General features: G+C 45.6%; 1 pseudogene and 1 gene segment (V, D, J or C); both read left to right on the top strand.

Moving 5' to 3' along the window:
• The first annotated feature begins 30,344 nt into the window (after positions 1-30,344).
• Positions 30,345-42,861, top strand: LOC147118368 (T cell receptor alpha variable 1-1-like). The segment is given in 2 exon segments: positions 30,345-30,402; positions 42,515-42,861. Coding segments are annotated over 2 exon segments (405 nt in total).
• Positions 42,862-63,974: 21,113 nt separating this feature from the next.
• LOC147118367 (uncharacterized) overlaps positions 63,975-72,089 on the top strand; it is a 13,430-nt pseudogene continuing 5,315 nt past the window's right edge.

Here is a 72,089-nt window from a genome sequence, read left to right as displayed (position 1 = left end):
TTAAGGAAGAAGCTGGAAAAGATGAAGGCAATCTCAGCAGCAAAAATAGCACACAACCGCCTCTAACGAGGATCACCTACATCTGAGTTTCCAGTGGGCTGCGCCGCTCTTACGCCGGGTTGAAACTTGCTGCAATGACCGCAGAGCGGATGAAACCATCCACATTTCACGTGCGTTTACGTGACGTACATTCGGCCATTTTGCTGTGACGTGCGGCGGCCATTTTGTGTGAAGTACAGCCGGCCATGTTTTTGGGACGTGCCGTCGGCCATGCTTGAATGACGTACTGTCGGCCATGATTGGTCCAAGTACTGTCGCTCGTGTTTCTGTGACCTCTCGTCACGTGAAACTATGTTTATATTTTAATAAAACAACACGGTTCAAATAAAACATGATTTCAATTTCCACCAAAGAAGCCTTCTGACTTCCTGAATAAAAATAAGAGAATTTGCTGCAGTCATAAAGATGCAGACAGCGACGATTAAAACCGGTGGCGAGTTGCGCATGTGCGAAAAGTGCTCCCAAAGTGCAACGCAGCCGAGATCCACACCGGGGCATTTGTGGGCCGCTTAGCATTATGGGAATCTCTGCCTTTCAATCATTGACAGGGTGTAATGCAACTGACACACTTTTGCCAATTTAGTCCAGCCTCCTGAGGGGCTCCTGCCACACGGACCGAGCGCTCCTTATCGACGAATAGAACTTGGTCAGATTATCCCAGGTAATCTAATGCACGGAAGTTAAATGATGCTGCCGGAGGCCAGAACAGCAAGAACACTAAAACAGTTCAGAAATCTCTGTATTTTCCCCGCAGGTCTTCCGAAACATTCAACTACTTTTCTCTTTCATCTCCTCTCCCAATCGGTTGTGTATTTCCAACTCCGCTGTTTTCAAGTTTGGAAAGTTGCATCTATCTTTCCGTGGAACTAAAAGAAAGGAATGCCAGAGAATTTCCCCAGCACCACAACTCATTAAGTATCCGGTTTTGAAGGAATACACGGGATGAAATAACAAACACAGGAGGAACATGGGAACCAGATCCTGTCCTATTAACGGAGCGACCAGCAGGAGGTTTCTGGCTCTGTCAGCAAACCTCTTTCTCGGAGATGATCGGAACATCGATCCATAACTTTAAGGGAAAGCAGCTGATCAGAAGCAGAAACGACAGTTTAACCGATCGATTCATTCTGTGATCGATCTTTCGGACCGATTGGATTCTGCAGTTTGTTTTCTCGGCCGCTCCTGGAAACAGTTGGGTGACAGTTTGATCCGAGGTTAATTTGGTTTCCTCTCGGTGTGTGTTTGAGCGCCTGACAGCGCGCTGCACATTGTGGCTGCATCTGCCCGCGATTCCACACAACCCCAACAGACAGGAGCTCCGCCCTACAGTCCAACGGCAGTTTTTGTACAGGGTGAGACTGCTTTCCATCACTGTGAGTCCCAGAGAGAAGGCGCAGTAATACACGGCAGCGTCAGTCAGCTGCAGCCCGGAGATGGTTAAACTGGTGAATTTAGTCGAGGTGTTGAGCGCTACAGAGAAACGGGTTTTAGCAAATTCTGCTTTATCTTCAGCACCTCTCGAGTATTTGTTCAGTATAAACTCGGGCTGTGTGTCTGGGTGCTGCCGGTACCAGTGTAAATGATAGTAGCTCACTGTAGTATCATAGCTACAGTTTAAAGTCACCGCATCTCCTTCTGTCTTAACTCCTGAGGACAGCGGCTGAGTGACAGAATCTCCAAGACTCAGATCTGAAAAACATGTTCAAACAGCAAAAGATCAGACCGGCGGGTGCTTAAAATTCAGATTCAAAACATGTTTCGAAAAGAGGGAAAAGATTAAATGAGTTTGGTCCACAATTACCTGTCAGAAATGCCCCACACACAGCCCAGATGCTGAGTAGCCGCATTGTCGCAGTCCGCTCTGTAAAAGGGGGGTAGGATATTTAAACACACCCGTTCTAAACCCCGCCCTCAATAATCTGCTGTCGTGTCTCGGGATGCTCTCACCTCACTTCCGGGTGTCCCCAGTAGTGCTGTGAGACCGGTAGGTGGTGAGCTGGCTGCCAGTGAATGGAAACACCCCGAGCTGTGCTACAGTCAATGTTCGTATAGGGGATTGGTTAGAGGCCATGTGTGAGAAAGAACCCTTTGTCTGATAATTGTAACCGGGAAGCACAGGGATTGTTAATGGTGACTGAAATCATTCCCGCATTAGAGAGACATTCTGACCGGCAATGGACTTTGGGGGAACTTTGTGCTTAGGGGAGATGTATAAAAGGCTGCACACTATTGCAAGCAGGCACCGAAAGTGCATCAAAAGACAAAAGGGGCCACAAATGGATTTAGTGGACCACACCCGCTGTTGTTGAGAATTGTGTTGTGTTTGCCCTTTTAAGAAACTCCCTGCGACTCTCGCAGTGGAGGCTGAATTCTTAATTCTGTTTATCGGTGTGAGAGCGCCCTCTGGTGAGCACTATCTGAAACTCTCAGTGTGGGTTTTTGTGCGAAATCCGCTATATCTCTGTAGCAGTGTGGGGCTCCTGGCGCATAAGTACACGGCGGTGTCGGAGATCAGGGCCTTGCTGATCGTTAGCTCGGTAATCTTGGTAGTTTGATTGAGCGTAGAAGAGAATCGGTCAGTGAAGTCGGGGTTCAGGATTATTATCCCTGCATAGAGATGAAACACGTACTGTGGAGACTGCCCGGGGTGCTGACCATACCAGAAGTCAGAAAGGGTAGAATTGCTTGTTTTCAAGATGCAGTTTAGTGTGCCATTACTTTCCTCTTCAACCGTCATTTCAGGATCCGGCTATTCCACTGTGTCTTGGTGGCTTCATTCTAAAATAAAATAATAGTAATAGTCAACATCTTATCACAATGCTCATCATCATTTAACCAATAATAACATGTGGGAAACATCAGTCAGTGGGCGAATAAATTATTACTGGGGAGGAAATACTTACTGAGAAGTGATAAAATGATCAGGTGCAGTGCGAGATGGTTCCGCATGATAGTCCCTGAATCTGTAATTCTACAGTCGTGGAAACCCTTTGTCGGAGACGAAAGACAGATCCATGCCCTATTGCACTACTATTCCAACCAATGCCAAACAAGGAACACCGGCAGAAATCTCACCAATACACAGGGCAGGAAAGGCGGGTCAGAGCGAGAACAGAAAACGGAAGCTGCAGGCGGGGCTGTGGCGGGCATTGTTACCCCAAGTTTTGTCTTTATCATTTGCAGTTGATAACCGCGCCCTCTGGCGGTGACTCTGAGAAATTTACACTATCAGGGTAATGGGCAGAGTAACCTGTAAGTTCATCCATGGCACAGTTTCCAGCGGCCTGTTATTGGGAGAGGGGTTCCAGACAATTCAGCTTTGTAAATAGGGGTGTAGAAATAGGAGTGAACTTATAGGAAAGGGCATTTTATTTTATTTCTGCATCTCTTTCTTTATGGCGTTATCTTACCTTTTATCCTTCTGTTTCTCACTCATTATTTCTCACTATCTTTCATTTCTCTTCCCCTCCTTGCCTAATCTGCTGTCCTCTACATTCATTATTACACTGTTTCTATATTTCAATTGCTTTCTCTCGTTCTTTTTTCATGTTTTCTCTTTCTTTTCCTCTGTTTATGGTCCCAACTCTCTTCAATTCAGATTTCCTTTAAAGCATGCTCTTCTCTATTTCCTAACAGTTCCCTGCTCATTCCTTCTACCACCCGAGTATTAAACCGGCCACTCCCAATCCCATTACTCCAAACACAGCAGAGGGGCGCTCCCCCTCGGTGCAGGTTTCTGTGCGGACTCTCCGCCTGTTTGTTACACTGTGGGCTGACGGCGAAGAGATAGGTGGCGCTGTCTGTCACTCGCGCGTCACTCACAGTCAGGGCACTGAGTTTATTGCCTCCCGAGATTGAAGCAGTGACCATCCCGTCTTGATCCGTCCCACTTGTGATCAACGCCAGATGTTGGAGGGTCTGATTCGGGTGCTGTCTTCACCAGTGCAGGACGCCAAACACCGTTGTAGCGGAGCAGTTGATGAATACAAATCCTTCTTCACTAACCCGCCGAGGGAGCTGAATCACTTCATTTTCACCTGTCACATTCGTGCAAATCAGAGTGTAAATCAGCAGGCAAATTCTGTAAATCCGTACCTTTATCGGATCAGATGAAAAGGAGGCTGAAAGAATTGTACACAGAGGTCGGGTTAGAACTACAACTCGGATATTACATTCAGGAGAATTAACAAGGAGACTAACTCTCGCTTCATGTCGAAGTCAGAAGGCTTCCTCCTGCCGAAATAATGCAAAACACTGTGTCTCGGGGTTTACCCAGCCGGTGCAGCACACACTCAATCATTCCCATTGACACCAGCTCACAGTGTCTGAGATCTCACAGAGCCGCCCACACTCAGTGTGTCTCACTTTTTGCTATAACTCCGTCTGTTGGTGTCTCTCTGTATTACTGTGCTCAGTCACATCGTTATCTCTCTCCCTCTGTTGGTGTCTCTCTGTATCACTGTGCTCAGTCACACCTTTATCTCTCTCCCTCTGTTGGTGTCTCTCTGTATCACTGTGCTCAGTCACACATTTATCTCTCTCCCTCTGTTGGTGTCTCTCTGTATTACTGTGCTCAGTCACATCGTTATCTCTCTCCCTCTGTTGGTGTCTCTCTGTATTACTGTGCTCAGTCACATCGTTATCTCTCTCCCTCTGTTGGTGTCTCTCTGTATTACTGTGCTCAGTCACACCTTTATCTCTCTCCCTCTGTTGGTGTCTCTCTGTATCACACTGCTCAGTCACACCTTTATCATTTCCCTTTGTTGGTGTCTCTGTGTCACTGTGCTCAGTCACAACATTATCTCGCTCCCACTGTTGGTGTCTCTGTATCACTGTACTCAGTCACAACTTTATCTCTCTCCCTCTGTGGGTGTCTCTCTGTATCACTGTACTCAATCACAGCTTTATCTTTCTCCCTCTGTTGGTGTATCTCTGTATCACTGTACTCAGTCACACCTTTATCTATCTCCCTCTTTTGCTGTCTCTGTATCACTGTGCTCAGTCACACCTTTATCTCTCTCCCTCTGTTGGTGTCTCTCTGTATCACTGTACTCAATCACAGCTTTATCTTTCTCCCTCTGTTGGTGTCACTGTGTACCACCGAACTCAGTCACACCTTTATCTATCTTCCTCTGTTGCTGTCTCTCCATATCACTTACTCTGCTCAGTCACACCTTTATCTCTCTCCCTGTGTTGGTGTCTCTCTGTATCACTGTGCTCAGTCTCACCTTTATCTCTCTCCCTCTGTTGATGTCTCCCAGTATCACTGCGCTCAGTCACACCTTTATCTCTCTCCCTCTGTTGGTGTCTCTCTGTATCACTGTGCTCAGTCACACCTTTATCTCTCTCCCTCTGTTGGTGTCTCTCTGTATCACTGTGCTCAGTCACACCTATATCTCACTCCCTCTGTTGGTGACTCTCTGTATCACTGTGCTCAGTCACACCTTTATCTCACTCCCTCTGTTGGTCTCTCTCTGTATCACTGTGCTCAGTCACACCTTTATCTCTCTCCCACTGTTGGTGTCTCACTGTATCACTGTGCTCAGTCACACCTTTATCTCTCTCCCACTGTTGGTGTCTCACTGTATCACTGTGCTCAGTCACACCTTTATCTCTCTCCCACTGTTGGTGTCTCTCTGTATCACTGTGCTCAGTCACAACTTTATCTCTCTCCCACTGTTGGTGTTTCACTGTATCACTGTGCTCAGTCACAACTTTATCTCTCTCCATCTGTTGATGTCTCTCTTTATCGCTGATTGTACTCAAACACACCTTTATCTCTCTCCCTCTGTCGGTGTCTCGGTGGCACCGTACTCTTTCACACTTATACCTATCTCCCTTTGTTGGTGTCTCTCTGTATCACTGTGCTTAGTCACAACTTTAGCTCTCTACCTCTGTTGGTGCCTCTCTTCATCACTCACTGTACTCAGTCACACCTTTATCTTTCTCCCTCTGTTGGGGTCACTTTGTTATTCTTCTTCTTAGGCTATACCTCGGAACCAAGGTTGACTTGTTTCAACACTAAAAATTAGTTCTCAGATGACTGATGAATCCAATTCGGGACCGACAGTCTCTGTCACAGGTGGAGCAGATGGTGGTTTAAGGGGCGGGTGTGTGGGGTGCTTCGGTTGACGTCAGCTCGTTCCACTGTTTCCGTTTGGCTTCTGCTTGCTCCTGGCGAAGAGACTCGAGGTGTTCAGCATCTTCCTTCACTTTGTGCGGTCTTGGGCCAGGGATTCCCAGGTGTCGATGGGGATGTCATACTTTTTCAAGGAAGATTTGAGGGTGACGTTGAAGCGTTTCCTCTGCCCACCTGGGGCCCTCTTGCTGTGTCGGAGCTCCGAGTAGTGTGCTTGCTTTTGGTGTCTCATATCGGGCATGCAGACGATGTGGCCCGTCCAGCAGAGCTGATCGAGCGTGGTCAAAACTTCGATGCTGGGGATGTTGGCCTAAGCGAGAACACTGATGTTGGTTCGCCTCTCCTGCCAATGGATTTGCAGGATCTTGTGGAGGCAGCGTTTGTGGTACCTGTCCAGTGCATTGAGTTGCCTGCTGTACATGGACCATGTCTCAGAAGCATACAGGGGGGCGCGTATCACTACTGCTCTGTAGACCATGAGCTTGGTGCTGGGTTTGAAGTCCTGGTCTGCAAACACTCTCTTTCTCAGGCCGCCGAAGGCTGCACTGTCAAACTAAAAGCGGTGTTGGACTTCATCATTGATGTCTGCCCCAGTTGGCAGCAGGCTCCCGAGAGATGGCAAATGGTCCACGTTGCCCAAGGCACGTCATGGAATTTGCTAATCGGGGAGCAATTCTGTGCGTTAGTTGCAGGTTGGTAGAGGACCATTGTCTTACGGATGTTTAGTGTAAGGCCCATGCTCTCGTACACTTCTGTGGAGGTGTTGATGATGTTTTGTAGTTTGCCTTCTGAGGGAGCGGAAACGCAAGCGTCGTCTGCATACTGTAATTCGATGACAGAGGATGGGACGACCTTGAATCTGGACTGGAGGCAGCAGAGGTTGAAAAGATTCCAGTTTGTTCTGTAGATAAGCTCCAATCCAGCGCAGAGCTTACTGAGCGTGAGAAGGAGCATTGCATCCAGGAAGATCGAGAAGAGCGTTGATGCAAAGAGACAGCCTTGTTTGACCTCGGACCATACGTGAATTGGGTCTGTGGTGGATCCGTTGGTCAGGATCTTGGCTTGCATGTTGTCATGAAGCACGCAGAGGATGGTGACTAACTTTTGAGGACAGCCGAATTTGAGGAGGACAATCCATAATCCCTCATGGTTGATGGTTTTGAAGGCCTGTTTGAGGTCAAAGAAGGCCATGTACAGTGCTGTTCCCTGGATTGCTCTTCTACTTTATGCACGATGAGTATCATGTCCACTGTGCCCCTTAATGGGCGGAATCCACATTGCGACTCTGGGAGGAGCTCTTCAGCCACTGGGAGAAGGCGGTTGAGGAGGATTCTGGCGATGACTTTCCCTGGGGCAGACAGCAGGGAGACTCCTCTGTAATGACCGCAATCGGACATGTCACCTTCCTTGAAGGTGGTCACGATTATGGCATCTCTAAGATCCCGTGGCATGCCATCCTCCTTCCAGATAAGAGGAAAGAGTTAATGTATTCGCGTCAATAGTGCTTCTCTGCCATGTTTCAGCGCCTCGGTAGGGATTCCATCTGCTCCTGAGTTACTGAGAGTCCTCAACAGGGGGAGACAGATCAAGGTGAGACTGAGTACAGTGATACAGAAAGACACCAACAGAGGGAGAGAGATAATGGTGTGACCAAGCACAGTGATATATCTCACTTTGTTGGTGTTAATTTGCATCAATATACTCACTCTCAGCATTATCTATCTCCCTCTGTTGGTATCACTCTGTATCACTGTGCTCAGTCACACCTTTATCTCTCTCTCTCTGTTGGTGTCACAGTTTCAGTGTGCTCAGTCACACCTTTATCTCGCTCCCACTGTTGGTGTCTCTCTGTATCACTGCACTCAGTCACACCTTTATCTCTCTCACTCTGTTAGTGTCTCTGTATCACTGTACTCAGTCACACCTTTATCTCTCTCACTCTGTTGGTGTCTCTGTATCAATATAGTCAGTCACAACTTTATCTCTCTCCCTCTGTTGGTGTCTCTCTGTATCACTGTGCTCACTCACACCTTTATCTCTCTCCCTCTGTTGGTGTCACGCTGTATCACTGTTCTAAGTCACACTTTTATCTCTCTCCCTCTGTTGGTCTCTCTCTGTATCACTGTACTCGGTCATACCTTTATCTCTCTCCTTCTGTTGCTGTTTCTCTCTAACACTATACTCAGTCATACCTTAATCTATTTGCCACTGTTGGACTCATAGAGTCATAGAATTATACAGCACTGAAAGATGCGCTTCAGTCCATCGTGTCTGTGCTGGCCATCAAGCCCTATCTATTCTAATCCCATTTTCCAGCTCTTGCTCCGGAGCTTATTAGGCTATGGCGATTCAAGTGTTCATCTAAATGCTTCTTGTATGTTGTGAGGATTCCTGCTCTACCACCCTTTCAGGCAGTGACTTCCAGATTCCAACCACCCACTGGATGAAAAAGTTTTTCCTCAAAAATCCTCTAAACCTCCTGCCCCTGACCTTGAAACTATGCCCCCTGGTTATTGACCCCTCTACTAAGGGGAAAAGTCCCTTTCTATCTACCCTATCTATGCCCCTCATAATTTTGTACTCCTCAATATGGGCCCCACTCAGCCTTCTCTGCTCCAAGGAGAACAACCCCAGCCTGTCCAGTCTCTCTTCATAGCTGAAGCGCTCCAGCCCAGGTAACATCCTGGTGAATCTCCTCTGCACCCTCTCTAATGGATTCACATCCTTCCTATAGTTTGCCGAACAGAACTGCACACAGTATTCCAACTGTGGCCTAACTAGCGTTTTGTACAGCTCCATCATAACCTGCCTGCTCTTATATTATATGCCACGGCTAATGAAGGCAAGTATCACATATGCCTTCTCAACCACCATAACTAACTGACCTGCTGCCTTCAGGGATCTCTGTACATGCACACCAAGGTCCCTCTGATCCTCTGTCCTTCCTAGGGTCCTACCATTTATTGTGTATTCCCTTGCCTTGTTCGGCCTCCTAAAATGCATCACCTCACACTTTTCAGGGTTAAATTCCATTTGTCACGGTTCTCCCCATCTGACCAAGCTGTCTATATCTTCCTGTAGCCTGAGGCTTCGCTCCTTGCTCCTTGCAATTTCCATGTCATCTGCGAACTTACTGATCATACCTCCTACTTTCACATCTAACAGCAAGTGATCCAGCACCGATCCCTGTGGTACACCACTGGACACAGGCTTCCAGTCACAAAAACAACCTTCGACCATCACCCACTGCCACTAAGCCAATTTTGTATCCAATGTGCCAAATTGCCCTGGATCACGTGGGGTCTTATATTTTGACCAGTCTCCCATGGGACCCTTTGTCAAAAGCCTTACTGAAGTCCATGTGCAGTTGTTGCAGGAGGGAGGGCTTTAGTTTCATGGATCACTGGGTCTGATTCTGGGGAAGGTGGGACCTGTACAAGTTGGAAGGGTTGCACCTGAACCGGAACGGGACCAACATCCTTGTGGGGAGGTTTGCCAGCACTGTTGGGGGGGGGGGAGTTAGAGTCATAGAGTCATAGAGTTTTACAGCGCAGAAAGAGGCCCTTCGGCCCATCGTGCCTGCGCCGTCCATCAATCCCTGTCCAGTCTAATCCCATTTTCCAGCATTTGGTCCATAGCCTTGTATGCAATGGCATTTCAAGTGCCCATCCAAATGCTTCTTGAATGTTGTGAGGGTTCCTGCCTCTACCACCCTTTCAGGCAGTGAGTTCCAGCTTCCAACCACCCTCTGGGTGAAAAAGTTCCTCCTCAATTCCCCTCTAAATCTCCTGCCCCTTACCCTGAATCTATGCCCCCTTGTTATTGACCCCCCTACTAAGGGGAAAAGTTCCTCTTTATCTACCCTATCTATGCCCCTCATCATTTTGTACACCTCTATCAGGTCCCCCCTCAGCCTCCTTTGCTCCAAGGAAAACAACCCCAGCCTGTTTAGTCTTTCCCCATAGCTGAGGCGCTCCATCCCAGGTAACATCCTGGTGAATCTTCTCTGCAACCTCTCCAAAGCAATCACATCCTTCCTATAGTGAGGCGACCAGAACTGCACACAGTACTCCAGCTGTGGCCTCACCAGCGTTTTGTACAGCTCCATCATAACCTCCCTGCTCTTTTATTCTCTGCCTCTGCTAATGAAGGCAAGTATCCCATATGCCTTTTTAAACACCTTATCTACCTGTTCCGCTGCCTTCAGGGATCTATGTACATGTACACCAAGGTCCCTCTGACCCTCTGTACTTCCTAGGGTCCTACCACTCATTGTGTATTCCCTTGCCTTATTTGTCCTTCCAAAATGCATCACCACGCACTTTTCAGGGTTAAATTCCATTTGCCACTTTTCCGCCCATCTGACCAACCCGTTTATATCGTCCTGTAGCCTGAGGCTTTCCTCCTCACAATTTACCACCCCACCAATTTTCGTGTCATCTGCGAACTTACTGATCATACCTTTTACATTCTCATCCAAATCATTAATATAGATCACAAACAGCAAGGGACCCAGCACCGATCCCTGAGGTACCCCACTGGACACAGGCTTCCAGTCACAAAAGCAACCTTCGAACATCACCCTCTGCCTCCTGCCACTCAGCCAGTTTAGGATCCAACGTGCCAAGGCCCCCTGGATCCCATGGGCTCTTACCTTCTTGACCAGTCTCCTATGCGGGACTTTGTCAAAAGCTTTACTGAAGTCCATGTAAACCACATCCACAGCATTTCCCTCATCCACACCCCTAGTCACCCCCTCGAAAAATTCAATCAGATTGGTCAGACATGACTTACCCTTGACAAAGCCATGCTGACTATCCCCGATTTATCCTTGCCTCTCCAAGTGGAGACTAATTTTGTCCCTCAGAATTTTTTCCAATAATTTCCATACCACAGATGTTAGGCTCACTGGCCTGTAATTCCCTGGTTTATCCCTGCTACCCTTCTTGAATAATGGTACTACGTTAGCTGTTCTCCAGTCCTCTGGTACATCCCCTGTTAATCTGACTTGGCAGGAGGATGGGATACAGAGTGGAGCTATAGTAGGGGGTGATGCACAGCCAAATAGAGAGGAAAAATCAAGTCAGCCTGGAAGGCAGAGCAAATATGTAACGGCAAAAGGGAATATGGCAAGGCTGGATGGCATTTACTTTAATACAAGGAGTCTTGCGAGTAAGGTAGACGAATTGAAGGTGTTGAGGAACACATGGGAGTATGATATTGTTGCTACCACAGAGACATGGTTGAGGGAGGGGCAGTACTGGCAGCTCAATATTCCGGGATATAGAATCTTCAGGCGAGACAGAGGGGGGTGTAAAAGAGGAGGGGGTTTCGCAATATTAATCAAGGTGTCAATTACAACTGTAAAGAGGGATGATATCTTAGCAGTTTCCACTAATACGGCCATATGGGTAGAATTAAAAACAAGAAGGTGGCAAGCACTTTGCTGAGAGTGCACTATAGGCCCCCAAACAGTCAGGGGAGAGAGGTGAACAGGTATGTTTGCAAATCTCTGAGAAGTGTAGAAATAAGAGGGTAATAATTGTAGGGAATTTCAATTCCCGCCATATTAACTGGGATAGTCAGACAGAGAAAGGCTTAGAGGGTGCAGAATTCTTGAAGTGCATCCAGGAGAGCTTTTTGGGCCAGCATGTAGAATGCCCTACAACAGAGTGGGTGGTACTGGACATAATTCTAGGGAATGTAGCTGGGCAAGTAGTAGAAGTCTCCGTAGGAGAGCATTTTGGTGACCGTGCCCATAATTCAGTGAGATTTAAGGTAGTCATGGAAAAGGACAAAGATGGACCGGAAATAAAGGTTCTAAATCGGGGGAAGACCGATTTTATTATGATAAGGCAGGATCTGGCCAAAGTGGATTGGGATCAGCTATTTATAGGAAAATCCACATCAGAGCAGTGGGAGTCTTTCAGAAAGGAAATAGAGAGAGTACAACGCCATCATGTTCCCATATAGGCCAAGGGTGGCACAAGCAAGCCCAGGGAACCCTGGATGTCAAGGGATATACAAAAATAGATTAGAAAGAAAAGGAAGGCGTTTGGCAGTTACAAAGGACTAAAAACAGCGGAAGCCCTAGAGGAGTATAGAAAGTGCAGGGCGGTACATAAACAAGAAATTAGGAGAGTGAAGAGTGGGCATGAATAAACACTGGCGGGTAATATAAAGAAAAATCCCAGGGTGTTTTATAAGTATATTCAGAGCAAGAGGGTAACCAGGGAATGAGTAGGGCCCATTAGGGACCAAAGTGGCAATCTGTGTGTAGAGCCCGAAGATGTGGGTGAGGTTTTAAATGAATATTTTGTGTCTGTGTTCACTATGGAGAAGGATGTTGTAGGCATAGAAATCAGGAAGGGGGATAGAAATCAGGCAGGGGGATTGTGATATTCTTGAACAAATTAGTATTGAGAGGGAGGAGGTACGAGCGGTTTTAGCAGGCTTAAAAGTGGATACATCCCCAGGCCCTGACGGGATGTATCCCAGGCTGCTGTGTGAGACAAGGGAGGAGATTGCAGGGGCTCTGACACAAATTTTCACAAGCTCTCTGGCCACAGGGGAGGTGCCAGAGGGCTGGAGGACAGCAAATGTAATACCATTATTCAAGAAGGGTAGCAGGGATAAACCAGGAAATTACAAACCAGTGAGCCTAACATCAGTGTTAGGGAAAGTATTGGAAAAAATTCTGAGGTACAGAATTAGTCTCCACTTGGAGAGGCAAGGGTTAATCAAGGATACTCAGCATGGCTTTGTCAGGGGGATATCATGTCTAACCAACTTGATTGAATTTTTCGAGGGCGTGACTAGGTGTGTGGATCAGGCTGGTGCAGTTGATGTAGTCTACATGGACTTCAGTGAGGCATTTGACAAAGTACGGCATGGGAGATTGGTCAAGAAGCTAAGAGCCCATGTGATGCAGTGCAATTTGGCACATTGGATCCAAAATTGGCTTAGTGGCAGGAGGCAGAGGGTGATGGTCGAACGCTGTTTGCTTGACTGGAAGCCTGTGTCCAGTGGTGTGCCGCAGGGATCGGTTTTGGGTCCTTTACTGTTTGTAGTGTAGATTAATGATTTAGATATGAATGTAGGTGGTAAGATCAGTAAGTTCGCAGATGGCACGATAATTGGTGTAGTGGTAAATAGCGAGGAGGAAAGCCTCAGGATACAGGACGATACAGACGAGTTGGTTAGATGGGCAGAACAGTGGCAAATTGAATTTAAGGCTGAAAAATGTGAGGTGATGCATTTTGGGAGGACTAACAAGGCAAGGGAATACACAATGAATGGTAGGACCCTAGGACCGACAGAGGATCAGAGGGACCTTGGTGTTCATATACATAGATCCTTGAAGGCAGCAGGACAGGTAGATAAGCTGGTTAAAAAGGCATATGGGATACTTGCCTTCATTAGCCGTGGCATAGAATATAAGACCAGGGAGGTTATGATAGAGCTGTACAAAATGCAAGTTAGGCCACAGCTGGAATAGTGTGTGCAGTTCTGGTCGCCACACTAGAGGAAGGATGTGATTGTGTTAGAGAGGGGGCAGAGGAGATTCACCAGGATGTTACGTGGGCTGGAGCGCCTCAGCTATGATGAGAGTCTGGACAGGCTGGGATTGTTTTCCTTAGAGCAGAGAAGGCTGAGGGGGGACCTTATTGAGAAGTACAAAATAATGAGGGGCATAGATCGGGTGGATAGACAGGAACTTTTCCCCTTAGTGGAGGGGTCAATCACCAGGGGGCATAGTTTCAAGGTAAGGGGCAAGAGGTTTAGTGTGGATTTGAGGAAAATCGTTTTCACCCAGAGGGTGGCTTGAATCTGGAATGCACTGCCTGAAATGATGGTAGACGTAGGAACACACAGAACATTCAAGAAGAGTTTCGATGAGCACTTGAAGCGCCATAGCATAAAAAGCTACGGAACAAGTGCTGGAAAATGGGATTAGAATAGATAGGGCTTGATGGCCAGCGAGAACACGATGGGCCAAAGGGCTTCTTTCTGTGCTGTATTAATCTTTGACTCTATAACTGCACTACCCTCATCCACACACCTAGTCACCCCCTCGAAACAATCAATCAAATTGGTTAGACAAAATCTCCCCCTGACAAAGCCATGCTGACTATCCTTCATTAACCCTTGCCTCTCCAACTGGAGTCTAATTCTGTCACTCAGAATGTTTTCCAATAATTTCCCTACCACTGATGTTCGGCTCACTGGCTTGTAATTCCCTAGTTTGTCCCTACCAACCTTCTTGAATAATGGTACTATGTTAGCTGTCCTCCAGTCCTCTGGCACCTCCCCTGTGGCCAGAGAGGTTCTGAATTTTTGTGTCAGAGCCCCTGCAATCTCCTCCCTTGCCTCACACAGATGCCTGGGATACATCTCGTCTGGGCCTGGGGATTAATCCACTTTTAAACCCGGTAAAACCGCTAATACCTCCTCCCTCTCAATGCAAATTTGTTCAAGCATTTCAAAGTCTCCCTGCCTGATTTCTATGCCAACATCGTCCTTCTGCCTAGTGAACACAGATGCAAAATATTTATTTAAATCCTCACCTATATCTTCAGGCTCGACAAAAGATTGCCATTTTGGTCCCTAATGGGCCTACTCATTCCCTGGTTATCCTCATGCCCTTACTATACTTATAAAACATCTTGGATTTTCCTTTATTTTGCACGCCAGTGTTTTTTTCTGCCCCCTCTTTACTCTCCTAATTTTTTATTTTTAAGTACCCCCTTGCAGATTTTATACTCCTCTAGGGCCTCCACTGTTTTTAGTCCTTTGTATCTGCCAAAGGCTTCCCTTTTTTCCTAATCCATTCTTGTATATCTCTTGACATCCAGGGTTCCCTGGACTTGTTTGTCCCACCCTTGATTTTTACAGGAATATGTAGGCGTTGTATTCTCTCCATTCCCTTTCTGAATGACTCCCACTGCTCTGATGTGGATTCTCCTACAAGTAGCTGATCCCAGTCCGCTTTGGCCAGATCCTGCCTTATCATATTAAAATCGGCCTTCCCCCAATTTAGAACCATTATTTCCGGTCCATCTTTGTCCTTTTCCATGACTACCTTAAATCTCACCGAATTATGGTCACTGTCACCAAAATTCTCTCCTACTGACATTTCTACCACTTGCCCTGCTACATTCCCAAGAATTATGCCCAGTACCGCCCCTCCCTTGTAGGACTTTCTACATGCTGGCTCATAAAGCTCTCCTGGATGCACTTTAAGAGTTCCACACCCTCTAAGCCTTTCACAATGTCACGATCCCAGTTAATATTTGGGAAGTTGAAATCCCCTACTATTATTACTCTATTATTACTACACTTCTCTGAGATTTGCCTACATATCTGTTCCTCTATCTCCCCCTGACTGTTTGGGGGCCTATAGTACACTCCCAGCAAAGTTCTTGTACCCTTTCTGTTTTTAAGTTCTACCCATATGGCCTCATTAGAGGAGTCTGTTAAGCTATCATCCCTCCTTACTGAAGTAATTGACTCCTTGACTAATATTGCGACACCTCCTCCTCTTTTACATTCCCCCCTCTCTCTCGCCTGAAGATCCTATATCCCGGAATATTGAGTTGCCAGTCCTGCCCCTCCCTCAACCATGTCTCTGCAATAGCAACAACGTCTTACTCCCACGTGTTCATCAACATCTTCAACTCATCTGCCTTACTCCTAAGACTCCTTGCATTAAAAAATGCCATCCAGCCTCGCCATACACCCTTGTGCCGTTAGATATTTGCTCTGCCTTCTAGACTGACTTGTTTTTCCCTCAATATTTGGCTGTGCATCACCCATACTATAGTTCCATTCCATATCCCATCCCGCTGCCAAGTTAGTTTAACCACCACCCACCCCCCCCCCGCCCCACCCCACCCCCAAAAGGCACTAGCAAACCTCCCCACAAGGATGTTGGTCCCGTTCCGGTTCAGGTGCAACCCGCCCGATTTGTACAGATCCCACCTTCCCCAGAACTGACCAAATGATCCAGGAAACTAAAGTCCTCCCTCCTGCACCAACATTTTATTCACGCATTCATCTGCTCTACCCTTCTATTCCTATACTCACTAGCACGTGGCACCGGGAGTAATCCAGAGATTACAACATTTGAGGTCCTGCTTTTTAATATGCTACCTAGCTCCCTGAATTGTTGTTGCAGGACCTAATCCCTCTTTCTACCTATGTCGTTGGTACCAATGTGAAACACGGTACATTGGGTTGAGGAGAGATTGGGTCGATTAGGCTTATAATCGCTGGAGTTTAGAAGAATGAGAGGGGATCTCATTGAAACATATAAAATTCTAACAGGACTAGACAGACTAGATGCAGGAAGGATGTTCCCGATGGCGGGGGAGTCCATAACCAGGAGTCACAGTCTAAGGATAAGGAGTAAGCCATTTAGGACTGAGATGAGGAGGAATTTCTTCGTCCAGAGAGTGGTGAACCTCTGGAATTCTCTGCCACACAGGGCAATTGAGGCCAATTCATTAAATATATTCAAGAAAGAGTTGGATATATTTCTTGAGGCTAAAGGGATCAAGGGATATGGGGAGAAAGCAGGGACAGGGTACTGAGTTTGGATGACCAGCCATGAGCTCAGTACATGGCGGAGCGGGCTCGAGGGGCAGAATGGCCTATTCCTGCTCTTATGTTCTCTGTTTCTATGTAACTACCAATTCAGTGTTGCAAATTACATTAACCACTTGGGCATAAAAAATAACTGATACAAGTAAGGACATCTCAGAATAAATATAAAATCGCAACTGTACATCAAACAAAGTAATAAAATGGCAGCAGCTATAGTAATAATAACAACAGTAATAATAACAATATTAAAAACAAAAACTAATAACAACAGTAATAATAATCTGGCAAAATCATGCAACAATGTTCGCTAATAAATTGAGAATTATTGTTTCACAGACTGGCTTTCAGTAACCACCGCTGGCCATTAGATGGCGCGCCAGCGCCGTGTTTGAGTTTTCACTGCACCACATCGTGTGTTTGATCTTTGTTACTTGGGCAGGTGATGCCTCTCAATGAAACCGCGCATGTTCTTTACGTCATTGCATCTTCGTCCTTCTTTTACGCCAGACCAATGAGGGAGGGGCTTTCTGAACAGGCTAGGAGAGGGTATGAAAACTGCGGGATTCTTCTTTAAACTTGTTGTTTATTCCCAACACACACAGCCGGAGATTCATGAACAGTGAATGATTTCATGGATAAACACAGAAAATGCAGGAGCTACTCAGCAGGTAAGGCAGCATCTGTGAAGAGCGAAACAGAGTTAACGTTTCAGGTCGATGACCTTTCGTCAGAACTGGAAAAAAGCAGAAAATGGAACAGATATTTAAGCATGTGTGCTGGGAAAGCGGGGAGGGGTTGAAAGAACAAAAGGGAAGGTCTGTGATAGGATGGAAGGCAGGAGACGTTAAGAGACATTCAGAGATATTCAAGGCAAAAGGAGATGGTAATGGGACAGGTTAACAAAGAAAGGATGGCTCTAAATGAAGTGTAAATGGCGCTAGCAAGATCAAATACAGCTGCCATGTGGGAGAGCAGAAAAAAAGACACAGACACGAAGTGTGGATAAAATCTATATATATGATAGGGGCCGAGGTTATGATCTGAAATTGTTGAACTCTATGTTGAGCCCAGAAGGCGGTAAAGTGCCTAATCGAAAGATGAGGTGCTGTTCCTCCAGCTTATGCTGAGCTTCGGTGGAACAATGCAACAGGCCAAGGACGGTGATATCTGAATGGAAGTGGGGCAGAGAATTAAAGTGACAGGCGACCGGAAGCTCGGGGTCCCCCTTACGGAATGAATGGAGGTGTTCCGCAAAGCAGTCACCCAATCTGCGTTTGGTCTCCCCAATGTAGAGGAGACCGCATCGTGAACAGAGAATACAGTATACTAAATTGCAAGAAGTACAAGTAAATCGCTGTTCTACCTGGAAGAGGTGTTTGCGGCCCTGGACAATGGGAAGGGGGGAGGTATAACGGCATGTGTCGCATATTCTGTGCTTGCACGGGAAGGTGCCGGGTGAAGGGGAAGGGGTGCTGGGGGTGATAGAGGAGTGGACCAGGATGTTGCGGATGAAGCGGTGATTTGGACTGGTAAAAGGGGAGGTGAGGGGACGATGTGTTTGGTGGTGGGATCACGTTGGATGTGGCAGAAATGGCCGAGGATGATTCGTTGTATGTGGAAGCTGGTGGGGTGAAAGGTGAAGAAAAGGAGATCTCTATCGCGGTTCCAGGTGGGAGGGGCAGGGGTGAGGGCAGAAGTGCAACAGACAGAACGGAGACGGTCAAGGGCCGTGTGAACCACGGTAAAGGGGAATCCTCAGTTGAGGAAAAAGGAAGACATGTCAGAAGCACTGGTATGGAAGGTGGCATCGTCAGAGCAGATGCGGCGGAGATGGAAAAACTGGGAGAATGGAATAGAGTCCTTACAGGAAGCGGGGTGAGAGGAAGTGTAGTCCAGGTAGGTGTGGGAGTCAGTGGGCTTGTAGTGAATGATTGTCAATAACCTATCCCCAGAGATGGAGATGGAGAAGTCGATGAAGGTAAGGGAAGAGTCGGAGATGGACCACATGAAGGTGAGGGAAGGGTGGAAATTGGAAGCATAGTGAATGAAATTATCTAGTTCAGGCCGAGAAAAGGAAACGGCACCAATACAGTCATCAATGTACCAGAAAAATAGGTGAGGGAGGGGACCCGAGTAGGACTGGAACAAAGAGTGTTCCACCTATCCCACGAAAAGGCAGGCATAGCTAGGACCCATGCGGGTTCCTATAGCAACACCTTCGTTTTGGAGGAAGTGAGGGGAGTCAAAGCAGAAGTTGTTCCGTCTCTGACGATGCCACCTTCCATACCAGTGCTTCTGACATGTCTTCCTTCTTACTCAACCGACGATTCCCTACTACTGTGGTTGACACGGCTCTTGACCATGTCCGTTCTGTCTCCCGCAATCCTGCCTCACCCCTGCCCCTCCCACCCATAACCACAATAGAATTTCACCCCACCAGCCTCCACATTCAATGGATCATCCTCCGCCATTTCTGCCACGTCCAGTGTGATATCTCCGCGACACCCTGGTCCTCTTCTCTATCACCCCCAACACGCCTTCCCCTTCGTCCGCCACCTTCCCGTGCAAGTGCAGGAGATGCAACACATGCCCGTATACCTCCCCCCTTCCCACTGTCCAGGGCCTCAAACACCCCTTGCAGGTGAAACAGTGATTTACTTGTACTTCTTGCTAATTAGTATACTGTATTCGCTGCTCACGATGCGGTCTCCTCTACATTGGGGAGACCAAACGCAGATTGGGTGACCGCTTTGTGAAACACCTCAGTTTAGTCTGTAAGGGGGACCCCGAGCTTCCGCTCATCTGTCAATTTAATTCTGTGCTCCAATCCCACTCAGACCTCACTGTCCTCAGCCTCTTGCATTATTCCACTGAAGCTCAGCGTAAGCTCGAGGAACAGCACCTCATCTTTCGATTAGGCACTTTACTGCCTTCTGGACTCAACATAGAGTTCAACAATTTCAGATCATAACCTCGGCCCCTATCATATATATATTTTCTTTATCCACACTTTTTGTCTCTCTGTTTTTTCTTCTCTCCCACATGGCAGCTGTTTTTCATTCTGCGAGTGCAATTTACACTTCATCTAGAGCCATCCTTTGTTTCTTAACCTGTCCCATTAGCATCTTCTTTTGCCTTGAATATCTCTTAATATCTCTTAACCTCTTCCGCCTTCCATCCTATCACAGACCTTCCCTTTTGTTCTTTCATCCCCTCCCCCCTTACCCAGCCCCTACACTTGCTTAAATATCTGTGTCATTTCCTGCTTTTTTCCAGTTCTGACGAAAGGTCATCGACCTGTTTCTCTCTTCAAAGATGCTGCCTGACCTGCTGAGTATCTCCAGCATTTTCTGTTTTTATTCCAGATTTCCTGCATCTGCAGTATTTTGTTTTTGTATTAATAATCTCCGGGTCACTGCTCTGTGCAAATGAACTCGATCACTTAAAAGTAGTAAATCCCAACTGTGAGCTACAGTCACCCGGAGCAGTTAGGGCTGCAGTCTCCAGCGCCTTGCTGTATACAGTGTATGTGACAGGTGACACGACGTTCCGATACACACAGGTACAGGAGTGTAGTGATTATGGGAGTAGAGTAGCAAGGCTGAAAAATGAGATTTCATCCCACGTTCGCAAGTTAGAACATTGAGTTCAATGAATCAGATAAGACTTGCATCTATAGAGCAACTTTCACAACCTCAGGACGTCCTAAATCGCTTTACAGCCACATTGTGAAGTATAGTTACTGTTGTAATGCAGGAAATGCGGCAGCCAATTGCTGCGCAGCAAGATCCCAAAAACAGCACTGTTCTAATGACCAGATAATCTGGTTTAGTGATGTTGATTCAGGGATAAATATTGCCTCCAGGGAGAGCTCGCCTCCTCTTCTTCGAAATAGAGGTCGTGGGATCTGTTACGTGTAACATGAGGGGGCAGTACGGGCCTGGGTCAACGCCCCTTCTGAAGGACATAGAAACATAGAAACATAGAAGATAGAAGCAGGAATAGGCCAGTTGGCCCCTCGAGACTGCTCCGCCATTTTATGAGATCAAGGCTGATCATCCAAATTCAGTGCCCTGTCCCTGCTTTCTCCCCATATCCCTTGATCCCTTTAGCCTTAAGAATTATATCTAACTCCTTCTTGAATATATTTAATGAATTGGCCTCAACGACCTTCTGTGGTAGAGCATTCCACAGGTTCACCACTCTCTGGGTGAAGAAATTCCTCGTTATCTCTGTCCTAAATGGCTTACGCCTTATCCTTAGACTGCGAACCCTGGTTCTGGACTCCCCCGTCATCGGGTACATCCTTCCTGCATCAAATGTGTCTAGCCCTGTTAGAATTTTATATGTTTGAATGAGATCCCCTCTCATTCTTCTAAACTCTAGTGAATACAAGCCCAATCGAACCAATCTCTCTTCATACGCCATTCCTGCCATCCCAGGTATCAGTCTGGTGAATCTTCGCTGCACTCCCTCCATGGCAAGAACATCCTTCCTCAGATAAGGCGACCAAAACTGCACACAATACCCAAGGTGTGGACTCACCAAGGCCCTTTACAACTGCAGCAACACATCCTTGCTCCTGTACTCGAATCCTCTCGCTATGAAAGCCAACATACCATTTGCCTTCTTAACTACCTGCTGCAACTGCATGCTTACTTTCAGCGACTGGTGCACAAGGACACCCAGGTCTTGTTACACTTCCGCCTTTCCCAATCTATTGCCGTTCAGAAAATAATCTGCCTTCCGGCTTTTGCTACCAAAGTGGACAACCTCACATTTATCCACATTCTACTGCATCTGCCATGCTTCTGCCCAATCACCCAAACTATCCAAATCATACCGGAGTTTCTCGGCATCCTCCTCACAGCACACACGCCCACCCAGCTTTCTGTCGTCTGCAAACATGGCGATAATACATCTAGTTGCCTCATCGAGATCATTAATATATATTGTGAATAACTGGGGTCCTAGCACCGATCCCTATGGTTCCCCACTAGCCACTGCCTGCCAGTCGGAAAAAGAACCATTTGTTCCAACTCTTTGCTTCCTGTCTGCCAACCAGTTCTCTATCCAAGTCAATACGTTACGCCCAATCCCATGTGCTTTAGCTTTGCATGCTAACCTCTTATGTGGGACCTTATCGAAAGCCTTCTGAAAGTCCAAATACACCACACCCACTGGTTCTCCCTTAACTATTATACCAGTTAGATCCTCAAAAAAATCCAGTACATTAGTCAAGCATGATTTACCTTCTTTTAAATCCAAGGTGACTTTGTCCGATCCTGTCACTGTTTTCCAAGTGCTCTGCTTTTACATCTTTTATAATGAACTCTCACATTTTCCCCACTACTGATGTCAGGCTTACCGGTTTTTAATTCCCCGTTTTCTCTCTACCATCTTTTTTGAATAGTGGGGTTACTTTAGCTACCCTCCAATCCATGGGAACTGTTCCAGAGTCTGTAGAATTTTAGAAGATGACCAGCAATACATCTACTATTTCTAGGGTCACTTCCTTAACTACACTAGGATGTAGATTATCAGGCCCTGGGGATTTATCGGCCTTCAATCCCATCAATTTCCCCAACACCATTTCCGTACATATACTGATTTCATTCAGTTCCTCCCTCTCATTGGACCCTATTTTCCCCGACATCTCTGGGAGGTTATTTGTGTCCTCCTTTGTGAATACCGAACCAAAGTGTGTATTTAATTTGTTAGCCATTTCTTTGTTCCCCATTATAAATTCCCCTGATTCTAATGGCTAGGCACCTACACTTGACTTCACCAATCTTTTTCTCTTCACATATCTATACAAGCTTTTACAGTCAGGTTTTATGTTTCCTGCAAGCTTACTCTCATACTCTATTTCCCCCCTCTTAATTAAGCCCTTTGTCCTCATTTGCTGAATCCTAAACTGCTCCCAATCCTCAGGTTTGCTGCTTTTGCTGGCCAATGTATATGCCCTCTCCTTGGATCTTGATATGAGAGTAAGCTAGCAGGGTGCATAAAAACTGACTGTAAAAGCTTTTATAGATATGTGAAGAGAAAAAGATTGGTGAAGTCAAGCGTAGGTCCCTTGCAGTCAGAATGAGGGGAATTTATAATGGGAAACAAAGAAATGGCAGGCCAACTAAATTCATACTTTGGTTCTGTCTTTACAAAGGAGGACAAAAATAACCTCCCAGAGATGCCGGGGAACATAGGGTCTGATGAAAGGGTGGAACTGAAAGAAATCAGTATTTGTAGGGAAATGGTGTTAGGAAAATTGATGGGACTGAAGGCCGATAAATCCCCAGGGCCTGATAATCTACATCCCAGGGTACTTAAGGAAGTGGCCCTAGAAATAGTAGATGCATTGCTGGTCATCTTCCAGAACTCGATAGACTCTGGAACAGTACCCATAGATTGGAGGGTAGCTAATGTTACCCCACTATTCAAAAAAGGTGGTAGAGAAAAAGCGGAGAATTATAGACCAGTAAGCCTGACATCAGTAGTGCGGAAAATGCTAGAATCAATTATAAAAGGTGTAATAGCAGAGCACTTGGAAAACACTGACAGGATCGGACAAAGTCAACATGGATTTACAAAAGGTAAATCATGCTTGATTAATCTACTGGAACTTTTTGAGGATGTAACTGGTAAAATAGATAAGGGAGAACCAGTGGATGTGGTGTATTTGGACTTTCAGAAGGCTTTCGATAAGGTCCCACATAAGAGATTAGCGTGCAAAATTAAGGCACATGGGATTGGGGGCAAGGTATTGACTTGGATGGAGAACTGGTTGGCGGACAGAACGCAAAGAGTTGGAATAAACGGGTCGTTTTTCCGAGTGGCAGGCAGTAACTAGTGAGGTAGCAAGGATTGGTCCTAGGACCCCAGCTGTTCACAATATATATGAATGATCTGGACGAGGGAATTGGATGTAATATCTCCAAATTTGCAGACGACACAAAGCTGGGTGGGAGGGTAAGCTGTGAGGAGGATGTCGTGAAACTCCAGTACGATTTGGACAGGTTGGGTGATTGAGCAGAAACATGGCAAATGCACTATAATGTGGATAAATGTGGGGCTAAAAATTCAGTTCCGCCGCGCCAGGTCTTTAGCGCCCGAAATTTAGCGCACGCCCGGATTCCCCTAGCGCCCGCCTGAAATTCAGTTGCGCCACCCCAAGACGGCGGCAGGCGCTATTGCAGGGTTTGGCCGCCTCGTTTGGGGCGAAGACTGTCAGTTTCCGGTGCCCAGCTGCCGCTGCGGCAACCGATGCGGTGCGGCAGGCTGGGGTACTGCAGGCCTCCTCCTTCTCTTAAGGAGGAGCTGCCTGCAGCCGTGAGATCGCCGATGGAATCCCCCGGCAAATGAGCCCGGCACCACGGAGAAGTGCCGGGCTTGCGGGAGTCACACACCAATGCTGCAGGGGGGTGGTGCAGGAGTCCGGGGAGGGAGCTGCGGGCAGGCGGCCGCCGGAAAAGCGGCCGGCCGGCGCTCCACCTTTATGCACTGGTCTTTCGGAGCTGCAACGCACCGTTTTGCAAACGCTGTTTGCGGCCGCGATGGGCGAGGCGGCCGCAACTCAATTTGGCCATCGGGATGGTTCATCATTGGAACCGGGGCGCTGTGCACACCGATGACGTCATCGGTGCCGGCGCAGCGCTAACGGCTAACGCCGATGTTAGGGACGAACTCAATTTCGGGCGTTAAAAAGTTATGGCACAAACCCACTCTATAGCCAAAAAGTGGGCGCAAACGCAACTGAATTTCTAGGCGGTGAGGTTATCCACTTTGGTGGCAAAAACAGGAAGGCAGATTATTATTTGAATGGCAATAGATTGGGAGAAGGGAAACTGCAAAGAGACCTCGGTGTTCTTGTGCACCTGTCGCTGAAGGTAAGCATGCAGGTGCAGCAGGCGGTTAAGAAGGCAAATGGTATGTTGGCCTTCGTAGCAAGAGGGTTCGAGTACAGGAACAAGGATGTCTTGCTACAGTTGTACAGGGCCTTGGTGAGACCGCACCTTGAGTATTGTGTGCAGTTTTGGTCGCCTTACCTGAGGAAGGACGTTCTTGCCATGGAAGGAGTGCAGCGAAGATTCACCAGGCTGATACCTGGGATGGCAGCAATGATGTACGAGGAGAGATTGTGTCGATTGGGCTTATACTCACTGGAGTTTAGAAGATTGAGAGGGGACCTCATCGAAACCTAAAAAATTCTGTCAGGCCTGGACAGACTAGATGCAGGAAGGATGTTTATGATGGCCATGGAGTCCAGAACCAGGGGTCATAGTCTAAGGATAAGGGGTAAGCCATTTAGGACTGAAATGAGGAGGAATTTCTTCACCCAGAGAGTGGTGAGCCTGTGGAATTCTCTGCCACAGAGGGCAGTGGAGGCCAGTTCATTTAATATTTTCAAGAAAGAGTTGGATATATTTCTTAAGGCTAAAGGGATCAAGGGATATGGGGAGAAGGCAGGGACAGGGTACTGAATTTGGATGAACAGCCATGATCTCATTGAATGGCGGAGCAGGCTCGAAGGGCCGAATGGCCTACTCCTGCTCCTATCTTCTATGTTTCTATGTTTCTATGTTATGCTATCCATAATTTCCCTTGTTAGCCACGGTTGAGTCACCCTTATTGTTTTATTTTGATGCCAAACAGGGATGAACAAATTCTATAGTTCATCCATGCGATCTTTAAATGTTTGCAATTGCCTATTCACCAGCAGCCCTTTAAGTAATGTTCCCCAATCAATCTTAGCCATCCTGCACCTCATACCATCGTAGTTTCCTTTATTTAAATTCAGGACCCTAGTCTGTGGGTCAAATACTTCACTCTCCATCTTAATGAAGAATTCTATCATATTATGATCGCTCCGCCCCAAGGGGCCTCGCACAACATGATTGCTAATTAATCCTTTCTCATTACATAATACGCAGTCTAAGATGGCCTGATCTCTAGTTGGTTCCTAGACATATTGGTCCAGGAAACCATCCCGTATACACTCTAGGAATTCCTCCTCCACAGTATTGTTACTAATTTGGTTAGCCCAATCTATATGTAGATTAAAGTCACCCATGATAACTGCTGTGCCCTTATTGCACGCATCTCTAATTTCCCATTTAATGCCATCCTCAACCTCAGCATTACTGTTTGTGGGTCTGTATACAATACCCACTAACGTTTTATGCAACTTTGCTATTTCTCAGCTCTACCCATACAGATACCACATCATCAGAGCTAATATCCTTCCTTACTAGTGTGTTAAACTCCTCTTTAACCAGCAATGCAACCCTACCTCCTTTTCCTTTTTGCCTGTCCTTCCTGAATATTGAATACCCCTGGATGTTGAATTCCCAGACTTGGTCACCCTGGAGCCATGTCTCCATAATCTCAATTATATCATATCTGTTTACATCTATTTGCGCAGCTAATTCATCCACCTTATTAAGAATGCTCCTCGCATTAAGAAACAAAGTCATCAGGCTTGTTTATTAACACTCTTAGACCGTTTAGAATTATTATACGGCACCTTCGACAGTGCAGCACCCACTCAGCACTGCATTGGAGTGCCAGCCTAGATCTTTGTGCTGAAGTCTCTGACGTGCAACTTCACAAGTGAACTCACAAACAGTCTGACTCAGAGGCGAGAGTGCTACCCGTTGAGTCACGGCTGATACTGATATTTTGGGGGGATCTGAGAGCATTAAGGTAGTCCTCTGAGCCCATCCTGCTCACCAACCAGTATTCGGTGCTGAGTGGTCGCGAAGGTTCCGCTGGGGAGTACAGCCAGAGCCAGTTCAAGAGCACCATGGAAGGCTCAGCTGCACAGAGGGGCCGGGGAGTGGGGGAGAGGAGAGGGAGAGCAATGGTGATAGGGGATTCAATAGTTAGGGGAGCAGACCGGCGTTTCTGCGGCTGCAGAGGTGACGCCAGGATGGTATGTTAACTCCCTGGTTCCAGGGTCAAGTATGTCACTGAACGGCTACAGGGCATTCTGAGGGGGCAGGGTGAACCATATCGTGGTCGTGGTCCATATCGGTACCAACGATATAGGTAGAAAGATGGATGAGGTCCTGCAGGCAGAGTTTAGGGAGCTAGGAAAGGTGTTAAAAAGCAGGTTCTCAAAGGTAGTAATCTCTGGATTACTCCTGGTACCACATGCTAGTGAGTATAGAAATAGGAAGATAGAGCAGATAAAAGCGTGGCTGGAGAGATGATGCAAGAAGGACGGCTTTAGATTCCTGAGGAATTGGAGCCGTTTTGGGGGTTGTGAGACCTCTACAAGCCAGACGGGTTGCACCTCAACAGGAACGGGACCAATATTCTTGCGGGAGGGTTTGCTAGTGCTGTTGGGGAGGGTTTAAACTAGCTCGGCAGGGGGATGGGAATCTAAGAGTAGAGTCAGTAGGGAGGGAGGAAAAACTGGAATTGGAAAACAAAAATGTAGGAAGTAAATTGGAAGGACAGAGGAATCAAGGGCTAGATAGTAGTCAACAAGGAGGTTTGCCTGCACTAAATTGTATATACTTCAATTCAAGGAGTATAGCGAATAAGGCAGGTGAGCTGAGGGCACAGGTAGATACTTGGGACTATGATATTATAGCTATTACAGAGACGTGGCTGAAAGAGGGGCAGGTATGGCAGCTCAACATTCCTGGTTACAGGATTTTCAGACGGGATAGAGAGGGAGGTAAAAGGGAAGGGTTCGCGGTATTGATTAAAGAAACTATTACAGCTGTTAGGAGGGATGATATGTTGGATGGATCATCAAACGAGGCCATATGGGTCGAATTTGAAAACAGGAAAGGGGCAGTCACACTGCTGGGAGTGTAGTGCAGACCCCCAAAAAGTGAGAGGGAGATAGTAGAGCAAATATGTAGACACATTTCTGAGAAGTGCAAAAGCTACAGGGATGTAATAGTCGGATTTAAACTACCCCAATATTAATTGGGATAAAATTAGTGTGTAGGGTATAGAGTGTGCAAAATTCCTAAAATGCTTCCAGGAGAACATTTTTAGCCAGTATGTTGCAAGCCCAACAAGAGAGGCGGTGGTTCTGGACTTAATTTCAGGGAATGAAGCTGGGCAGGTAGAAGGCGTATCAGATGGGGAGCATTTTGGTGCTTGTGACCATAATTCAGTTAGATGTAAGGTAGTTATGGAAAGGATATGGATGGACCAGGAATAAAAATTCTAAATTTGTGAAAAGCAAATTTTGCTAAGCTCAGAGGGGTTTAGCCATAGTGGACTGGAAACAGCTAGTTGATGGTTAATAAGCGGCAGAGCAGTGGGAGGCATTCAAGGAGGAGATCCGGAGGGTTCAGACCAAATATGTGCCCTTAAAGCAAAATGCTGGGATTAACAAATCTAGAGCCCCCTGGATGTCTAGGGACCTGCAGGGTACAATGAAGAAACAAAGGGAGGCGTATGACAGATACCGAGCGCTAAATACAACAGCATCTTTAGAGAGTATAGAAAGTGCAGGGGTGCAATTAAAAAGGATATTAGGAAAGCAAAGAGAGAGCATGAAAAATTCTTGGCAAGAAAAATCAAAGAAAACCCAAAGATGTTTTATAAATGTATTAAGAGTAAGAGGATAAATAAGAAATGGTAGGGCCTATTAGATATCATGAGGGTAATCTGTGTGTGGAGCGGGAGACGTCAGTAGGGTTCTTAATGAATACTTTGCGTCTGTTTTCACAAAGGAGGGGGCGAAGCAGACATTGCTCTCAGGAGGAGGAGTGTGAAATATTAGATGAAATAAACATAATGAGAGAGGAAGTATTACGGTGTTTAGCAGATGCAGAAGTGGATAAATCCCCAGGCCTGGATGAAACGTATCCCAGGCTGTTAAGCGAAGCAAAAGAGGAAGTAGCAGAGGCCATGACCATCATTTTCAAATCCTCTCTGGCTTCATGTGTGGTGCCGGAGGACTGGAGGACAGCTAATGTGGTACCCTTGTTTAAAAAGGGAGAAAAGGACAGACCGAGTAATTACAGGCCAGTCAGCCTAACCTCGGTGATGGGAAAATTTTTGGAAAGAATTCTGAAGTACAGGATGAATCTTCATTTAAAAAGACACGGATTAATCAAGGATAGTCAGCACGGATTTGTTAAGGGAAGGTCGTGTCTGACAAATGTGATTGAATTTTTTGAGGAGATAACAATGAGGGTAGATGAGAATAATGCGCTTGATGCACTGTATAAGAACTTTAGCAAGGCTTTAGATAAGGTTCCACATAGCAGACTGGTCGCGTAGTTAAAAGCCCATGGGATCCAGGGCAAAGTGTCAACTTAGATTCAAAACTGGCTCGGAGACAGGAAGCAGAGGGTAATGTTTGATGGGTAGTTTTGTGACTGGAAGGCTGTTTCCAATGGGGTTCCACAGGACTCAGTACTGGGTCCCTTGCGTTTTGTGCTATATATCAATGATCTAGATTTGAATATAGGGGTTGTGATTAAAAGTTTGCAGACGATACTAAAATCGGCTGTGTAGTTGATACTGAAGAAGGAAGCTGTAGACTGCAGGAAGATATCAATAAATTGGTCAGGTGGGCAGAACAGTGGCAAATGGAATTTAATCCGGAGAAATGCGGGGTAATGTATTTGGGGAGGGCTAACAAGGAAAGGGAATGCACATTAAATGGTAGGACACTGAGTAGTGTAAAGGAACAAAGGGAACTTGGAGTGCATGGCCACATATCCCTGAAGGTAGCAGGCCAGGTAGACAAGGTGGTTAAGAATGCATACGGAATGCTTGCTGTTATTAGCCATGGCATAGAATAAGAGCAGGGGGGTTATGCTTCACCTGTACAAAACATTAGTTAGGCCTCAGCTAGAGTACTGCGTGCAGTTCTGATCACCACATTACAGGAAAGATGTGATTGCACTAGAGAGGGTACAGAGGAGATTTACAAGGATGTTGTTGGGAGTAGAGTATCATATATATGAGGTAAGACAGGATAGGCTGGGTTTGTTTTCCTTGGAACAGAGGAGGCTGAGGGGAGAACTTATTGAGGTGTATAAAATTATGAGGGGCCTAGATAAATTCGATAGAATGGACCTATTTCCCTTAGCAGAGGTGTCCAAAACCAGGGGGCACAGATTTAAAGTAATTGCTGGAAGGTTGAGAGGAAATTTGAGGAGAAATTTCTTCACCCAGATGGTTGTGGGGGTCTGGAACTCACTGCCTAAAAAAGACTGGTAGAGGCAGAAACCCGAACCACATTTATACAGTATTAGGATGTGCACTTGGGATGCTGCAACCTGCAGGGCTACGGACCAGGAGCTGGGAAGTGGGATTATGTTGGATAGCTCTTTGTTGGCCGGCGCGGACACGATGGGCCGAAATGGCTGCAACTTTCTATGATTCTATAAATTCTATGACTGAGTTTAACTAACATCGTGCATAACAAGCCACGAGACTTTGCCTTTAAGTTTGTGGTTGGGCAGAAGCGTAACGACTGCACTTCCTCTTCCGGGAGGTTCCTCGCTACAAAGACCAGCGCGGCCGCTTATTTCAGGGTCAGAACCCCTTTAATTAGAACATGAGGATGGAGATCCGAATAAGGTTAATCCTCTTCAATCTACCAATGTTCCTCTCAGGTGGGTTACACTTTAGCTTCTTGCAGATTAATTTTCAAGGAACCTCTTTGCACCTCCTTATTTAGCTATTGGACGTTTACAAGGAAAATAAGCCTGTCGGTAGCTTTAGTAGTGGGAAACCAAAACTAGGGGTCATAAATATAAGATAGTCACAAAAAAATCCATTGAGCAATTCCGGAGAAACCGCTTTAGTAAGACAATGTTTAGAATGTGGAACTCGCTACCACATAGAGTGGTTGAGGCGAATAGCGTAGATGTCTTTAAGGGGAAGGTAGATAAGCGCATGCGGGAAAAAGGATAGAGGGATATGTTGGTAGGGTGAGTAATTAAGGTGGGAGCCTAAACACCAGTACAGACCGGCTGGGCCGAATGGACTGTCTCTGCGCTGTAAAAGGCAATGTGATTCTATGTAGCTAAACGCACGAACATTTGTTTATTCCCATCCTGTTGCCCCTGGGTTTGATTATATTTCGCAGATGTCCTAGCCAAGGACGAGATATCCCAGTCACCGCCGACACTGGTCGCTATGGAAGGGTCCTCGATAAGAATGAACTGCAGCACTAGCATTCTGCTCAGCTTCGCGCAGTGGTACCGGCGCTACCCCGGCCGCAATCCGCAACTGGTGCCGACCGCGTTGGACGGCGATGTCAGACCGGGAAGAATTTGGGCGACTCTCAATCGAGCCCAGAAGTACAGCGGTCTCACCGTCGGAGAGGTCGCGGCAACGGACGCCGCCACCTACTTGTGTGCGGTGATCGCACCGTGTTGCAACCCAACGAGGGGCCAGTACAAAAACCGGGGAAGACAAGAGCAATACCGACGGCATACCGACCTCAACTCAAACGACATCACAAACACAGCATGCCCTGTCTGTAAAACACACTGACGGTGAACGGGGAGGCGGATGGCTGGAGTTACTCTGTGTAGGGACATTGTAAAGCGATTAACGTTAATTAATTAACTATGTCAATACCCATAGCGACTAGAGTAATTCTGTCCCCTACATGGAGCGACCAATATTCTGTTATCTCAATAGCGCTGATGTACATTAATCTATCTTTACTTTGCTCATGGCCCACTTTCATTCCCTTCCGTGTAATTTTTGTTTTAATATCAATTTTGAAAGAGCGGTCCAATCAGTACCACTCCCCTGGTCTTTCCCATAGCCCTGAAAAATTGTCTAAGTACAGATCCCACTCCCTTTTGAAAGTTACTATTGAGTTTGCCTTCTCCACCCTCCAAGGCACTGCATCCCAGATCATAACAACTCGCTGCTTTAAAAGAAAATCTACTCGTCTCCCCTCTGGTTCAATGCCAATTTTCTAAAGTGCGTCTCCTCTGGTCACAGACCCTTCTGCCTGTGGAAACCATTGCTCCTTCTTTACTCTACGATCAAAACCCCTCACTTATTTGCTTTTCTCACTCAGGGAACGTTTATTCTTAAACATTCACCACTGGCGCACCGTGACTGCAGTGTGTACCATCGACAAGATGCACTGCAGCAACTCGCCAAGGCTTCTTCGGCAGCACCTCCCAAACCCGCGACCTCTTCCACCGAAGAGGACAAGGACAGCAGGCGCCTGCGAACACCACCACCTCCAAGTGCCGTTCCTTCATCGTCGCTGGGGCAAAATACTGGTACTCCCTCCCTAACACCACTGTGGGAATACCTTGATCACACGCGAGGGCAGCGGTTCAAGAAGAAGACGTCTCCAGGGCAATTAGAGTCGGGCAATTGCTACCGGCCTTGTCAGCGAGGCCCACATCCTGATAATCAATTAAGAAAATGCCATCACGCTTTTGATGTGCGCGCGATTGTCTCTCCGCCTGTTGGGATTTATTATTCACGGTGTCTCCACTTTATCTGATTGCTTTTCCTCTGTGTTCTTTAGACAACGTTCCTGGATCGATAACTCACCAGCCAAAGGCTGAGATGACCGTTCAAGAGGGAGAGATCGCGACCATACCCTGCACCTATACAGGGGAGAGGAGCGTTTGCCTATACTGGTACCGGGATGGGCGGTCCGAGGGGCCGGAGTATATCCTCATCCGCTGCACCGACGGGTTCAGCGACAACGCGGCGTTTGCAAGGCAGCGCTTCAGCTCATCTTTGGCTAAAACTTACAAAGCCGTCAGCTTAAAGGTTTCACAGTTGACAGCTGCGGATTCCAGGAAATACTTCTGTGTTTTAACACCGCACACAGCGGTGTATTCAGGGCAAGTGCCTATACATAAACTACAGGTGCTCCGTCATGGGGAGAGACTGTGACAGTGAACTCTCGGTATCATTGTATTTCATGATCCAATGTTTCCGTGTAGTCCGAAGGAGAATCAGAGCATAGATAGATAGACAGGCACATGGATGACTGATAGATAGAGAGTGATAGAGAGTGATAGAGAGAGATAGAAAGTGATAGAGAGAGATAGAGGGAGATAGAGATAGGGAAAGAGAGATAGAGATAGATAGAGAGATAGACAGGCAGATAGATAGAGAGACAGAGAGATAGAGAGATAGAGAGATCGATAGCTAGAGAGATAGATAGAGAGGGAGATAGAGAGATAGAGATAGATAGATAGACAGAAAGAGAGATAGATAGTTAGACAGAGAGATAGAGCGCTAGAGAGATAGAGATAGAGAGATAGAGAGATGGAGAGATAGAAAGAGAGATAGAGAGAGAGATAGAGAGAGATAGCGAGAGAGAGAGAGATAGACAGACAGATCGATAGAGAGACAGAGAGATAGAGAGCGAGAGAGATCGACAGATAGAGATATAGAGAGATAGGGATAGATAGAGAGATAGACAGACAGAGAGATAGATAGATAGACAGAGAGATAGAGCGCTAGAGAGATAGAGATAGAGAGATAGAGAGATAGATAGAGAGAGAGATAGACAGAGAGATAGAGAGAGAGATAGAGAGAGATGTAGAGAGCGAGATAGAGAGATAGCGATAGAGAGAGATACAGATAGATAGAGGGATAGAGAGGTAGAGAGAGAGAGATAGATAGATAGATAGAGAGATAGTGAGCTAGATAGAGAGATAGATAGAGATGGAGAGATAGATAGAGAGATAGAGACATAGAGAGTTAGATAGATAGATAGATAGATAGATAGAGAGATAGATAGATAGAGAGATAGCTAGAGAGTTAGATAGATAGATAGATAGATAGTTAGATAGATAGATAGATAGATAGAGAGATAGATAGATAGAGAGATAGATAGAGAGTTAGATAGATAGATAGATAGTTAGATAAATAGATAGATAGATATGTAGATAGATAGATAGATAGATAGAGAGATAGGTAGATAGAGAGATAGATAGAGAGTTAGATAGATAGATAGATAGTTAGATAAATAGATAAATAGATAGATAGATATGTAGATAGATAGATAGATAGATAGATAGATAGATAGATAGATAGATAGATAGATAGATAGATAGATACGTGGAATATTGTGTAACCGGATGATATCCACAAATTAGAAGTATCTGGCCAATAAACTAAACGAAGACTTTTCGAAGTGCGTTGGTTAAAGGTGGAAGCAAATTGTTATCCCCCAATTCAACTCAATGAAATGACCCCACTTGGAACCGGGTTTCCACTGTAAACGATCAATGGAAGGAGTGGGGCACTAAAAGGGGAGGTTTGTGACAAGACTGAAAACAATGCTGCCAGGTCATGTTTGTCTTCAACTTTCAATCCCGTCACTGCCTCGCCGCTCTATACCTCCGTAACCTGCTCAGCCCGGTATACACGGATCCAGTTCATGGATCTCCAGCAGAGGCCCGCGCTCTTTGCTTTCCACCACGTTGTTCCTTCAGGCATCTTACGATGGATCTTTGGAACTCCATCCCCGCTGGTCCTTCTTGTTTGCCGTCTCACACCCTGGCGTCATATGCCTAACGATTCCTTATAAATTGGTTCTTTCATTGCACAAAGCCAATCGATGCACTGTCGCCTGTTATTGGGTAAATGGACTAAAATCAGAAATATTGTGCGAAGATCTTCCCCGGTAGATACGCCCGCATGATCATTAGGCGACGCTGGATGATTTGCAACGTTAAATATTTTAGTGAAAATATGCGACTTTAGATTTCCTGTGAATTGATATTAGTTGAACATTTTCCCACGGTGTTTTTATTAGCGATAAGAGTTAATATGGACCAAAGGAAATGTCACTTAATTATCGCCACATGGAATTCAAGTAAACCACCGATTATGTGAGTCTATAAATGCTGCTTGTGGAATCAGAGTAAGAGTGGATACAGGCAGGTATCACATTATTTGGTAAAATAGTTTTCCCATCACTACTTTGTATAACATGTGTGCAGAATTGAATTGAGACACATTTGCAATACTCGCAGTACCGAGGTTACGACCTGCAGGTGGCGCTGTTGCCCAAGGATTTATGCCGTGTCAACAAGCACTTCAAGGGGCCGGGCCATGTGTCGATTTCCGAACCAACATCCGACGGATTTACATTACAACCCCGTATAAGACATCAAATTGCAACGCATTCTTCAATTTCACGCTGTTTTTCTTCTGGTTCTTTCACTTATTTTGTCATTGTTATTGCCATTGTCGTTGTCATTGTTATTTTTGCCTGTAATTGTGGATAAACTTATATCCAATGGGAACTGCACCCGATACATATCACTGCTACTCTGAATTTTAGACACTTACGAGCGAGAGTCTAACCACAGCCGCTTGACATTCCACGGCATTAACATCACTCAATCCCCCACCATCAACATCCTACGGGTCACCATTGACCAGAAACTTTACTGGACCAGCCACATAAATACTGTGGAAATAAGAGCTGATCAGAGGTTAGTTATTCTACGGCGAGTGTCTCACCTCCTGACTCCCCAAAGCCTTTCCGCCATCTACAAGGCACAAGTAAGGAATGTGATGGAATATTCTCCACTTGCCTGGATGAGTGCAGCTCCAACACACAAGAAGGTCGACACCATCAGAAAAAAGCAGCCCCCTTGATTGGTATCTCATCCACCACCTCCAACACCGATGTACCGTGGCTGCAGTGTGCACCATCTACAAGATGCACTGCAGCAACTCGCCAAGCCTTCTTAGAAGTACATCGGCGATCCTTCATCGTCGCTGGGTCAAAATCCTGGAACTCCCAACCAAACAGCACTGTGGGAGTACCTTCACCACACGGACTGCAGCGGTTCAAGAAGGCGGCTCACCACCACCTTCTCACGGGCAATTAGGGAAGGGCAATAAATGCTGGCCTTGCCAGCGACGCCCACATCCCAGAAACGAATAAAAAACCATACATTCCCTTTCCAATGCAGAACGAAAGACACACAGAAAGTAACACGATGGGTAAATAAGATTCACTGAATGCTGCATCAGTCTATTGGCAATCGCCGCCGGTAATCAGAGTGCAATTCAGCCCAGTTTGTGGGTCCCGCGCACCAGGGCCGCAGTTATGCGGATTTTCCCGAAGTGCAGGTGTATTTACTCCACCTTCTGAAAGCAGGGAAGTAGATGGCGAGGTAGAGGATATACAAGGATTACGGAAGCCATGTCAATCACAGCTGCAGCGCTAAATTCCCTCCGCAATCTCTGCACTCCTCCAATTCTGGCCTCCTGCGTATCCCTGATTTTAATCACTCCACCATTGGTGGCCGTGCCTTCAGCTGCCTGGGCCTAAGCTTTAGAATTCCCTCCCTAAACTTCTCCGCCTCTTTTCCTCGCCCTCCTCCTTTAAGACGCTCTTTAAAAACTACCTCTCTGAAACTTTTGGTCAACTGCCCTAATATTTTCTCATGTCGCTAAGTGTCAAATTTTGGATGATAATCGCTCCTCTGAAGCGCCTTGCGGCGTTTTCATAGTCATAGAGCCGTAACGGCACAGAGGGAGGCCATTCGGCCCATCGAGTCCGTGCCGGCTCTCTGTAGAGCAATCCAGTCAGCCCCACTCCCTCGCTCTATCACCGTAGCCCTGCAGGTTTATTTCCCTCAAGTGCCTATCCAGTCTCCCCTTGAAAAGATTGACTATCTCCGCTTCCACCACTTCCATCGGCAGCGAGTTCCAGGTCCTCACCACTCGCTGCGTAAAACAGTCATTCCTCACAACTCCCCCCTCCCGTATCTCTTGCCCAAAACCTTAAATCTGTGACCCTTAGTCCTTGTACCATCATCTCGTGAGAACAGCCTTTCCACGTCTAGCCTATCCAAACACGTCATAATCTTGTACACCTCTATCAAATCACCCCTCAACTTCCTTTGCTCTAATGAAAAGAAATCCAGCTTCTCCAACCTGTCCTTGTGGCTAAGAATCCCCCATCCCCGGAACCGTTCTGTTAATCAAGGATGGAATCACTGCAATAGTCAGAAATGATATTGGGTCAAAGGATCAGGATAGTGAAACAGTTTGGGTGGAGATAAGGAATAACAAGGGGAAAAAGTCACTAGTGGGCGTAGTCCATAGGCCTCCTAACAGTTGCAACTCTGTTGGTCGGATTATAAATCAGGAAACAGTTGGGGCTTGTAATAAGGGAACAGCTATAATCATGGGGGATTTTAACTTTTATATTGGCTGGACTAATCAAATTGGGCATGGCAGCATTGAGGAAGAGTTCATAGAGTGTATTAGGGACGGGTTCCTTGAGCAGTATGTAACTGAACCAACCAGGGGGCAGGCAATCTTAGATCTGGTCCTGTGTAATGAGACAGGATTAATACAAAATGTCCTAGTAAATGATCCCCTTGGAATGAGTGACCATAATATGGTTGAATTCCAAATTCAGTTTGAGGGTGAGAGAGTTGGATCTCAAACCAGCGTACTAAGCTTAAATAAAGGAGGCTATGAAGGTATGAGAGTAGAATTGACTAAAGTGGGCTGGGAAAACAGATTAAAGTGTAAGACGGTACAAGAGCAGTGGTCTACATTCAAGGAGATATTTCACACCTTTCAAGATAAATATGTTCCACTGAGGAAAAAGAGGAGTAAAAGAAAAGACAGCCATCCGTGGCTTAGTAAAGTAATAAAGGATACTATTCGACTGAAAACAAAGGCATATAAATTAGCCAAATCTAGTGGGAGGATAGAAGATTGGGAAGCATTTAAAAGCCAGCAAACAATAACTAAAAGATTAATTAAGAAAGGGAAGATAGATTATGAAAGTAAACTAGCAAAACATATAAAAACAGATAGCAAGAGTTTCTACAGCTATATAAAAAGAAAAAGGGTGGCTAAAGTGAACGTTGGTCCCATGGATGATGGGACTGGGAAACTAGTGGTGGGGAACATGGAGATGGCAAAGGCACTGAACAAATATATTGTATCAGTCTTTACAGTAGAGGACTATAAAAATATCCCAACACTGGACAAACAGGGGGCAATGGGGGGGAGGAGCTAAACACGATTAAAATTACTAAGGAGATGGTACTCAGTAAAATAATGGGACTTAAGGCGGATAAATCCCCCGGACCTGATGGCCTGCATCCTAAGGTCTTGAGAGAAGTGGCGGTAGGGATTGTGGATGCATTGGTGATCATTTTCCAGAACTCCCTGGACTCAGGAAAGGTCCTGGCAGATTGGAAAACTGCTAATGTAACACCCTTATTTAAGAAGGGAAGTAGACAAAAAGCTGGAAACTATAGACCAGTTAGCCTAACATCTGTGGTTGGCAATATGTTGGAGTCCATTACTAAAGATACAGTAACAGAGCATTTGGAGAAACATAATTTAATAGGACAGAGTCAGCATGGTTTTACGAAGGGAAAGTCATGTTTGACAAATTTGCTCGAATTCTTTGAGGATGTAACATACAGGGTCGATAAAGGGGAACCAGCGGATGTAGTGTATTTGGACTTCCAAATGGCATTTGACAAGGTTCCTCACAAAAGATTACTGATCAAGATAAAAAAATCACGGGATTGGGTGTAATATACTGGCATGGGTGGAAGATTGGCTATCTAACAGAAAACAAAGGTTTCGGATAAATGGTTCATTCTCGGGCTGGCAATCAGTAACTAGTGGTGTTCCGCAGGGGTCAGTGCTGGGACACCAACTCTTTACAATCTATATTAACGATTTGAAGGAAGGGACCGAGTGCAACATATCCAAGTTTGCCGACGATACAAAGATGGGAGGGAAAGCAGTGAGTGAGGAGGAAATATAAACATGCAACAGGACATAGACAGGCTAAGTGAGTGGGCAGAGATTTGGCAGGTGCAATATAATGTTGGAAAGTGTGAGGTTATGCACTTTGGCAGAAAAAAATCAAAGAGCAAGTTATTATCTAAATGGAGAGAAACTGCAAACTGCTACAGTACAAAGGGATCTGGGGGTCCTGGTGCATGAAACACGAAACGTTAGGATGCAGGTGCAGCAGGTGATCAGGAAGGCCAATGGAATCTTGGCTTTTATTGCAAGGGGGATGGAGTATAAAAACAGGGAAGTCCTGCTGCAGTTATACAGGGTATTGGTGAGGCCACACCTGGAATACTGCGTGCAGTTTTGGTTTCCATATTTAAGAAAAGATATACATTGCTCTCGAGGCGGTTCAGAGAAGGTTCACTCGGTTCATTCCAGAGATGACGGGGTTGACGTATGAGGAAAGGTTGAGTAGGTTGGGACTCTACTCATTGGAGTTCAGAAGAATGAGAGGCGATCTTATCGAAACATATAAGATTGTGAGGGGGCTTGATCGGGTGGATGCGGTGAGGATGTTTCCACTGATGGGTGAGATTAGAACTACGGGGCATAATGTTAGAATAAGGGGCTGCCCTTTCAAAACTGAGATGAGGAGAAACTTCTTCACTCAGAGGGTTGTAAATCTATGGAATTTGCTACCCCAGAGAGCTGTGGAAGCTGCAACATTAAGTAAATTAAAAATGGAGATAGACATTTTCCTAGCAGATAAGGGAATTAGGGGTTACGGGGACAGGGCAGGGAAGTGGACGTGAGTCTAGATTCAGATCAGCCATTTTCCTATTGAATGGCGGAGCAGGCCCGAGGGGCCGTATGGCCTACTCCTGCTCCTATTTCTTATGTTCTTATGTTCACCCTCTCAAGGGCCTTCACATCCTTCCTAAAGTGCGGTGACCAGAGCTGAACGCAGTATTCCAGTTGTGGCCTAACCAGTGCTTTATAAAGGTTCAGCATAACTTCTATGCTTTTGTACTCAATACCTCTATTTATGAAGCCCAAGATCCCATATGCTTTGTTAACCACTCTATCAACATGTCCTGCCACCTTCAGGGACCTATGCACATTAACTCCCAGGTCCTTTTGTCCCTGCGCACTCTTTAAAACTGTGCCATTAAGCGTATATTGCCTCTCCTTGTTCCTTCTGCCAAAATGCATCACCTCACAATTCTCTGTACTAAATTCCATAATTCTCTGTATTACATTCCATCTGCCGCTTGTCTGCCCATTCTGCTAGCCTTTCTGTTGCAGTCCATTGGTATCATCATCACTGTTTGTCACACGTTGAAGGCGCTATATATATTGCTGTTGACTGGAGAGGTTGCGGAGCGAATGTAAACCTGCGTGAGAATGGCGCCGGGTGCAGAGAGATGATTCCTGTGGTATGAGGTGGCGAAGCCCGGCTGGATTGGAAAGTGGGATAGAGGGGAGAGAGTAGCGCTTAAGAAGGAAGAGGAAATTGAGACATCGGCCTCTCTGCTGTTGAACACAAAGTACTGCGTTCTGTGTAAGTGTGGTTTCGCGAGAAAGAACGAACACAAAAGATCATTCTGCTGATGTTTATACCTTTTCATCAAAGCGGCCAGGTGAATAAGACTCTCCATATTGCATTAGATTCTCATAGTTTTCGAAATAAAATGCCTTTGTGCTGTCACAAACATAACGTATTTCGCGCTTTTTAATTAAACTTGCTGATTGCTTCTTTAGATATCCGCAGACAGAAAATCTTGCCAAACATTTTAATAGGCCTTTACAGTTAGCGACCAAAGTATGTCTTCCTCGATTTCTCAGACAGCTAACTCGTAACTGGAAATACCAATGACGTCAGGTGACAACATTGCATGTCGCACCTTCAGACTGGCTCAGGAAAACATAAACCCTCCAATCTTTACCACTCCCCTCTCACCACTCACCTCTCCGCTCCTCCCCTTCTCTTCCACACAACTCTCCTCCCTTCCACTCATCTGTCACCCACACTCCTCCCTTCCCCTCTCCACCTTTCCACTCTCTTCCACTTCCCTCTCAACCACTCTCCGCCCTTCTCCTCTCCTACCTCCACTCTCTTCAGTCCAAAGATGTGCGGGTTAGGTTGATTGGCTATGATAAATTGACCCTTAGTGTTGGGGGGATTAAATACGTGGGGATAGGGTGGGATATGTGTTGGTGTAGGGGTTACGGGGATCGGGTGGGATATGTGTCGGTGCAGGCTCGATGGGCCGAAATGGCCTCTATCTGCACTGTGGGGTTTCTGTGATTCTGTGATTCTTCCACTCCCCTCTCACCCACTCTGCCCGCCGCTCCGCCCCTTCCCTTCCACACTACGCACCACCCTTACAATCTCCTCTCACTCACATTCCTCTCCTGTCCTCACTACCCTTCCATTCTCCTCCACTCGCCTGTCACCCACACTCATCTCCTCTTCTCTCCTCTCCACCCCTTCCCACCCATCCCTATCCCATCCCACTCACCCACTCTCATCCGATCTCCTCTTCACCCCTTCTCCGCTTCCCTCCCTTCCACTCCACTCTCATACATACACCACTCTCTCCACCACTTCCATCCCCTTCCCTGCCATCCCCTTCCACTCCCCTCTCACCCAAACTCCTCTCCTCTCCTATCCACCCCTCTCATCCCCTTCCCTCACATCGCCTTCCCTTCCCACTCACCCACTCTCCTCCTGTCCTCTCTCCTCTCCTCGCCACCCCACTCTTCCCCTTCCCTGCCCTCTCACCCACTCTCATCCCCACTACACTCCACCCCTCCTCCCCTTCCCTCCTTTCCACTCCCCTCTCCCCCATACACCACTCCATCTCTTCCATCCCCTTCCCCTTCCCCCCCCCATGCACACTACTCTCGTCTCCACCTCTCTCGTCTCCTCAATTCCCTCGCTTCCCCACCACTCCCCTGTCTTTCCCACCACTTCCCTAGCATCTCATTTCCTCCCTTCCCCATCCCTCCCCTCCGCACGCTCCCCCTCATTAACCCCCTCTCCTCTCCTATCACACCACCCGTCCCTACCCCTCCCAATTCCCTTCCCTTGTCTTCCCTACACATCACTCCACCGGCTTTCCATTTCCTCTCCTCTCCTCCCCATTGTTTCCTACCATTCCCCCGTCCTCTCCGCCCCTGCCCTCCCAATTACTCCCTATCTCCTCGCCTCCATTCCCCTCCCCTTCCAATCCCCTCTCCTCTCCTCCCCTCCCATCCCCACCCACCACCCACTTCTTCTCCTCCCCCGTCCACTCCCATCCCGTCCCCTCTACTCGTTACAATTGAACCTCGGGTTCTCTGCATGGAATTATAATCCGTAAAGCACGGATTTATTGCTCCTGTTATGATATAATCATTGAATATACCTTGCGTCTCTCCACAATTATTGCATTACTTCATCAATTCCCACAGTTCTTACGAAGTTCCCGATCCGCGTATTGTTGCATTACTGAATACCATTAGGCTACGAGTGACTCGGTTAGATATGCATCGTAGACGCAGAGTAACACGATCATCCTAAGAGATGACCAAAGGAACGATGCGAGTAAATATCAGTAGGGATCTTCCGGCGATGTTAGGACGTGGGGGACGGATCGCGAGCGCATGGTAGCTGAAAAGTGATGTTTCGACCACCAGTAGACGGGGGAGGTTTTGATTTACGGCAGCACACTAGAGGTAGATGAGTCATGTGTCGGGGGAAGGGGTGGAGACGTGTCTTGTATTGGGGCTCAATGTAACAGGTTAATCTCATCGCGTTGTCAGTGTTGTGCCTCTGGCTTACTGAATTTTAATTGCAATTATATGTCAAGCGGTACAAATGAACCTAGTACCAGCGATTGCGCTATTATTAATATGTCGGTGTTTAGAAGGGTCAGGGTCAGTGACAGGGATTGTGTGATTCAGTGTTGTCTGCGTTTAATTATTTTATTCTGTTCACAGGCCGGTGCGAAGCAGAGCAAGTGCGGCAGTCTCCCACGGTACAAACGGTTCAGCCCGGAGATAATGAGCAGATGGATTGCCGCTATGAGTCCTCGACCTACTACACCATGCATTGGTGCAAGCAACGATATGGTGAAGGTCCGGAGTGGATCAATCAAAGAACAACGTCAGGCCGAAAGACCACGGGTCGGTTTGAATTGGAGCTCCTCACTATAGACCAGAGCGGCAAGCTGATCATTGATAGCGTGGAGTTGGAGGACGCCGCCGTGTGTTACTGTGCAATGGATCGACATACTGATAGGAAGTGGCGCAATCGCTGTTCAAAAACCCTGCCTTTCTGCTACTAGACACGCGGCAGTTTGCAACCTAGAAAGAAGGCATTCTGCCTGGGGAAGGGGCAGAGAAGATTTGCAAATGCGAGGCTACACATATCAGGAAAGGATAAACAGGATGGATCTCATTTTTCTTGAAAAAAGAAGGCTGAAGGGTGACATAATAGAGCGCATTAAAATGATAAAAAACACTGGCTGAATTTACGGGCGACGCCAAATTGGGGGGTATAGTTAATACTGAGCAGGACTGCAACAAAGTACAGGAAGACATTTGCAGAATGGGCATATAATTGGCAAATGAAATCTAACACAGATAAATGTCAGGTATTACATTTTGGTAGGAAGAATAGTACTTGGAGGGTGCGAGTCGGGCTGGGGTAGAGGATCAACGGAATCTAGGAGTACAAATACACAAATCACTAAAAGTTGCGACACAGGTTAACAAGGCCATACAAATCAAACCAGGCACTCGGGTTTATTTCTAGAGGGATAGAATTGAAAAGTAGGGATGTTATGCTAAACTTGTATCGAATCTTGGTTAGACCACACTTGGAGTACTGCGTGTAATTCTGATCGCCTTATTATATAAAGGATATAGCAGAACTGGAGAGGGTGGGGAGAAGATTTACAAGGATGCTACCAGAAATGCGAGTGTATACCTATCAGGAAAAATTGAACAGGCTGGGTCTCTGTTCTCTTGTAAAAAGAAGGTTGAGGGGTGACCTAATAGATGTCCTTAAAATTATGAAAAATGTTGATAGAATGGATACAGCGAGAATGCTTCCACTTCTGGGGAAGGGCATAACTAGAGTCTATCAATATAAGATAGTCACCAAGAAATCCAATAGCGAATTCAGAAGAAACTTCTTTACCCAAAGAGTGGTGAGAATATGAAACTCGCTACAACAGGGAGTGGTTCAAGCAAATAATATCGATGCATTTAAGGGGGAACTGGATAGGCATATAAGGGAAAAGGGAATAAAGGGTTACGCTGATAGATTTAGATGAGGAAAGAGGGGCGGAGGCTCGAGTGGAGCATAAAGTCCGGCATGGACAGCTTGGGCGGTATGGCTTGTTTCTGTGCCGAGTCTCCCATCTAATATACATTGAAACATAGAATCACAGAAGATAGGAACAGGAGTAGGCCATTCGGCCCCTCCAGCCTGCACCGGCTTTCAATGCGATCATGGTTGATCATCCAAATTCAGTACCCGGTCCCTGCTTTCTCCCCATACCCCTTGATCCCTTTACATATACATAGAAACATAGAAGATAGGAGGAGGAGTAGGCCATTTGGCCCTTCGAGACTGCTCCGCCATTCAATGACATCATGGCTGATCATCCAAATTCAGTACCCTGTCCCTGCCTTCTCCCCATATCCCTTGATCCCTTTAGCCTCAAGAAATATATCCAACTCTTTCTTGAATATATTTAATGAACTGGCCTCCACCGCCCTTTGTGGCAGAGAATTCCACAGGTTCACCACACTCTGGGTGAAACAATTCCTCCTCATTTCAGCCCTAAATGGCTTACCCCTTATGCTTAGGCTATGACCCCTGGTTGTGGATTCCCTGGCCATCAGAAACATCCTTTCTGCATCTAGTCTGTCCAGACCTGACAGAAATGTATGGGTTTCGATGAGATCCCCTCTCAATCTTCTAAACTCCAGTGAGTATAAGCCCAATCGACACAATCTGTCCTCGTACATCATTCCTGCCATCCCAGGTATCAGCCTGGTGAATCTTCGCTGCACTCCCTTCATGGCAAGAACGTCCTTCCTCAGGTAAGCTGACCAGAACTGCACAAAATACTCAAGGTGCGGTCTCACCAAGGCCCTGTACAACTGCAGCAAGACATCCTTGTTTTTGTACTCGAACCCTTTTGCTACGAAGGTCAACACACCATTTGCCTTCTTAACCGCCTGCTGCACCTGCATGCTTATCTTCAGCGACTGGTGTACAATAAAACCCAGGTCTCTTTGCACTTCCCCTTCTCCCAATCTATTGCCATTCAAATAATAATCTGCCTTCCTGTTTTTGCCACCAAAGTGGATAACCTCACTTTTATCCACGTTATCGTGCATTTGCCATGGTTCTGCCCAATCATCGAACCTGTCCAAATCGTACTGGAGTTTCACGATATCCTCCTCAAAGATTACCCTCCCACCCAGCTTTGTGTCATCTGCATGTTTGGAGATATTACATACAATTCCCTCGTCCAGATCATTAATATATATTGTGAACAGCTGGGGTCCTAGGACAAATCCTTGCGGTACCCCACTAGTCACTGCCTGCATCTCGGAAAACGACCCGTTTATTCCAATTCTTTGCTTTCTGTCCGCCAACCAGTTCTCTATCCAAGTCAACACCTTGCCCCCAATCCCATGTGCCTTAATTTTGCACGCTAATCTCTTATGTGGGACCTTATCGAAAGCCTTCTGAAAGTCCAAATACACCACATCCACTGGTTCTCCCTTATCTATTTTACCAGTTACATCCTCAAAAAATTCCAGTAGATTAGTCAAGCACGATTTACCTTTTGTAAATCCATGTTGACTTTGTCCGATCCTGTCACTGTTTTCCAAGTGCTCTGCTATTACATCTTATATAATGGACCTTGGCATTTTCCCCACTACCGATGTCAGGCTTACCGGTCTGTAATTCCCCGTTTTCTCTCTAACACCTTTTTTGAATTGTGGGGTAACATTAGCTACCCTCCAATCCATGTGTATATTAGTAATCTGGGATGATATGATTAAGGTTATTCACCAGGTGGTGCTGTAGCCAATGCTGCTGCTAAGGACAGAGGTTTGCCTCCTGTTAAGGTCAGAGGTTTGCTTCCTGCCAAGGTCAGCAAAGGTGCAATGCCTGGATGCAAGCCTGCCTGGTTGTTTTGTAGTCATTTAATAAAGTACTCTTATTAATCCTATACATCGCCTCTTCGAGTCCTTGTCTCACTACATGGATTTATCACATTTGGCGACGAAGATAACTAAAGGACCCTGAATAAAGAAGGAAAGCCTGCCAGGACGTTTAAACAACAAAATTACGAGCTAGAGAGCATGGCTGCAAAGGTAGGAATGGTTTCCGCTTTTGATAGTCAAGCACAAGCCTGGGAGGAATACTGTGAAGTGTGGGGTTATTTGTTCGAAGCAAATGAAATAAATGATGCCGGAAAAAAATAAGCCATTCTGCTTAGTTCAGTGGGAAGCCAAACCTACAGTTTGATGAAGAATCTGCTCAGTCCTGAAAAGCCTGGAGACAAATCATTTGTTGAATTAGTGGCCTTGCTAAAAGAACATTTCAACCCTAAGCCTAGTGAGATTGTACAGCAGTTCAAGTTTAATTCAAGGAACAGGAAAGAGGAAAAGAGTGTAATGGACTATGTAGCGGTGTTGCGTAAATTAGCACAAGATTGCAATTATGGGAACAACCTGAAGGAAATGCTGAGAGATAGGTTAGTTTGCAGATTAATGGACGACCGAATGCAACGCAGATTATTATCCGAGACTGGGCTTACTTATGAAAAAGCATTGGAACTTGCTCAAGCCATAGAGTCAGCGAACAGAGATGTAAAAGAAATACAGGGTTCAGACAGGGCTAATGCTACGCAAGTTGCAGGTCTGGTTGTGGTGCACAAGTTGAACATGCGTCAGAAACCACAACGAGAGCATGTGAAGGCATCTTATAGATGCAAGGGCGATCACCTGGCGAGTGAATGCCAGTTTCTGGAGGCAAAGTGCTACAAGTGTGGGAAACAAGGACACATAAAACTAGCTTGCAGTGCGAAATCACCTGTGGAGGAATCAAACCAAATGGGGGAGGACAGCAAAACAAAGGGAGAGAAGTAAAAAAACATGGAGCACACCACATCAGCGGGGAAGCTGAGGAAGAAGAGGATATGTTCATAATGTATAGCATGTTAGAGAACATTCCAAAAGTGGCTCCTATCACATTGCAACTGACAGTAAATGACTCTAAGGTGAACTTTGAAGTGGATACAGGGTGCGGCATGACCATAATGAACAAGGCAGAGTACTCAAAATTGTGGAACCATGCAAAAGTTCCAGAGGTAAAGCCTTGCTCCCTGCATCTTAAAACATATACAGGTGAACGAGTAGTGACATTAGGTGCAGCTAATGTAACTGTGCAACACAGGCACACAGTGGAACAGCTACCTGTAGTTACAGTATCGGGTATCAGACTAAACCTGTTAGGTCGGGGCTGGATAAAATAACTTATATTAGACTGGGGAGCAGTACATCAAATAGATGCGGACAAACAGTTGACTTTGCAAGAAGTGTTGAGTGAACATGAGAATGTGTTCAAGGAGGAACTTGGCACATTTAATGGCCCCCCAGCTAAGATTTATGTAGACAAGGAGGCACCGCCAAGGTTTTTTAAACAACAACCTGTGCCTTATGCCATGAAGCCAAAGGTAGAGGTTGACCTTGACCGTCTATTGAGAGAGATCATACTGGAGCCAGTGAAATGTACGGAATGGGCAGCTCCCATAGTGCCTATTTTAAAACCGGACAATTCGGTAAGACTCTGTGGAGATTATAAATTGACAGTCAATCGGGTGTCCAAACTAGAGTAGTATCTGATTCCCAAAACAGAGGATCTCTTTGCAAATCTGGCTGGAGGAAAGAAATTCACAAAGTTGGATATCAGTCATGCCTACTTGCAGATTACACTGGATGACGAATCAAAGAAGTATGTCACCATAAATGCATATAAGGGCTTGTTTACATATAACCACTTACCATTTGGTGTCTTATCTAGTCCGGCTATCTTCCAGAGGACAATTGAAGGTGTACTGCAAGGGATTCCACATCTTTCCATCTATCTGGATGTCATTCTGGTGACGGGAAGAACCGACCAGGAGCATCTGAGCACTCTGAGAGAGGTACTACAGAGATTGGAGAGGGCAGGGTTCCGGCTCAATTGGAGTAAGTGCACTTTCCTGGGGAATGAGGCAGTGTTCCTGGGACACAGAGTGGACGCCACCGGGCTCCATCCACTCAAGGAGAAGGTACAAGCACTGCAGGACGCCCCTGCTCCGACAAATGTGGCTGATTTAAAAGCTTACCTGGGACTGCTGAACTATTATAACAGGTTTTTACCAAATTTGTCAACTGTGTTAGCACCTCTTCACAAACTACTGCGCAAGGAGACACAGTGGCAGTGGGCAGAGGCGCAGGGGGTTTCATTTGAACAGTCCAAGAAACTGATGCTGTCGTCGGATGTGCTGGTTCACTACAATGCAGAGAAAGACATCATTCTCTCTTGTGACGCTTCACCTTACGGGGTGGGGGCAGTTCTTTCACACTGCATGGAAGATGGAACTGAAAGACCAATAGGGTTTATGTCCGGAACTCTAACACCAGCGGAAAAAACTATTCCCAGTTAGACAATGAGGGGTTAGCAGTAATGTTTGAGTTACAGAGGTTCCACAAGTATATATATGGCAGGAACTTCACCATATGCACCGATCATAATCCTCTTCTCTCTCTTTTCAATGAAATGAAAGCAGTTCCACAGATGGTGTCACCCCGGATCCAGAGGTGGGCAGTGACGTTGAGGGCATATGAGAATGTCATCGTCTACAAGGCGGGCAAGTATCATGGGAACGCAGATGCCTTGAGCCATCTTCCACTGCCAGGCACACCTATCCGTGCAGCTGCAGAGGACAGAGTTTTACTGTTGGAGGACACTGACACGGCACTTGTGACTGTAGAACAAGTAAGAACATGGAATGGACAGGTAAAGGTCCAGTACTGTCTGGAGTTCGAGAATATGTGGTGAGGGGATGGCCACAGCATCTGGAAGGGGCTGACTTCACACCCTACAGTGTCAGGAAAAAGAGCTGAGTGTGCAGGATGGTTGCATGTTGTGGGGAGCACGAGTGATTATTCCACAGCCAGCACGACAGTCTATTCTAGAGCAACTACATCCGTGCCATCCTGGTTTCTTGCATATGAAAGCCTTGGCTAGGAGTTAATTGTGGTGGCCAAAGCTAGATGAGGAGATAGAAAATCTAGTCAAGACATGTAGCACTTGTCAGGTGCACCGGAAATCACCAGCAGCGGCTCCTCTCCACCCCTGGGAGTGGCCGGTTAAACCATGGAGAAGATTGCACTTATACTATGCGGGTCCATTCATGGGGAAGATGTTCCTCATAATCATTGATGCACATTCCAAATGGATGGCTGCTTATCCTGTAAATTCTGCTTCCGCCACTACCACTATAGACTGCCTGCGTCGGAGCTTCTGTAATCAAGGGCTACCAGAGATCGTGGTGAGTGACAATGCCACTTGTTTTGTGAGTACAGAGACAAAAGAGTTCTTGAGAAAAAATGGCATACTGCAGGTGACTTCGGCTCCATATCATCCGTCCCCGAATGGACTTGCAGAGAGAGCCATACAAACATTAAAGGAGATGATGAAAAAAACTGCAGAAGGGAGTTTAGCAGCCAAAGTGTCACGGGTTCTGTTCAGCTACAGAATAACACCTCAATCCCCAACAGGACTCTCTCCTGCTGAGATGTTATTAGGTCGTAGACTACGTTCCACTCTTGACCTTGTCCACCCAGATCTAAAAAGGAAAATGGAAAACAGACAAAACAAACACAAAGAGAACCATGACAAAAGAGCAAAGGGCCGAAGTTTTGGAGAAGGAGATGCAGTCCTCACCAGGAATTTCATTTATGGACCAAAGTGGATTCCTGGCTTCATCGACTCAATGACAGGTCCAGTATCATACAAGGTCATGTTGGGAGATGGTAGTGTATTACGCAGATATGTAGATCAGATACTTCCCAGACAAGGGGAAATTGAAATGAAGGTTCCAGATGCAATGACTGAAAACAGGGTTGCCCCCAGTTATCCAAGTGCATCTGTGCTGCCACCACCAGGGACAGAGACATTCCACAGGAACATATTCGTCAAGAGGAAACCATCGTTGCAGAGTCAGATACTCTGAGCACTGCTCAGGAGTAGCTGGTGGCTTCACCACAAACAATCAGGGACTTTAATGTTAGACGTTCACAAAGTACTTGCAAGCCACCAGAGAGATTGATACTGAACTGTTAGATTCGTCAAGTATGGAACATGATGAATGGAGACTCCTTATGTGACCCTCAGGAATGGTTGTTTGTTAAGAAATTCATACTGAAATCTTAAGGGGGGAGGGATATAGTAATTTGGGATGGTATGATTAAAGTTATCCACCAGGTGGTGCTGTAGCCAATGCTGCTGCTAAGGTCAGAGGTTTGCTTCCTGTTAAGGTCAGAGGTTTGCTTCCTGCCAAGGTCAGCAAAGGTGCAATACCTGGATGCAAGCCTGCCTGGTTGTTTTGCAGTCATTTAATAAAGTACACTTATTAATCCTACACCTCGCCTCTTTGAGTCCTTGTCTCACTACATGGATTTCCAGATTCCATCGAGTGTTGGACGATGATCAGCAGTGCATCTAATATTTCCAGGGCCACTTCCTTACATACCCTGGGATGTAGATTATCAGGCCCTGGGGATCTATCGGCCTTCAATCCCATCAATTTCCCTAAAACTATTTCCCTACAAATAGTGATTTCTTTCAGTTGCTCCGTTTCATCAGACCCTATGTTCCCCGACATCTCTGGGATGTTATTTTTGTCCTCCTTTGTGAAGACAGAACCAAAATATGTATTTAATTGATCTGCTATTTCTTTGTTCCCCATTATAAATTCCCCTGATTATGACTGCAAGAGGCCTACGCTTGACTTCACCAATCTTTTTCTCTTCACATATCTATAAAAGCTTTTAAAGTCAGATTTATGTTCCCAGCAAGCTTACTCTCATATTCTATTTTCCCCTTCTTAATTACTCCCTTTGTCCTCCTTTGTTGAATGCTAAACTGCTCCCAATCCTCAGGTTTACTGCTTTTTCTGCCCAATTTACATGTCCCCTCCTTGGATCTTGTGCTAGCCCTCATTTCCCCTGTTAGCCATGGTTGAGTCACCTTTTTTGTTTTATTTTTATGCCAAACTGGGATGAACAAATTCTGTAGTTCATCCATGCGGTCTTTGAATGTTTGCCATTGCCTATCCACCGTCAACCCTTTGAGTGACATTCCCCAATCAATCCTACACTGTAATCCTGTGTAATCCTATGCCGATGATGTCTGTGCCGCTATTTTTTGATGGAAGCCAATGCCCCGCTCTTTCGCCGCAGCCCTGTACCTACCTCTGCATGAAAGATTGAGCCATTTATTTCTTCATCATGCGATGATGTTGCAATCTCTCTCTGTAGCCCAGCATTCCCTTCCTCGCTTACTTCTCTCGGTTCGTTTAATTAAACATGGACTGAAAATACCTGAGACTTAAATTGAAACGCAGTTGGCTACGCACGGGAGTAACGACACATTTGTCGTCACGTATGATCAATAAACATGTGACAATCCTAGCGCAGCGAGTCAGGAGTGCACTAAATGGGTTTAACTCTCTGCCTGTCCGGGAACCATTTGAAGCGGGGTTAGTGTTGAATTACCGTAGCAAAATGAATCGCCACGGATAAAGGGGCTGCACGGCCGGCTCCCGCTCCTATGTACCTAGATGCAATGGGGCGAGTGGCCGCCGGTATTGTTTTAAACTGCTACGGATCCCTGGTAATCCTGCGGAGCGGGTACTGCTGGTCCTTGATGATGCGAAATTGCACAATCATGCCAGCACGCCGCAAGGATAACCTTCCTGCCACTTGTCCAGCGAGGACCCCCGTAGATCAGTCGTCCGTTGGCATGTGGAGTAAGATGGGACAAATGCAGGTCAGCCCCGAGAGGGAAACCTCTCCAGATGCATTAGAACGCTATACTTCCGATGCGGGCCTTACCAAAGCTCTATACACCTTACATTCCACCCTTCTTATTCCAGTCCGCGTCATATAAAGGCATACGGTGCATTAGCCTTAAAATTGCTTGTTTGTAAATGCTCACTGGCTTTTAGTGATTTGTCTACTTGGAATATCCAATCTCTTTGCTCTTGCACAGTTTCCTAGATTCTTATCCATTTGAAAATATTTCCTTATGCCTTTCTTGGATCCAAAATGGATGACCTTAGATTCCCCACATTGAACTCCATTTGCCACACTGTCTTGCCCACTCACTGAAACTGTCTATGTCCCTTTGCCACTTCCTGCTCGCATCGGCGCTACTTACTGTGCCTCCCTGATCCCCGTAGACTCGCACGCCAACCCACTAAGGAGTACAACGGTCCTTTGCCGGTCAATCAGCAGGACTGTTACCCTTGCTGTCCGCCGGTATTCTGTACTATTTTGCCTGCAGCCGGAGCCTAAGACCATTTGGCCCTCTTCCAGCCCTGCCGATTCTTATCTGGAGTAATCCTAAATCTAATCCCAGGGGCCAATCAATCATAATCTTCCTCTGCTTCAAATCGTTAACCACTTTAGTTTATAAACTTGAAAAAATTACGCATTTCGGAGCAATCCGAATGTTTCCCTGCGTTACACCAGAGATTGTACTTCAAAAGTACTGCATTGGATGAAAAGCGCTTTGGGACGCCCTGAGGTCGTCAAAGCTGCTGCATAAAAATACCGACTTCCTTCCTTTCAATCCAACAGCAGCACACTCTCGTGACCGAGAATGTGTTTTTAGCATTAGTATCTATCAGGACCTACCGCGCCGTACAGGTGAACGTGTTACCCGTGATTCGGCTTCTGCTCGCATGAAGGTCCCGGAACGGTGGCAAAATAACATGGGGACTTTTCCAATTCGCTTTGCTCCCGGAGTTTTACACATCTGGACTTTATTCACAGGTCGATGTCTCACCGATCAGGTCCGCCCGTCCCCCGCTTTGAAAACCGTCTACGCTGGAGATTCGGTGCAGGTGGACTGCAGCTATGACACCCCCAACTTCTATGTCATCCTGTGGTACAGGCAAAAATACAGCCAGGGTCTGCAGAGGATAATAAGAAACAGGTCTGATGGCAAAGAGAGCTGAGGCCGCTTTGAGTCAGATCTTTCCATGGCGGGCAAACGCGGACAATTTACCTTTACCAGAACAGACATTTCTGATATTGCAGTGTATTACTGTGCGATGGAGCTTCACAGTGACAGGAAACGCGGCAGTCACTGTTCAAAAACCTCCCTCCCCTTTAAGTTCCTGCAAAGTGTGGGGCAGACATTCACATTTCTTTAAACTGCAGAAAAAATGCCAGCTCCTGTTCCTATGCCCCTAGATACAATCTGAACTGCAATAGATTGGGAAAAGGGGAAGTGCAACGAGGCCTGGGTATCCTTGTGCACCAGTCACTGAAAGTAAGCATGCAGGTGCAGCAGGCGGTTATGAAGGCAAATGGTATGTTGGCCTTCATAGTCAGAGGATTCGAGTACAGGAACAAGGATGTCTTGCTGCAGTTGTACAGGGCCTTTGTGAGACCCCACCTTGAGTATTGTGTGCAGTTTTGCTCGCCTTATCTGACAAAAGGATGTTCTTGCCATGGAGGGAGTGCAGCGACGGTTCACCAGACTGATACCTGAGATGGCAGGAATGATGTATGAGGAGAGATTGGGTCGATTAGGCTTATATTCGCTAGAGTTTAGAAGAATGAGAGGGGATCTCATTGAAACTTATAAAATTCTAACAGGACTAGACAGACTAGATGCAGGAAGGATGTTCCCGATGGTCGGGGAGTCCAGAGCCAGGGGTCACAGTCTAAGGATAAGGGGAAAGCCATTTAGGTCTGTGATGAGGAGGAATTTCTTCACGCAGAGAGTGGTGAACCTGTGGAATTCTCTACCACAGAAGGCAGTTGAGGCCAATTCATTAAATATATTCAAGAAGGAGTTAGATATATTTCTTAAGGCTAAAGGGATCAAGGCATATAGGGAGAAAGCAGTGACAGGGTACTGAATTTGAATGATCAGACATGTTCTCATTAAATGGCGGAACAGGCTGGAGGGGCCGAATGGCCTACTCCTGCTCCTATCTTCTATGTTTGCATGTTTCTATGTTAGGGAGGAGGAAATCCCATTTCGGTAACCTGCTCCTGGTTATCCTATTAATGCAGTTTTATTATGTATAGAACTGAAGTGAAAGCAAAAGGAAGAATGCAGTGAATGCAACACTGACATGCATTATTTACAGGTAATTTTTTTTTTAAATGCACTGTTGTAATGTGCAAATGCTAAGATAATAAATACAAGTGAACTGTAGATTTAAAGAAAACTCGACGGTAAGAATTGTTTTGAAGATTGCGTTTACTACATTTTTGTTGAAATGCACGCATTGGAGTTCATTGGAAGGATGTTTTTCCAAATAATATTACTAAGAACATCTAGAGGAATGTACTCTGAATGAAAATAACGCGTTCTTATTAACCATGCAATGTCCCACTGAATGCATTTATTGGCATCGAAATCAGACGACTTATCCAATAAGGCAAATTGCCGGTGATTGCTTTTGTAAATTATTCGAACACAAATAGAAGAGCTTATCCTTGCACTTTTTCACCTGTTGGTGTCCAGCTCGTGCAACGAATATCAGACGAGAAAACAATAAATTATTTTCTTATCCTCACTACTTCAGTTACAATCCGCTGGGACAGCTTATCATAAACTACAACAGGAGACTACAGAGAATCACTCTGAGTCTCACTGAGAGATCTACAGAACTGTGCCTGGCAGGCGTGGGATTCAATTGTGATTTCAAAACAAAGATTGGAAATTACTGCATTGAAATCTGACTCAATGATCTTTTTGCGAGAATGATAATTATCCTCTTAATCCTATTCTAAACGGCAGAAGCAGTGATGCTAATGCAGAATTGGAGATGGTGGACACTAACTTGAACTGAATGATTTGCAGATATTTTTAGACATTTAAAGATGTGTTTGTGATCTGCCAGGATTTGCCAGGATTGTGTGATGAGGTCATTTACGGCCACATGCGAGGGCAGACAGGGCCTCGATTTAACCTCTCATCTGAAAAACGACACCTCCGACCGTGCAGCACTCCCTCAGTACTGCACTGGAGTGTCAGCTTAGAGTTTTCTGCTGACGTCTCTGGACTGGATCTTGAATCTACAACCTCCTGAAGCAATGGCCTGGGTACTACCAACTGAGCCTCGTCTGCCACTCAATTGCACTCCAAATCGTAACAACACACTGCCTTAAAAAAATGTTCGCATCTCCTCTCTGAATTATTTGGGACATTTTCTTAACTCTGTGCCCTTTGGTTAGCGGCCCCCCTGCCAGTGGAAAGAGTTTCTCCTCAGTTACTCTACCAACACCCCTCATAATTTTGAACACCCCTATTAAATCTTGGTAACATCGCATCCAGAATCAATAGCCAACAGCAGCGCAGATGAGATGGGGAACGAAAAGGAGAGAAACACAGTTAAGGATGATTTACTGAATTAATACATGGATATAGGGACTTTCCAGGGATACCAACAGCCTTGAGGATGTGGCAGTACGATAGCAAAACTATCCACTAGGCCACTCAGACCTCACTGTACTCGGGCTCTTGCATTGTTCCACGGAAGCTCAGCGTAAGCTGGAGGAACAGCACCTCATCTTCCGATTAGGCACTTTACAAACTTACGGACTCAATATCGAGTTCAACAATTTCAGGTCATAACCTCGACCCCCATTACATTTTTACTTGTTTTTTATCCACACCTTTGTTTCGGCCCTTTCCACCCACCTTCTTTTCTCTCCCACATGGCAGCTCTCTCCCATTTTGCCAGCGCATTGCACACCTAATCTGGAGCCGTATTTTGACTCCACCAATCCTATCACCATCTCGTCTCGTTTTGAATACCTCTTAATGTCTCTTCACTTCTCTTTTTTTCTCTCCCAGCCTGGCCTCTTAATCTATTTCATTTCCTGTGCTTTTCCACTCTTTACAATGTGCTTGACCCGAAACGTTGACTCTATTGACTCTCCACGGATGTTGCCTGGACTGCTGAGTTTTTCCAGCATTTTCTGCTGTTATTTAGGATGTGCCAGTAGTTTTTTTTACAACAACCCATGTGTTAACCAAGATGCAACAACTTGAAACACCGAATACCACTAATCATTGAATATCCAGAAGAAACTAGCATATTACAGTGAAACATGCTTTATAGCATTAATAACTGCACACAGGTATTTATCACGGACACCAACAGCAGCGAGGATGGGACTGTAAAACTTTTGTATCTCCTCAAATGTTCTAAGTTTCCACAACTGCATTACATAACTTTCAAAATTGATGCTCAAAGCCATGACTTCACTTCGGTTCCACTTGCTAATGGTATTGGTGCTGAAGGCAAGGCGTTGATCGTATGAGGTGACATGGTGAAGGGAGCTCCTTCGAGCAGGCAGAAATCCCCGAGTGACACAATTGGGCGTTATTGTAACGAACTATTGATAATTACAGTCATTGAACAAATAGACTCATTGAACCATTGTCACCACAAGACCTTCTGACAACACAATCATAGAAAGTTACAGCACGGAAGGAGGCCATTTCAGCTTATCGTGTCTATGCCGGCCAACAAAGAGCGATCCAGCCTACTCCCACTTACCAGCTCTTGGTCCGTAGCCCTGCAGGTTACAGCATCCCAAGTGCACATCCAAGTACGTTGTAAATATGGTTCGGGTTCCTGCCTCTACCACCCTTTCAGGCAGTGAGGTCAAGACCCACACAAACCTCTGGATGAAGAAATTTCCCCTCAAATTCCCACTAAACATTCCACTAATTACTTTAAATCGGTGCGCCCAGGTTATTAATCCTTCTGCTAAGAGAAATAGTTCCTTTCTATCAACTTTATCTCGGCCACTCATAATTTTATACTCCTCAATAAGGTCTCCCCTCGGCCTGCTCTGTTCCAAGGAAAACAAACCCAGCCTATCCAGTCTTTCCTCATAGCTAAGATTCTCTACTCCCGGCAACATCCTTGTAAATTTCCTCTGTACCCTCTCGAGTGCAATCACATCTCTCCTGTATTGTGGTGACTAGAACAGCACGCAGTACTCTAGCTGAGGCCTAACTAGGCTTTTATACAGATGAAGAATAACCTCCCTGCTCTTGTATTCTATGCCATGGCTAATAAAGGCAAGCATTCCGTATGCCTTCTTAACTACCTTATCTACTTGACCTGCTACCTTCAGGGATCTGTGGACATGCACTCCAAGGTCCCTTTGTTGCTCTACGCTACTCAGTGTCCTACCATTTAATGGGGCAGAAATTCGGGTCGGGGGCTTGCCGCGCGTGCAAGCCCCCGATCTGCACTCACCCGACGCGCCTGCCGTTCACCTCCAGGGACGCCTGGATTTCCTGTTTGAAAGAGAAGAATCCCGGGCAGCGTTTGACGTCACGCCGCCCAGGAGTGCAGCCAGCGCGATGCCTGTAGCGCGCAGTGCAAGTGAGACACGCCCCTTGAGGTCTCAGTTTAATAGGACACGCCCCCAATGTTTCTCACAAGCTGAAAAGCATTTTTACATGCAGAGCAGCATTTCAAGTAGGTTTTTGGTATTTTTATGAAGCTTTTGGTAACTTTTATAAACTCTTACATTATTTTGAAGAATCTGAAGTAGTTTTAAACAGAATTAAAGCAATTAAAAGCCCTGAAAGAACTTTTTTCATTCCATTTATTTATTTTGCAACGTCGTCGTCATACGTGTCTTCACACTGTTCCCTTTGGGGAACTGTATGAAGTGGTGGAAGGATTTATGGCCGTGATTGACACTCATTCCGTGAACGTAACCATCTTTGAACCAGCCATTAGGGTGGTTAGTCCTATGGCGGGAGGGTTTTACGGGCTCCACAAGCTATACGAGGAGGGGGGCCACCCACACCCGCAAATATCCCACTGGATGTCAACCCAGAATTTAGAGCCGGAGCTCCGACTCCACTTGCCTGGACTGTCTGGAGCAGGGTTCGAAACTCTATCCCGTCTGGCCCAGCGGCGGGGATCCTACTGCTACGCCAAACGCCCACTCGGATTAGCAACGTGAAATGGCTGTAATGAGCACAATTCACTGCATTAAAAGAACTCACAATTGAACTGATGATGACCTCAGCAATCTCCTCAACGAGGTGGAGGCGCAGCGCCTGCTCATCATTAGTAATGAGAAGTCAAAGACGCCGCAAAAAGGACAGATGATAGCTTGGTCTTTCAAGTGGCAGCATAGGGCTCCAGTCACGGGGAGGGAAAAGGTGCAGGAAACGCATGGGTGTCACCTTTTGCGCGGAGTGGGCCTTTTGCATAGCGGTAAGCATCCCCGCCGCTGGGCCAGAAAGAGTAGGGTTTCAAACCCCGCTCCAGACAGTCCCGGCAAGTGGAGTCAGAGCTCCAACTATAATTTCTGGGTGGACATCCAGCGGGATACTTGCGTCCGCGGGTGTGGGTGGCCCCCCCTCAGATGGGTTGAGGGAGCCCGTAAAACCCTCATGCCATAGGACTAACCACCCTAATGGCTGGTATGAAGATGGTTATGGTCACGGAAGGAGCATTAACGTGGCCAGAAATCCTTCCACCACTTCATACAGTTCCCGAAAGGGAACAGTGTGAGGATACGTACGACGATGACCTCTTGCGCAATGCACCTCCTTGGACCCTCAGTCGCAGGTGCGAGGGGGCAAATCGTGCAATTGTTAAATTTTTCATTTTATTGACATGTAAAATGTTGGCCCAGTACTTCTGTTCCAAATGCGTGAGTACGGTCGGGGTACTCACGCGTCTGGCCAGAGGAAATGCCGGTTTTCAGCATGCACAGCGCATGCAGGGAAAACCGGCATTTCCTGTCCTCTGAACTGAGGGGTTCAGAGGCAGAACGCTTGCGACTGCACAGGCAGCGGGTGCGCAGTGAACTTCGTCGATTTCATTCATGGATTCAGTGAGGTTAAGTCCTTACAACTTACACATGAAAAAAAGCATGAGTACAGTTGCTCCAGAGGCTGCGGAGGAAGATATATTTTTTCGTGGAGCTTCTGAAAGGCAATATTTTTGTTTGGGAAAGGGAGGAAATTTATTTTAAGGAATGCTGACGTAAGTTTTAAAGTTTATTTTTGTTTTTTAAAACGGGTTTTCAGTACTGTAGGTAGAAGGAGCAATTGTGGCTATGTGAATTGAATTTGCTGTGTTTATTAAATGTGAAAATGACTCCAACATTTTTAAGAAAGAAACTTTTCATCAGTAATATATTCTTTTAAGTAATTATGTATGTATGTCTGTATATATTCCTTTGCGTATATGTATATATATATTCCTTTACTTATGTGTATGAATGTATGTATTTTATTATGACTTTCAGAGAAAGTAACTTATTGGAAAATCATAATTAAATATTTACATTCATACACATAACTAAAGGAATATATACATATACATAAAGGAATATATACGGACATACATACATAATGACTTAAAAGAATATATTACTGATGAAAAGTTTCTTTCTTAAAAATGTTGGAAATGTTACATTACTCATTTTAGAACAGTCATTTTCACATTTAATAAACACAGCAAATTCAATTCACACAGCCACAATTGCTCGTTCTACCTACAGTACTGAAAACCCGTTTAAAAAAAAATTAAACTTTAAAACTTACCTCATCTTTTCTTAAAATACCTTTCCTCCCTTTCCCAAACAAAAATATTGCCTTTCAGAAGCTCCACGATAAAATATATCTTCCTCCGGAGCCTCTGGAGCAACTTTACACTTGCTTTTGTCATGTGTAAGTTGTAAGGACTTAACCTCACTGAATCCATGAGTGAAATCGACGAAGTTCACTGCGCACGCGCTGCCTGTGCAGTCGCATGCGCTGTGCCTCTGAACCCCTTCGTTCAGAGGACAGGAAATGCCGGTTTTCTCCGCATGCGCTGTGCATGCTGAAAACCGGCATTTCCTCCGGCCAGACGTGTGAGTACCCCGACCGTACTCACGCGTTTGGAACGGAATTACTGGGCCAATGTGTATTCCCTTTCCTTGTTGGCCCTCCTCAAATGCATTACCTCGCACTTCTCCTCACAATCTACTTAAATTTATTGTACACAGTCTTAATTTAAAAGTGAGCAAATGAATGCGAAATATTTCACCTGCCAATAAAATATTGAGGACAGAACTGAGAGAAAAAGACGAGAAATTGGCAGAAAAAGGATGGAATGAAAGAAGAAAAATGCTGGATTGCCCAAACGTGTTCTCTGTTTTATTCCATCCCAAACCAAAAAGGTATGAATTTCACAAAAAATAAATTTTCTGCAAAAGGCAGAATCTTACAAAAAGCCGATCCCGCTGATGGAACTACAGAACCCACTTGGTTTAAAGTACCACATATTAGGCTTGTTAGCAAAATCAGCATGGACACAAAATTGACGAAGGGATAGAAAACAGAGAGTTGTGGATAATGTCTGTTTCTCACCACATTTTCAGAGAGTAAATTCCAGATCTTAACAACTCGCTGTGATAAAATGACATATTCTCCTCTCCCACATCGTTCTCCTTATTTATTCTATTAAAACCCCTCATAATTTGAACACCTCTACTAAACCTGCACTTAATGTTCTGTGTTGTAAGGGCAACAACCCCATCTTCTCCAATCTCTCAACCTGACTGAAGTCCCTCATCCCTGGTGTCATTATGTTAAATACGCGCCACTGAAGTGCCGGACAATGACCAGCACCAACAAGTGAGAGTCAAAACCACCTCCACTTCAGAGTCAATGGCATTTCCATCTCCGAATCAGCCAGCATCAACATTCAACAGGTCGGCATTGATGAGAAACTCGACTGGAACAACCACATAAATGTAAGTGTTATCAGAGCAGGTCAGATGATGGGTATTCTGTGGTGAGTGGTTCACCTCCTCACTGCCCAAAGCCTCTCCACCACCTATAAGGACAAAGTCAATGTGTGAAGTAATACCCTCTGTAGACATATCTAACACAAAGGAAGATTGTTGTGGTGTTTGGAGGTCAATCATCTCAGCCTCAGGACATTGCTGCAGGAGTTCCTCAGGGCAGTGTCCTAGGCCAAACTATCTCCAGCTGCTTCATCAATGACCTTCCCTCCAACATAAGGTCAGAAATGGGAATTTTCGCTGATGACTGCACAGTGTTCAGTACCATTCAGAACTCCTCAAATAAAGAGGTAGTCCATGCCCGCATGCAACAAGACCTGGACGACGTTCAGGCTTGGGCTGATAAGTGGCAGGTAACATTCGCGCCACACAAGTGCTACACAATGAATATTTCCAACAAGCGAGTGTCTAAACACCGCCCCTTGACTATCAATGGCATTACCATCACCGAATCCACCGCCATCAACATCCTGAGGGTAAGCATTGACCAGGCACTTAACTGGACCAGCCACGTAACTACTGTAGCAATAAGAGCAGGTCAGAGGCTAGGTATTCTGCGGCGAGTGTCTCACCTCCTGACTCCCCAAAGCCGTTCCACCATCTACAAGGCACAAGTCAGGGGTGTGATGGAATACTCTCCACTTGCCTGGATTTGTGCAGCTCAACACTCAAGAAGCTCGACACCATCCAGGACAAAGCATCCCACTTGATCCCACTCCATCCAGCACCTTAAACATTCACTCCATACACTACCAGCGCACTGTGGCTGCAGTGTGTACCATCTACCAGACACACTTTAGCAACTCGCCAAGGCTTCTTCAGCAGCACCTCCCAAACCCGCGACCTGTAAGACCAAGGGCAGGGGGCGCATGGGAATACCATCACCTCTATGTTCCCCTGCAAGTCACACACCATCCTGACTTGGAGACTAATCGCCGTTCCTTCATCGTCTTTGGTCAAAATCCTGGAACTCACTCCCTAAAAGCATTGTGGAATACCTTCACCACAGAGCAGTTCAAGAAGGTGGCTCACCACCACCTTCTCAAGGGCAATTAGGAATGGGCAATAAATGCTGACCTTGCGAGCGACGCCCACATCCCAGGAACGAATAAAGACAGAGGGAGGTCAGCTGGGTAAGACCCTAATAATTCTAATAATTTTATTGAACTTTTTTCAATATTCATGACACTTACACATATTAAACTTAAGAGTCTACAATTTAAGTCAGTGCTAAGACGTCGTAATCTGGACAAAATCAGAACCTGCTGAACATACTTTAATGCAATAATAAACTGTCGGAATGCACATGGTGCGTTCCAGGCTCCGAGCCAGATCGTCAGGGGAACAACTGGATACAAACGACTAAAAAGGTATTAGAAAAGGTGAGATAATGAAGTGCTAACCGTGACAAGAAGAATCGACAAAGAATAGATAACATCGTGCAGATTCACTAAAGATAATTATAACATTTACACGTTGACCTCATGCGTTAACGTGTTACAAATTAATCAAAAATAATCAGAAAGTGTTGACACGTTATCATCACTATTTAGACTATCAAAGGTACGACACACAAAAGTTCAGGGGGTCTTGAACTTCCATCTTTAACCACTCTAGGTATATTAAAACTAAAGTCTTAGAACTTTTCCTGGTGCGTCCTCCCATCACCATCTGTCGGTACCAGTACTCGCTCGGTCACTGTAGGTAGTGACACGTGCAATATGATTGAAAAACTTAATTCAGACGTTTCAGAGGATCCTAGTTTATGAGCTTGTTCGACAGGTTCTGGATACGGACTACACTGCAAAAATCCAAATGTATATTAAGCCTATTATGGGGCAAAAACCTCATCCTCTCCACTTACTGAATGGATGCAGCTGCAACAACACTCAGGAAGTCAAGCGCCAAAATTGGACGCAATACTCCAGCTGGGGCCTAACCAGTGTTTTACTAAAGTTTAACTTAACTTCCTTGCTTTTTTACTCTATGCCGCTATTTATAAAGCCAAGACATTTTTATGCCTTTTTAACAGCCTTGTCCTGCCACTCTCGAAATATTGTGCACGTGCATCCCCAGGACACTCTGCTCCTGCACCCGCTTTAAAATTGTACCAATGAGTTTAATTTGCCTCTCCTCGTGCTTCCTTCCAAAATGCATCACTTCACACTTCTCTACGTTAAATTGCAACATGTGACACCTGTTTATGCCTGTATTTGTGTTCGTGGGGTTCAGCAAAGATTTCCCGGCAGCTATGCATCGTCACAATCTCTCTCCAGCACGCGCTATGGCTCATTTCCTTACACTGCAAATATTAAAGCAACTGCGAGTGAAATTTTTGCTAGTTTTGTAATATTACCGTTTGAAAAATAACATCATTTAGATTGAAATCTGGAATGAAGGACATACTCATGGAGACAGGACTGAAACCCGGATGAGGTGGTTCCCCCGTAGCACTAACCACGCTACCCATGTGATTCATTTCAGCATAGTGAAATGGCGCCTCGTGTTAGTTTCAGTCTGATGGTAATCTAACGGGTTCAGCAGATATTTGGTGAAGGTGCTCATATTTCCCTTCGAGAAATTGCCAACATATTAGTCTGATGACGGTAAGATATTATCTTGAAGTGACAATATATCGGTTTTAATATAGATGAATATGTTCAGTATATTTCACTCACTCTCACTGAGACTGAGCTGGTTGACGAGTGGTCGGGTTTGATTAACCATCTGTTGGGGACACACAAGGGAAAGACTTCCTCTGGTCTCTCTGTGGAAATCTCGACTGAAAGCTGTTTTAACGAAATCGTAAGCTTATTCTTTTAGAATGCCTTCACCAGCTCGTTAGAAATAGCGACGAGAGGAAATGTGTCGCACACAGCGGAAAGCTCAGTGTAACCACGAAACGTACATGACAATGAAGTTCAAGGTCTCGCTGAGCCGTCACATACCAGCAGAGAACCAACAAACAGTCAGTGTGACAGTGTCGGGCCCATTAAATAAAGCCCCAAACCTCAGCAAAGCTGAAGCTTTCCTCACATCAGAGGCTCCCACTGAGTGATTGATTCCACCTTGAGATACTTCAAGCTGTGGCTCAAAGGGCTTCAAGTGACCCAGGACCATCATTTGAATCTCCTTTCAATATATGGCGGGTGAATTGGAGATTACGTCATTGTAGCGGAACAATGAGACCAGGAAGTGACGTTGACCCAACAGGAGCCTCTGACGGGGTCTATTCCGGTTCGGGATTGGGCTTTTAACCCGACCGACAGGTTTGGGCTCGGCAGCGGCCATGCGGATGTTCAGCGCCTGGGTTGTGTTCGGGGTGTTTATTGTCGGTAAGGATAACTCCAATCATATCGTGCTCAAACTAAAGTGGTAATATTATTTAATTGACACCAATTAATACTCGATCTTATCTTGTTCCTCAACACATGTTACAGATCAGAGTGATGGAGAATCTATTACTCAGTCCCAGTCTTCAGAGAGCAGGAGAGAAGGTGAAGCAGTGACTATAAAATGTACCTATAGTACAACAGCCAGCAATTATTATTTATATTGGTACGGGCAATAGTCGGAGAAGGAGTCCCAGTTTGTAATCAGGAGTTGGTCTTTGTATTCAGAAGAAAAGAAAGGAGAAGGTTTTGGAATCCGTTTCTCTGCTGAGCTCCAGACCTCGTCTAAATTCACCAGTTTAACCATCTCCGGGCTGCAGCTGACTGACGCTGCAGTGTATTACTGCGCCCTGAGACTCACAGTGATGGAAAGCAGTCTCACCCGCGTACAAAAACTGCCACTGGACGGTAGGGCGGAGCTCCTGTCTGTTGGGGTTGTGTGGAATCGCGGGCAGATACAGCCACAATGAGCAGCGGGCTGTCAGGCGCTCAAACACACACCGAGAGAAAACCAAATTAGCCTCGGATCAAACTGTCACCCAACTGTTTCCAGGAGCGGCCGAGAAAACAAACTACAGAACCCAATCGGCCCAAAAGATCGATCACAGAATCAACCGACCGCTTAAACTGTTCGTTCTGCTTCTGATCGGCTGGTTTCCCTTAAAATTGTGGATCCATTTTCAGATCAGCTCCGAGAAGGAGGTTGCTGACACTGGCAGGAACTTCCTGCTGGTCGCTCCGCGAATGGGCCGGGATCTGGTTCCCATATTCTGCCTGTGTTTGTGATTTAATTCGGCGCATTCATTCAATACCGAATATTTAATCTGTTGAGGTGCTCGGGAAATCCTCTGACACGTTATTTTATTTTAGTTTCACCTAAAGATAGATCTGAGTTTCTGAACTTGAAAACAGAGTTGTTGGAAACACACAAACGAATGGGACAGGACATGAAAGGGAAAAATAGTTGAATGTTTCTGGAGACGTGTGGGGGAAATAAAGAGATTTCTGAACTGTTTCACTGTTCTTGCTGTTTCGGTCTATGGCTGCATCATTTAACGTCCGTTCATTAGTTTACCTTCAAATAAATCTGGCATTGTGCTATTGTTCTGCAAGGAGAGCGCTGTCCTTGTGGCTGTTTCCGCTCGGGAGGCTGGAATCAATTGGCATTAAGTGGTTCAGTTGAATTACATCCTGTCAGTGATTTGGTGTAAAATAAACAGAGACAGGGCTTAGTGTCCGACAAACTGTGTAATATAAAGAGAAACAGGTACAAGCGCAACATTTACAGAGGCATGGTCAAGTTCACTAATAACTGAGACAGGGTCTATTGTAATATAAACAGAGACAAGATCTAGTGCAGTAATAAATGAGAGAGGGACGATTGCAATAGCAACAGAGATATGGTCTCGTGCAGTAATGGGTTGAGACGGGGCCAAGTGTAATATAATCAGAATCATGGTCTAGTTTCTTTTCATTCGTTCCTGGGATGTGGGCGTCGCTGGCAACGCCGGAATTTATTGCCAATCACTAGTTAGCCTTGAGAAGATGGTGGTGAATCACCTTCTTCAACCGCAGAGGGCAGTTAAGAGTCAACCGCGGTGCTGTGAGTCTGGAGTCACATATAGGACAGACCATGGTAAGGACGACAGATTTCCTACCCTAAAGGACATTACTGCACCAGATGGGTTCTGGATTAGCTAGTCCAGTAACATAACCACAATGCTAGTGTACTCGCTGAGGTCTAGTACAGTAATAGGTTGAGACAGGCTCAACTGCAATACAAGCAGAGACATGGTCTTGTGCAAAGATGACTGAGAGAGGGTAGTGTAATATAAAGAGAGATATAGTCCAGTGCAATAATAACTGAGAGAGGACCTACTGTAATATAAACAGAATCAGGATCCTGGGTAATATAGACAGAGACATGGTTTAGTGCAGTAATAACGGAGACAGAGCCTGGTGTAATATAAACAGAAACATGGCCCAGTGTGATAATAACTGAAACAGGGTCTAGTGCAATATAAACAGAGACATGGTCTAGTGTGATAATAACTGAGACAGGGTCCAGTGTAATGTAAGCAGAAACATGGTCTAGTGTATTAATAACAGAGACAGGGGCTAGTGTAATATAATGAGTGACATGGACGAATGAATTAAAGACTGAGTCAGGGGATAGTGTAATTTAAACAGAAACATGTTCAAGCGCAATATATGCAGGGACATAGTGTAGTGCAGTAATAAATTAGACCGGGTCTGGTGTAATATTTAAAAAATCCAGAAATAGTGAGGAACCAAGGGTTTAGTGAGAATCAGGAACTTAAAGAAATTATTATTAGTAAATAAATAGTACTGGTGAAATAAATGGGACTAAAAGCCAACAAATCCCCTGGACCTGACGCCCAGCATCCTAGGTTTTTAAAAATGGTGACTGCAGAAACAGTGGTTGAATTGGTTTTGATCTTCCAGAATTCCCTATATTCTAGAACGGTGCACACGTATTGCAAGATAGCAAATATAACCCCGCTATCCAAGAAAGGATGGAGACAGAATACAGGGAACTATAGACCAGGTAGCCTGACATCAGTAGTCAGGAAAACGCTGGAATCTATTATTAGGGACGTGGTAACAGGACACTTAGTAAATTATAATATGATTGGGCAGCGTCAACACGGATTAATGAAAGGGAAATAACAAGAGAAAATGCTGGAAAAACTCAGCAGGCCAGGCAACATCCGTGGAGAGAGATTCGAGTCGACGTTTCGGGTGTAACCCTTCTTCAAAACTGGAAAGGAAATGAAACAGATCGAACGGCAGGGCTGAGAGAGAGTTTTTCCAGCATTTTCTGTTGTTATTTCGGTTTTCCAACATCTGCAGTATTTTGCTATCGTATTTATGAAAGGGAAATCGGGTTTGACAAATGTAATAGTGTTGTTTGAGGTTGTAGCAAGCAGGGTAAATAAGTGGCTGTAGTGTACTTCGATTTTCAGAAGGCATTCCACAAAGTGCCACACTAGAGGTTATTACCCAAACTTAGGGCTCATGGGATTGGGGGTAATATATTAGCATAGATTGAAGATTGGTTAACGGACAGAAAACAGAGTAGGAATAAACGGGTCATTTTCGGGTCGGCAGGCTGTAACTAATGAGATACTGCAAGGATCAGTGCTTGGGCCTCAGCTATTTACAATCTATATCAATGACTTAGATGAGGGGCCGGAGCATAATGTATCCAAGTTTGGTGATGGTACAAAGCTACGTAGGAGAGTAAGTTGTGAGGAGGATGCAAAGAGGCTGCAAAGGGATATAGGCAGGTTAAATAAGTGGGCAAGAACATGGCAGATGGAATGTAAACTGGAGAAATGCGAAGTTATCCGCTTTTGTAGGAAAAAGAGAAAAGCAGAATATGTTTTATACATTGAGAGATTGGGAAATGTTGGTGTTCAGAGGGATCTGGCTGTCCCTGTACACGAATCACTAAAAGTTAACATGCAGGTATAGCAAGCAATTAGGAGTGCAAGTGGTATTTTAGCCTTTATTAAAAAGGGATTGAAGTATAAGAGTACTCAGTCTGTAGAATGTATATTTCCTACCTTGTATTTTGTTTAGTATGATTTTCTGATTTAATCTTAATAAGCCTTACTGCAATTATATAGGGCCTCGGTGAGACCACACCAGGAGAACAGTTTGAATCACCTTAACTAAGGAAGTATATACATGCCTTAGAGGAAGTGCGATGGAGGTTCACCAGACTAATTCGTGGGATGGGGGGATTGTCCTTGAGGAAGGATTGACGATACTAGGCCTATATTCCCTAGAATTTAGAAGAATGAGAGGTGATCTCATTGAAGACTCTAAAATTCTTACAGGGTAGATGCAGGGAGGATCTTTCCCCTGGCTGGGGAGACTAGAACCAGGGGTCACAGTCTCACAATATGGGGTCCGTCATTTAGGACTAAGATGTGGAGAAATCTCTTCACTAAACGGATTGTTAATCTTTCTAATTCTCGTCCCCAAAGGGATATGGATGCTCAGTCGTTGAGTATATTCAAGACAGAGATCGATAGATTTTTGGATATTAAGGGAATCAAGGGTTTATCACCTGCAGGCTGCCGTTTTCCGTAACACCAGCTACAGAAATGGCTGCAAAGGCAAAATACTGCGGATGCTAGAAATCTGAAATATTAAGAGAAAATGCTGGAAATACTCAGCTGTTCAGGCAGCACCTGTGGCGAGAGAAGCAGAGTTAATGTTTCAGTTCGAAGACCTTTGGTCAGACCTGGAAAATGTCACGGATGTTACAGGTTTTAAGCAAGTACAGAGGCAGTGAAAGTGGGGGTGGGGAGGAAGGAACAGAAGGGAAGGTCTGTGATACGGCTGAATGCAGGAGTGGTTAAATGACAAAAAGGATGATGGTGTAAGGCGAAAGGAGGATGTTAATCACAGAAATCACAGAAACCATCACAGAAACCCCACAGTGCAGATAGGGGCCATTTCGGCCCATCGAGCCTGCACCGACACATATCCCACCCGATCCCTGTAACCCCTACACCAACACATATCCCACCCTATCCCCGTAACCCCACGTATTTAATCCCCCTAACGCTAAGGGTCAATTTATCATAGCCAATCAACCTAACCCGCACATCTTTGGACAAGTAAAAAAACAAAAGATGATTCTAGAGGAGGTGTAAATGGATGCAGCAGATTTATTACCAGCATCTGCTGTCCTTAAAAATGGGAGCAGTGGTTATGATCTGAAATTGTTGATCTCAGTGTTGAGTCCAGGAAGTTGTAAAGTGCCTTATCGAAACCGAACTATCCCTTTGTTTCTACTGTTCGCTTTTACTGACACCATGTGGCCAAAGACTACCATTGCACCAATTGTGAACATGGCGATGCAAGCAACTGTTTCTGATATTAATGTATCAAGAAACAGCTTACACTGATGTACCACCTCATCACCTTCTCCGGGAGGTCGTAACGGAGTTAAAGTGCAACTAATTGCAGATGTACGAGAACGATCTGCGCGCAGAAAGATCAGGAAAAGAGCAAAGTGGCTCGATTGCTGTTAATGTATTTCTGCTGAACTTGGTTGAAGGGAGGAATGTTGACCGGGACACAGTGTGGGACCCTAGGAGCTTAATGTTCACTTCAGCAGAGAAGGTTCAGTGGGAACAAGTTATTGGTGCATGATATTACCAGAACGATAGGGCCTTTTTAGGATTACACAGTTTGGAAGTCTCGTTAATAAGCTCGGGTTCTGAAGATGAGAGGGGGAGGGTGAACAGGCAGAGGTCGTGGTTCACATTGGGACCAGCGACATAGGTAGGAAGAGGGATGAGGTCCTGCAACAAGAATTTAGGGAGCTAGGTAGCAGATTAAAGAGCAGGACCTCAAAGGTTGTTATCTCTGGATTACTCCCGGTGCCACGTGCTAGTGAGTATAGGAATAGGAGGATAGAGCAGATGAATGCGTGGCTAAAGAGTTGGTGCAGGAGGGAGGGCTTTAAATTCTTGGATCAGTGGGCCTGCTTCTGGGAAAGGTGGGACTTGTACAAGTCGGACGGGTTGCACCTGAACCAGAGTGGGACAAATATCCTTGTGGGGAGGTTTGCTAGCACTGTTCGGGGGGGTTTAATCTAAAATGGCAGGCGGTTGGGAACCTGAGCAGGGAGACAGAGGAATGGAAAACAGGGATAAAAGCAAAAGATAGGATGGAGAAAAACAAATGTGGCAGTCAGAGAAATCAACGATTTAAATCAAACGTGGCCACAGTAAATAATAATTCTAATAAGTTTAAGAGCGTTAAAAAAACAAGCCTGAAGGCTTTGTGTCTTAATGCGAGGAGCATTTGTATTAAGGTGGATGAATTGGCTGCGCAAATAGAGGTAAACGAATACGATCTGGTTGGGATTACAGAAACGTGGCTCAAAGATGGCCAAGACTGGGAACTCAACATCCAGGGGTATTCGATATTCAGGAAAGATAGGCAAAAAGGAAAGGGAGGTGGGGTAGCATTACTGTTTAAAGAAGGGATTAATACAATTGTAATGAAGGATATTAGCTCTGATGATGTGGAATCTGTATGGGTAGAATTGAGAAATACTAAGGGGAAAAAAACATTAAGTGGGAGTGGTATATAGACCTCCAAACAGTAAGGTGGAGGTTGGGGATGGCATTAAAAGGGAAATTAAAGAAGCGTGCAATAAGGGCACAGCAGTCATCATGGGTGACTTTAATCTACATATAGATTGGGCCAACCAAATTAGTAACAATACTGTGGAGGAGGAATTCCTGGAGTGTTTATGGGATGGTTTCCTGGACCAATATGTCGAGGAACCAACCAGAGATCAGGCCATCTTAGACTGAGTATTGTATAACGAGAAAGGATTAATTAGCAATCTTGTTGTACGAGGCCCCTTGGGTCAGAGCGATCATAATATGATCGAATTCTTCATTAAGATGGAGAATGAAATAGTTGACTCAGAGACAAGGGTCCTCAATTTAAATAAAGGAAACTACGATGGTCTGAGGAGCGAGTTGGGTAGGATTGAGTGGGGAATGGTGCTCAAAGGGTTGACGGTGGATAGGCAATGGCAAACATTCAAAGGCCAAATGGATGAGCTACAGAATTTGTTCATCCCAGTTTGGCGTAAAAATAAAACAAAAAAGGTGACTCAACCGTGGCTAACAAGGGAAATTAGGGATCGCATAAGATCCAAGGAGAGGACATATAAATTGGCTAGAAAAAGCAATAATCCTGAGGATTGGGAGCAGTTTAGGAGTCAACAAAGGAGGACAAAGGGATTAATTAAGAAAGGGAAAATAGAATATGAGAGTAAGCTTGCAGGGAACATAAAAACTGACTGTGAAAGCTTTTATAAATATGTGAAGTGAAAAAGATTAGTGAAGTCAAGCGTAGGTCCCTTACAGTCAGAATCAGGGGAATTTATAATGGGAAACAAGGAAATGGCAGACCAACTAAATGCATACTTTGGTTCTGTCTTCACAAAGGAGGACACAAATAACCTCCCAGAGATGCCGGGGAACATAGGGTCGGATGAAAGCGAGGAACTGAAAGAAATCAGTATTTGTAGGAAAATGGTGTTAGGAAAATTGATGGGACTGAAGGCCGATAAATCCCCAGGGCCTGATGGTCTACATCCCAGGGTACTTAAGGAAGTGGCCCTAGAGATAGTAGATGCATTACTGATCATCTTCCAGAACTCGATACACTCTGGAACGGTACCCATGGATTGGAGGGCAGCTAATGTTACCCCACTATTGAAAAAAGGTGGTAGAGAAAAAGCGGGGAATTATAGACCGGTAAGCCTGACATCGGTAGTGGGGGAAATGCTAGAGTCTATTATAAAAGATGTAATAGCAGAGCATTGAAAAGCAGTGACAGGGTCGGACAAAGTCAACATGGATTTACAAAAGGCAAAGCATGCTTGACTAATCTACTGGAATTTTTTGAGGATGTAACTGGTAAATAGATAAGGGGGAACCAGTGGATGTGGTGTATTTGGACTTTCAGAAGGCTTTCGATAAGGTCCCACACAAGAGATTAGCGTGCAAAATTAAGGCACATGGGATTGGGGGCAAGGTATTGACTTGGATAGAGAACTGGTTGGCGGGCAGAAAGCAAAGAGTTGGAATAAACGGGTCGTTTTCCGAGTGGCAGGCAGTGACTAGTGGGGTACTGCAAGGATAGGTCCTAGGACCCCAGCTGTTCACAATATATATTAATGATCTGGACGAGGTAATTGGATGTAATATCTCCAAATTTTCAGACGACACAAAGCTGGGCGGGAAGGTAAGCTGCGAGGAGGAATTCGGGAAACTCCAGGACGATTTGGACAGGTTGGGTGATTGGGCAGAAACATGGCAAATGCACTATAATGTGGTTAAATGTGAGGTTATCCACTTTGGTGGCAAAAACAGGAAGGCAGATTATTATTTGAATGGCAATAGATTGGGAGAAGGGGAAGTGCAAAGAGAGCTGGGGGTCCT

This window comes from Somniosus microcephalus, chromosome 4, assembly GCF_052327205.1.
Source record: "Somniosus microcephalus isolate GS21.2 chromosome 4, FLI_Smic_1.0, whole genome shotgun sequence".
In the NCBI taxonomy this organism is placed as follows: Eukaryota; Metazoa; Chordata; class Chondrichthyes; order Squaliformes; family Somniosidae; genus Somniosus; species Somniosus microcephalus.
This window is presented reverse-complemented; position numbering and strand designations above follow the sequence as displayed.